This window comes from Sitodiplosis mosellana, unplaced genomic scaffold, assembly GCF_009176505.1.
Source record: "Sitodiplosis mosellana isolate CC-2019 unplaced genomic scaffold, AAFC_SMos_1.0 Smas_scaffold_3, whole genome shotgun sequence".
Classification (NCBI taxonomy): domain Eukaryota; kingdom Metazoa; phylum Arthropoda; class Insecta; order Diptera; family Cecidomyiidae; genus Sitodiplosis; species Sitodiplosis mosellana.
The window spans coordinates 920139-992227 of NW_022595246.1; the positions used below are offsets into that span (position 1 = coordinate 920139).

Below are 72089 nucleotides of genomic sequence, written 5' to 3' on the forward strand. Positions count from 1 at the left end.
CACTCTTTTATTGATTCAGTTTGGGTGGTGCGAACGCAGATTCAGTCGTCATGACGGCATTTTGGGTGTTGTGCGTCGATAATGAATTTACTTTTCATATTTACTTCCGCCCAGCAAATATTCCCAATACATCACATTTTCACAACACAGGAAAAAACGCACTGCATATTTTAAATACTGCATGTTGCGTATGAGATGATAGGGTCAGGGCTTCAACATAGTTGGTGCTTTGAATGTGAATTTGGGAAGCTGACATTTTTGGCCGATCGATGCAGAGTGATATTTTTTTAGCCTTTTTGATTATTAGTTGACCTTTTGTTGCCTAGAACATGTTTGTCGGAATTGCCCGACCTAAATAAAATCTCAATCACGTTGCCAACCCTTGAACGAATTCATTTCGAAACCACTTGACCCATGCCCTGAGTAATTTATATATATTTTTTTCTCTCTTTCTCGTTTTCGCGTTCGATTTTTCGTACAAAAATATCAAACGATGAAAAATTGGATGCGACTATTTTTTTCCACTCAAGTAGAAATGAAATTATAACAATAAATCCAGTTTTTCAACACCAAGTCAAAACTGTCGATATTTGTATTTCTTGTTCCAACATGGGCAAAAAAGAGGCTAACGAAGTTTGTGTTTGTTTTAAACGAAGTTTTTTCAAAGCATAAGTTTTTTTTTCGTGCGAGTTAAATAAATTAACACATGTTTGCACAAGACCCAAGCCCAAATTTAAATTCAATATTATGTAAAATCAAATTGTGTTTAATATTTCACAGCCATAGTACGGCCAGCACCAGCAAGCACTTGCTGTTGTGAATTATTAACCGAATTTATTTCATTCATTGTCCGTAGAATTTGTCTCGTCGATTTTCAATAAATTATCTCTTTGGCTTCAATGTATTGAATATGTGCGGCCGTTTATTTGAGCCGAAGAACTGAAGTGTTCAGTTGTCTTTTGATGGCCCGACGGGAGATTTTGGCCTCAAAACAGTTCATGTGACTTTCGATTGCAATTCTCTTGACCAAAGCAATTTAAAAGCCGAACTTTCCACAAATCATAGTGATTCTTATCGCAAGTGGATGGGAAAATGCAGCTTGTGTGTGTGTGTGAAAAGCTTGTCAAATGGTTCCCCCCAATCGATGGTTTGTCGAGTGGAACGTTTGTAAATCATTCATTTGTAAATAGAATTTATAACCTTCTGGAAATGGGTGAAGCATTTGCTGCAATGGCAGCAATTCAACACACACACACACACACACTCATATATTTGATTTATAATCTGTCCGGGATAAATGCATAATTCAAAAATTAAATACGAACATTTTTCATATGCACTAAATTTTCTATTCGCAAAAGCTGACGCTGACCGAAAGCGATACGGTAATCTTACACAGCAGAACAGCCAAGAGCACACAACATATGCATATCAAAATAAATTTATCAAACAAATTGTGAAAAATAAATCGTGCGAAAATTTTCCAAACTAAAAGGCGCCAGTGAAATATATATATATATATATGTGTTCAACTCTTAGGGATAGGTTGGTCTTTTTCCTTGTTCATATGGCAAAAAAGGTTTTATGCACGCCAGTTGTGAGACTGGACCAAAATCCATATCGACGATAACCACATTCAAACAAGCGGTCGATTGAGAACGGATTGTACATTTGAACAATTCCGAATTTTTGTTTGAAAACATTTTGTTTATTGTTACTGTTTGCTATTGGCAAACTACTGCAGCACTCCTCACACTGTATGACTGAGGAGGAGAGAAAAAGAACAAGAAGAAAGGGCTAAATAAGCTAAAATTAGCTATTTTCCAACAAAAATTCGGTGAACAATATATAAATTGTGTTTAACTCGATGTGTGTGTGTTTGTGTTGATGATCGATATGTGTTGAACGAACGAAATTCATCGAATTCAAGTTTGAAAATTTAAAAAGCTTCTCAAAGTTTTAAACACATGAATCGCCAATATCATCGATATTATCAAGTTGGATTATTCGACATCATCATTATAATCGATAACGACGCAACTGAAAGAATTTTTGAATCGTTGCCAAATTACTGCGATTTTTTAGCTTAGGATGCCACATTCTTCGGAACGTTTCAGCGGAGAGATTGGCAAAATTGGCGAGTGATTTTCGTTAATGGGAAATCGCTATTAATTTAGTGAAATCTTTCTATCAATTTTCAATTTTCTCACTTCATTTTTCGACTTCCTCATGTCGATGGAAGTGGTTTGCGGATGGAAGACAATTTCGTTGAGCGTTATTAATTGAAACGAACGGAAAGCCATTTCGACGAGAAAGAACTAGCAAAAAGATAAGAAAAAATGCATGGTTACTCAACGTTAAAGTAAAACGAAGAGGCTTGATTATGCCGGATATTGAATGAGATAAAATATTTTGTCAAACAAAGTGAATAAAGCTTACAAAGACCTACTTTTCGTTTGAAACTCGATTAAAGCACAATTTAGTTGTGGGGCTGAATTGCATTAAGTGTAATCATAAATTGGAATCTCTTAAAATAGAGCGTCTCTATGAGAGGACACAATCGCAAGAAATATCGTGGGCAATATTTGGAGCATATTGATTGCATACATTTGTTGGGCTCGTTAGTCACTCAATTAAATGAATGAGAGGAAAAAAAACGAGTTGGAAAATTGACACAGTCGGCCAATGGTCGTTTTGCGGAACGCAAACTTATTTTCGCGCAAGGATTTTTGCATCCATAAATCAATGGCGATATAAAATGGATTCTCACGCTTATGCAGTTAAATCGTAATAAATTAACGGTAAAATACACAGGCCTCGCTCAGTTTAAGCTCTGCATATGTACATGTATGTGTGTGTTTATGGTCATTGGTTTTAGGGGTGTGGTGAGCGCGTTTATTATTTCACCAATGCATGGCTTTCATCTGCCGTCTACATTTTCATTCAGTCTCTCAAATCGAATTTATGAAGCTCAGCACATTCACATACAGCGACACGCCAGTACTGTGCTGAAAACAAATTTGAAATGTACACACTTCGGCCAGCATACAAAAGAGAAAATGCGAGTGAGAGAGAAAGAGCCGGAGCAAGAAAAGGACAGAAAGATAGAAAGACTGAACTGGCTGGCTATCTGACGTTTATAAAGCGCCATGGAAAATGGATTTTGAAACGCGTTGTACGCCATTCGCATCAACACAAAGACATTGAAGCAAACAGACGACATAGCATTAATTGCATTTACATTTATGACGACGATTTTACTGCCACTTTACCACCAATTAATGTCAATAAAACACATTAAATGGTTTTCACTGGTTCACATCGAATTTTATACATTACATTGTTATTCCTTGAACAGACAGAGTGAGAGAGAGAGAGAGAGAGAGTGACGACCAAACCAGGATCCAACCACCGCATATACATATATATAAAAATACATACGCTTGAAAAACTTTATGCCACACGTAATGCATTGGTGCAGGGTAAAACGTTGTGCATGACGGTGGGTTTTGCATCTGCCAACATTTGCGGTTTGCTGCAATTTATTTGAATGTGCAAACGAGCTGAACAAAGCATATCTCTTCTGATTGCCCGACAAAGTAACCAATTCACCCATCGATTTTTAGTTACTATGCTTTATTTAATCAACATCGATTTGCACATGCATTTCTATTACTTGCGGCACATTAAATTCAGATGAATTCACGCATCACTTCAGCCGCACTCTTTTCACCACTTTTATAATGCTTGTTTTTTCATCTAAATTTCTGAGAAATAATTAAAATTGACGTGCAGCAGCTATGAGTTATTCATATATTACTACCGTATGGAATTCCAAGAGTCATTTCAACCATGAAGGCTGTCACTTTTAAGTGATATTACAAAATGCACATAATCTGCTTTAATTTCTCTCTTGGAACATTCCTCTTCTGGGGCGGTTTTTAATAGTTTTTGATAAAATAGTTAAATTGAGTGTTTTTAATGGAGACCAAAGCCTTATTTGTTACTTTTTTAACGATTACAATGACGATCTCATAAAGTCGATTGAAAAAAATGGCAATTCAAAATATATTCATTGTCAAACTAAAGTAACTGTATGATGAGCTATTATTACATAATGGTCCTTTCATTATTTGTCCATTGTGTCTATTATTTAACTAAGATGCAAAGTGAGTAGTAGTAAAAGTTCAAAATTCGAGACATCGAAATAAATCTTATTCGGCAATAATGGATTACACTCGAGGGTTCGAAGTAAATGTCGATGTTTTTCGTGAACGTATATAAAGTTCATGACGTTCCTATAAATATCACGATGCTTAAAAATGCATCAGCGCTTAATCATGTACGATTTCACACGACATGACCAAATGTGTAAGTGATAAAACGTGCACCGTAGTACTGTTTCTTCATTGTTGCAACCTCGTGTTTGCCCGCGTGTATCCGGATTCCAAAAATTCATAATGCGTTTTTATCCACATTTCTTGTGTCTCCTGTATGTGTGTGTGTGTGTGTCTTTTGTCAGTGAATTTTTGTCTAACTCAATTTACCGACTATTTACTTTGAATGAACGGCTTTTCACCACGAAATTCACTCCTCACAATTCCCCAAGTTGAAATATTCCCAACTTATTGCGTGGAGTGTGCGCAGTAATCGATTGCCCCTTCGTGCTCACACACCGGTTGAGAAATGCATGTAATTTTTTTGGTTTTCAAGAGAAAAATGTGTTTGCAGCAACGCTATGCTAATCAGTAGTCGCTTGTTGTTTGGCCGATGAGCACAAACGGACGATTTGATTCCGCGCCTGCCGTGCGAGACAGATTGAATCGGTGCGATAACCGTGATTTGAGTCGTTATAAATTCATGCGATTTGGATTCAGCCTTGTTCATCAAACACATTAGTAATAATTTATAAACGAGCAAAAGACCACACAATGATACATACGTACCATTGTATAAATTTGCGGCTTCTTCCCGGTTAATTATACATTGCCGATATGCACAACATTACTACCACTACCGCTGCCGCCACCATCACATCGATTTTAATATTCAAAAACAATCATCGAAACCATTCAATCAATTATTCAAAAGGAAAAAAGAATTGATCGATCAAAAAGCACCATCAACACAGTGTTGTACGCCGTTTCCACCATCTGAATTAATCATTTTTCACAAATCAACCAACATCAATTTGGTGTATTAATGAATTTGTGCTGGATAATAGTTAAATTGATACACTAGTGTTCGGATCAATGTATATCCATTGTTGGGGAAAATATTTTGTAAATTAATATCAAGTGTTTTGTAAATAATAAAACGGAAACAATTGCAACAATTCGATTCATTTGATGATTTCGAGTGTCATTTTTGGAAACACTGAGTTTTGAATGATCGATAAATTACCATCCATCGATAAATGGGAGTATAAAGATTGAAGAAAGCTATTGAAAACACCACCAAATGACTTGAATATCAACAGCTTGATATCAATCAAAATTGTGTGCCACTTCATTTCGTAACGGAATTTTCGTGCTTTTGAATCTCCTTCGTCATAACAATCAGTTCGGTGTGCTGTGTATGTGCGCAACGCGATGACAGTGAATCGGATAAATCGAATTACAAGTCATCAATGAAATATCGCATTTTGATATGCTGTCAGATTAATCGAATCACAAATAAATTGACAAAAATGAAATGATCGCTCTCAATATAGCCGCACCATGTATGTGAACAATGTTTTAGAGTTTTGATTGGGGTTTTATGATTATTTTTCAACATCCATCGCTATTATTGACATCAAGACCGTGTGCTTTGTGTGTCTGTGTCTCTATTACGCGCGTGTTTCGAACGGAAATTAAATAGATAAATATCGGAAGTGTGCGCACGGGTATAATAAAACGGGAAAATGATATTAAATATGATGGCATGAAAATTTACATCTCAATTTTCTCCCAGGGAGACTTAATTAATTTGATGAGTATACATTTTCCACGTTACGCCATACACTGACCATTGTTGAAACACATGTCACAGGATCAAGTTCATATCGACGAAGAGTACTTGAAATTACCATTTTCAATGGGAGAGGTGCGATAATTGTAACCACAAATGCCTGAAATTATGTCGAACACCTGATGAAGAGGAATACACGTATAGAATTGCATGTGTTGAGAGAGGACGAGAGCGTAAAAACAAGTGGAGCACATCAGAATCATAGTAAATAAATAGGAAAATTCTCGCAAATCCATCATATCATTAAATATAAATGTGAACGCATAACACACGAACTAGGGTAAAAAAACATGTTTGTAAACAAGCCGTACACATTAATTTAAAGACGAGCATAAAAAAACACCACACGGATCTTATCACTCATATTCTTCTCTGTCTGTGTTTTGAATAATAATTTCTGTGCAATTTTTTTTTTCATTCATGTGAAATGAATGCAGAAAATGATGAACACATATACACAAATTTTACAATCATATGATCTCGCTTACGCAGTCGCAAAATAGTGAGTGAAAAATAAAATATTTGGTGAGCGTGAACGAGTGCTTAAAATAAGCAACAATTTTATGGTTTGAAATTTTTGAGGGAAAAAAACAGCAACAACAACACAAATGATAATCAACTGATACAGTTTTGCTTTCATTTTGGGTACGTGAAAAACGAGCAAACTATCAAAACAGAACAGTGCTAATTGAATGCAAACAAAACGGAATGGCGAAATTTTCATAATTGAATAAAAAAAGTTTTGTTTCGGATTAAAGCCAACTCACTTTAAATAGAGAGAGAGAGAGAGAGAGAGTGAGAGAGAGAGAGAGAGAAAGCGGAAGGGAGAAGGGTAAGAGAGCAGTAAAAGGAGTAGGAGAAAAAGCCGTCAAAAATAGTGAAATGCAATTAGAGAAAATGGATCTGCTTTAGTGCTGCTCAACGCACACACACCCACCCACCCACTGAAATAATGAACTGCAATCGAGCCTTTTGTTTCCCATTGAAATTGTTGTATAATTACAAACTAGAAATGCATTGTTCTGTGCCACCACCGCACTGGAAAAATAACGATATTAATAACATAAATCAGTAGGAATTTCTTTTTTTTTCTTGCTGCGTTGCACCAAACAGATTTTCTGAAGTGAGAGCTTGTATTTTTAACGAAACTAACTTTTTGAGTGAAGTAATTCCGTCGACAATGTGAAAGGTGAGAAAAAAAGCAGAAAACCAAAGTGTAAAAATATTTTTTCAACATAAAAAAAAACGATTGTGTGCTACGGTAGCACTGCTAACTTTGTTCGGGGGTCATATATTCAATGAGGTAACAATGTAATCTGCGGAAATTGCAAACACATTTAGCAAAGCAGCTGTAGAAAATTTCAATTTCACATTTTACTAATTGAACGCGTGCGCGCAATGCGCTTCAATATGCAATTTACATTTGATATCTGCAACTGAACCTGGGGTGGTGGACTGAGAACCAAAGTGATGACAACTTAGTTACATCAATTAACAGCGTTTAATACCACAGGGAAAAAAAGAGATACAAAACAGACGGACACAACAACAATACCATAAAAATTACATCGATAATTGTGTGCACAGAAAAAAGGGAGTGTAGAAATAGAACGGATGCAAAACGGAAAACGATACGGAATAATTGTTTTTTATCTCGTTAGAATGAATGGTAAGTATATTCGGTGTATGTGCACGTTTTTTTTTGTATATTCTTCCTCCCGTTTTTTTCTGTCGTTTCAATAACAATTTTTTTCCGCTTCGGTTTTGGTATACTGTTTGCACTCGACAGCGACATTCGTTGTGGTCTAATGATATTTTCTATGATGCTTCAGCCGAAACGAAAGGCAGAGAGTAACAGAAAATATCGTACACGACAAAAATGTAAATGACAAAACCTACTCCCCTCATCACACACCCAACGACATTCAACGATGGAAACTCATAATGAGAACATCATAATTTTTTTTTTCATTTAGTTTTCCTTTCACAAATCAATTTTGCAACCGCAAACGATAATAATGTGGCATTCGTGACATTCAAACCGTCAACGTTTAAAGTGATATTTACCTTCGTATGCGACTGTTGTCGGTTGGAGGAAAATAATATAATTTTCCATTTCAACGAAGTCTCGATTCATTTTTTCTCTCTTTCCTTATTCTACTTTACTAGTTTGATACACTTTTTTTCTGTTCTGATCTCCCAAATGAAGAGAGCCAGAGAGGAATAAGAAAAGGAAAATAATAAAACATAAATTTCAGTCTAACGAGTGCACATACACAATAAAATTATGATAATATGGTATCTAGATTCGACGAGTACCGCTATTTTTTTCCCCTGTATGTGTGTGTGTGTGTGTGTTTGAAGTAGAATACGGGAAGCTTTTGTGGATGGATAAAACACAGTGGCGGTTGCGAGAAACAGAAACTACATTAGCAACAAAGCCAGAGATGACTGCGCCGACAGAGAGAAAGAAACGTTTTTTTTTCCTTTCTTTGTCGCATATGATTACGGACAAAAAAAGGAACACACATATACATAAACCCAGAACCGAGTCGAGCGTGTTTTGTGATACGAGCAACCGAAATAGAGAAATAAACTAAACATCTCTTCCACAGCAAACAAATGTGAAATTATTATCACAAGTAGTCGCCTTCAGTATCGTTGGTCGGTCGGTCGGTCGGTCGGTGTGTGTATGTGCGGGACATGATATGTGCTGGAGTTAAATGCGTGTGCAACAAAAGCAAAGAAAATATTTCTACTAAAATAGCAAACGAACTAACAATGCCCAGCGCCAAAAACTCTTGAAAATATCATCACGTATGCAATTTATCATTGTGCAAAGCAGCAGTATCGGGGTATGCCTAGATAGTGCACACCTATCGGCCGCCCTTTGTATATCGTATTCTCTCTCGCTTCGCTGTGTATTTATGTGATTTGCGTTAACGAAAAGCCTGAACGGACTCAAGATTTCTTCTTCTACACTTTTTTCCTTCTCCTTCTCCGCTTCGAATGGAAAACCATGTCCTAAGAAAAAAAAAGACGAGATATTCAAAAAGAAGTGCCTTTTTTCACGCCGTGGCCAAAAGTATGAAGCAAAGAATGAAGGGAAAAAATTGTGTATTTCATGTCCGTTGCCTGAAATCCTTATCGCCAGGAGACCAGTCGCCTTTTCTTTCAGCTCCAGATCCAAAAGTGAGAAACGAAAAAGAAGAAAAAAAAGCATATAAATAATACAAATAGATATGCCACATCGGACGAACTGTTCTGAAAGACGTGTATTTTTCGGTTGTTGTTGCTGTTGTATTTAGTTTGCTTACCGTCGTCGCTATTCGAGAGTGAGACCGTTTGCCGCTTCGTTGTTCACATTTTCTTGCATCTTGAAGTCTCGGTGCTTAGCTTCTGACCAGACCCGTGTGTGCGACGCGCTGAAAGACCAACCATATCGACCATGGTATGAAGAGAAAAAAACAACATCATCGTTTCAGTTCACATGCACCAGCAGCAGCAGCAGCAGCGCAAAGTGTTTAGTTGAAATTGAAAACTCCTTGGTGTATATTTTTTTATCCTTAAAACTTGTTAGATAAATATTTCTTTTCTTATTCGTTCAAACTTTCGACGCTCGAGTCGTCCCTATCTCTCTCTCTCTCTCTCTCTCCTTCCTCCTTCCATTTTTTCACTTTGCGTTTCGTTGGTTATTTGCTTTACAAATGTTTCGGTAGTTCACAAGTCATAACCTATGCGATTACTCTGTGGCTATGGAACGTGGAGGACGGATATTTTGTGTGTGTGCTGCAAGCTCATGCATGCGGGAATTTTGTGTAATTTTTTTTCACACTCCCGCTCTCTCTCTCTGCCGTTTTCACACTCTCGCACTTTCGTGATTGTCATCCCATATTTTATTCGGCTTGTCATCGCACGTGTTTGTTCGGTGCTCAACACATTTTTACGCTTTGATGGAATATCATTTGCATTTTAACGATTATTTATGGGCCAACAAACCGAGAACAACAGCAGCAAAAAATTATTGATGTATCATTTTACGTGAATTGAAAGGCATTGAAACATATGTGGCCCAGATTTTTTGAACAAGCACTTTTTTTCGTTTGTTCATTTTCCCGGCGACGTTCACACATTTATAATTCATGTGTTGTTTTTTTTTTCGTTTCGGCCCATTCATACAAGTTTGGTCACACCGTGGGATTTAAATCTCGAACTTTTCATCATTTTCGCCGAATAATTGCAGCGATAGCACTTTCTATTATACGCTCTTAGCTCTCCACAATCTTCTTTTCTTCTGGTCGATTTTCATCTAATTAATTTAATGACTTTCTTGTGGCTTCTTTAGAACTAAGTCAAACTACGCACACTCCAAACGATCTCGTTGCTTTTGCTTCATCGCAATGCATAACGCTGAGATTTTTACACAGTGACTTTTCACAAAACTTTTCTCCATACTTCGCTCATCAGCTTTGAACATTTCTAATCTTCATTAAATGAAAAAATTGAAAAAAAGAAAAAAATGCTCGAGAAAAGATTGTTGAAAAAAAAATATCTCTCAACAATTTAAAGTTTAATACTCATACTTAAAAACTGATTGCATTCCCGAATGAGAGGCATCTATTTTACATTCACGCATCGTAAATGCTACTGAAATTGCGCCGGAGAGAGTGGGTGCCCGGCCATCCAACCAAAGAGTATGTATTGCAAACGTAATTTGAAAACTTTATTTCAAAGTTTTTGATTCCTTTTCCGTTTTCCTACCTTCAATTTTAATGCGCAAAGTGATTTTGAACTATGAACTTTGTAAATTGACCGAACAACATCTCGCTTTCTGTCTACCCTCCCCCCTCTCTCGGGCGCTCGTATGCCAAGTAAATTGGTGTGATTCTTTTCCGCTTTATTTTCTTCGAGCAGCTTTGCTTTCGAATTGCTTGGCCAAATGATTCAAATCGAAGAGTTCAACAGAAGCCACAACAGTAATAAGGAACAATGGGCGAAAAGAAGAGAAAGTCGCATTTGTTTGGAATTTTAAAAGTTTCGTTTTCGGTTGTCTTCAAATCGGATAATTCCATTGTACTTAGCTCTTTTTTATGTTCTGTGAATGGGATACTTTTTTTGGCATTTTAACTAAACATCCATTGAGTTGATGTTACAGTTGTGAAAGAACGTGGTCGTCGTCGTCGTTGTCGTCCTGTTTACGTGAGCGTTGCCTGAAAGTTGTAGGTGATTTTGTAATTTAAAACCATTGTTCGAAATGGCAAGAACAATGGGCGGATTGTAGGCGGTGAATATGACATTTACGGTTCAATAAAATGCGTATTTCAAACGAAGTAAGCACCTGACATCAGCACCCCGTGTGACATTATAGCCCATCATTTCATGATGACAGCGTTGCTTATGTGACATCATCACATGAATGTGATGCTTTTAAAATAAAAGAAAATCGTTAATGGCAATTCGTAAGTGGGAGTTTTTCGGTTTGCCACTAATAAAACGGCCATTGTTACTGAGGCACACGGATTTAATTGCCATAAAATAAAGTTTGATGTGCGCATAAAGGGGGTGCATTTATTTTCGTATGAATTGGCAATAATTTTGTATTTTGCTCTGTGTTTGAATGTTTCATAATGAGCCGCGATGTGTTGGTGTCAGAAATTGTGATTGTGTTAATGGCAGATAGAAAAAATTATCGTTCGTATGCGGAGAGCAGCATCGCTAAATATTATCGTCGATGCAAAGCGCCATTGTTTAAAGTGTCATTAGAAGCAATTTCGGTGGGTTCACCGCGATTTTGTGATGTGCAGTAAAATGATCGAGGTAAATTAGCTAAATGAATGCAATTTTTTTTTTCTGAGGTAGCAACAATGGAGCAAACCCGATCGTCTCTAAACAATTACACGCGTTGAATACTTGTTTTCTAGTTTTGAGTCGCAGCACCTGGGCCATTTTTCCGGTTGCGCATACTGTTAATGACATTATGGACGCGGTTATTTGTTCGCTGTTGTCGGTTGAACGGTGTGTGAGTCTCTGTGTGCGTGATGCAGAACAATCGACATTTGTTCTGGTTTTGCTTCATTAATGAAATCGCAAACGTTAACCGCTTCATTCATCGGCATTCAGCGGTAGCGTATGAATACAAATTATCAGCTACCACATTGTGTGCTCCCATCCGCAGTAAATTTATAATAAAATTTTTCGGTGGTGCGTTCAGAGGCACAGCATACAAACGATAATGCCAACAATCGACTTGAATGCAGCAACCATTCCATGCCGTGCATTCCTCCAATAACAACAGCAACAACGCCAACACCAACCACGACTACATCGACTAATGCAACGAAACCGAAATGTATTATTTTCGATAAAGCTTTTTTGGCATTCACAGTGCGCTGATGCGAACCACAATTGTTGCTCTTGTCTCATACTTTCGTATTACGTTGCACATCAGCTATGTGGTCTCTTGCCTCACTCATCCTCCATACAAACATATTCGATGCGACGTCAACAAAAACACGAATTCACAATTAATTTCCCTTTGTTGCTATAATGGATGCTGCTAGTTGCGGTAACCACCAGCAGTTTTTTCTACGTGAACAACCGAATTTCAGTTAGTTTGGCTGAAACATACAGTGAGAATCAAAGGGGGACATGGAAAAAAGAGACATTGTTTGAATCTGTTTTTAAGTTGTACGAAAAAATATACTAAGCCAAAAACGATGAACATTTGAAAAAAAAGGAGAGAGAGAGATAAGGTTAAGGCGGCAGAGGGAGAGAGAGAGGAAGAATTTCTGCACAGTGAAATGTGTACCATCAAATTTATTGGATGTTTGTGTGATTCGTATTCTACCCACTCGTTGTCATTTTGTTGCTAGGTCATATGCATCGTCCAGCAAATGGCCTCTAAAATGTGGTCAGCTCAAGCGTCACGCTCTACTTTTCCTCCGATCTAAATAAATTATTTGGATAAATAATCTAATGAGAATATCGTGGCCACTTTTCGTTTTGGCTCTCGTGTCGCGTTGCTCATGCAACCGCCAACCGATTATATCAAAAACAACTGACCAACGCTAAATATAAAACCATTAAAAAGCACAGAGCAAAACCGGATGTGTGCAACGGAAACCAACTAAAAACGTTTCGCATGAAAAATTCCCGCCATGGATTCCATTTTGGGAGCATCAAAAGCTCACAGCCAGAAATACCACCGCTTTTTATGGGATTGAAAATTATTTGTTACATTTTTGCCAATGTTTTGTTGATTGACCGTAAGATCAGGCAAAATTTGGTTGCAGCAAAAAACATAATTTGTTTTTATTGAAACCTTTTGCAAAAAATGGCCGTTAGCCACTGGAACATCAATGAAGTCGGGCGGAATTTGGTGGAAAAGACCACCTTTTGACCGTTCATAATGAACGAACCATTTCATCCACGCGCCATGCAAAATAACTTTGATGTAATGCAAAAATAAAGCGCGCGCTATTTCTCTCTTTAGCTAACATTAGCCGAAAAACGAACGGAATAAAAACGTTTGAATGCAAGTTTTTTTTCCATGTTTTCAATTTTCACTGCTCTTCATAAACGATTCAATTTGTTTATTAACTCCAATCAAAGACGTGGGTGATTTTTTAATGAATTCATGTTCATCGGGCGGAATTTTCTTAGTAGTTCGAATGCATTGACAAAAAACAATGGAAAACCGTTCGATTTGTTAGCTTCAATTAATGACATCATCGACTGATTCACTTCATTCCAGCAAGGAACAAAAACATCGTTTTATAGTTGTTTTTTCGTGTTCATTTGACATTTGCAAGCAGAGAAGGTAAAACGCCCAATTTGTTCATTGGCCGAAAACGAAGAAAAAAGGGCAAATTAAAAGATTTGGTGCTTGATTCCGAGCAAACGTTAATTGCAAACGTTTTTCGCCTCGTGATGGTTTTTTTTACGCTAAAAACTTTGACGAAGGAAGAGCAATAAATATGCTGCTGTTGTTGGTTTCTTTTTCGAGTCGTACCGGCTCTTTTTTCTCTTCTTCTTCTTTCACCGTGGATGATGCTGAATAAATGGTAACGTTTTATGCTCATTAATCTTTACAGTTGGAAAATACTTTACGTTTTAAATGTGTTTTTTGTTCTTGTGCTCATTGTTGGAAAAAAATTGTGCAAGTGCACACAAACTAGTAGTTAATAAGACAAGAGCACGATTTTGCCCGTGCTGGGGCAGCAACACAAATGACCAACTGCGTCACCGAGGATTTTCAGCTGATGTGAAACGCCTTAATTTTTGCCCATGTAAAACGAAGTATACGACACGAAATTTTCTATAACCTTACATCCATTGTGAGGTGGGGTCGTTTTTCTCTTCAAATTAAAGAGAATGACCTCGCCTTCTCGACTCCTTTTAGAGCTCTTTCCAAATTCTGCCAAATGTAGCCATTACTTTGAAACAACCGACAAAGTAAGAAAAAAATCCGTCGACAATCATCGAAAAAGGAATATTAACCGTGCTGAGTTTCCAACTATCCACTTTGAGCTTTGATGCATCGAATGAATGACTAATTTATTAATGACAAATTGATGCTTCCTGCAGAGTAAGAAAAAGCAACCAACGAGATTCGTTGAACTTGGCTTTAGTGATTTTTTCTGGCATTCGTTCGAACAAGCACAAATGAAATCTTTATTGAAGCATTTCGTGCGGATGGGAGCAAACAAGCAAATGAAATGTGTCGGACTCGAGAAACGACCAAATAGAGAGAGAGAGACAAAAACGGCAAAAGCAATCAACGGTTTCGTTTACAGACGAGCACAAAAACTCGATCCAACTTGATTTGAGAAATGGAGTTTTACAGACGTTTAAATATTCGAAGCTAACTAAAATGCCATTTCATTAAGAGATTAAGATTGAAAAACACACACCCAAATTGGATTGCTACTTGTACATTCTCATTTTTCTGTATGTCAGATGAAAAACGCGCTCACTGAGTTCCATTCAAATGGAAAACAGAGCGCACTTCGGTGAAAAACGAGAAAACGAGGAAACGAGAGAGAGATTTTGTAAGCAGTGTGGATTAGTTTCTAATCGCCTCAAAAGGCTGCGAGTATTTCAATGGAGCAAGATAGAGCTACGCTTGTTGCTATGAAAGCCACATTTACAAAGCCAAAGCCAAAGCCAGTGGCCTAATGGTTGATTGCAAACAAACTATCTAAATAGGGTGTAGATAAAAACACCTTCCGATAAAAATTGGTATTTACTTTTGCACTGAGTCAACTTTTCAAGCTAATTACCTGTCTTTTTCCGTTCACTTCAAAAGGAACCACTTTCGTCAACCGACTTTTTTTGTGGTAGTTTGACACATCAGCGCTCCTTAAACCAAATAGAGAGATACTTACAAACTGACACGTCCTTTTGAACAGCACTTATATGGCTACTAAAAAGGTGTAAACTGTTTCCATTGATGATAACGTCCACTCTTAATGATATTAATATTTACAAAATGGATATGAACACTCATCCATCCCGCCACCAGAAAGAAAAACATGGCACCATCAATATTCAATACTAATTAATATCGAACGATTTTGGAAATATAATTCCAAGTGGCACGAGGTCCATACAATAAATTTCCCGAACGATTCCCGTTTCGATTTTCAACCACACAAGATCGAATGAAATTGATAAGTGAAACCGATACGATGCAGTGCTAAATTGACACTTGGCAATAAAGTGCTAGCGAATGGGAATAAATCAAGAGCGACAAGACAACTTTCAATTATACAGTATACATACGTACACCGATTATGAATATTTTATATAACATGAATTATTATGGATAATTGGTTTGATTTTCCAATCGTATATGCTCAAAACCACGTTTATCTTTGGCAATATCAATATTTGACATTTATTTCAAACAATATGCATATATATTTGAATAAACTAGAGGAAAATTATATGAATGCATGTATGTTGCATATACTTTTCATCGTACCAATTTGTCGGTCTCTTGTTCGCTTTCTCTTTTGCTCTCTTTTCATATCTATACCTCTTCCCCCAGTCTCTTGCTCTCTCTCACTCTCTTTTCATCCGGTGGAATTCGAATGGTACACCAACCAACAAAATTCCATCAAAATGTAACATACCACAACCACGAATTCTGCTACGAAAATGTATTTCATATTGGATTGGTGTGGCCGCAGTACTCGAATAAATTCATTAATATTGTCACTTGCAATGAAATGCAATTTTCGAGTGAGGCCAGGGACCACACCTAGAAGTGAATCCACCTTTTTCCATTACCCGGCTTATTATTATATTTTGATTTGGATAATGAAATTACATTTTTGCCAACCAATGCTCACAACCCGTCTCGTCATCATACATATTTACAATGTCTTATACAATTTAACAATTACGCCATTGAATTCGATATGCACTCTCTCTCTCCCACCCTCTGTGTGACCAACGGGCAATGTCGAACCGTATGATTGAGTTTATTGCAGAATCAAATGAAAACAATCGATTTGATGGAATATTCCAACTCACATTCAGGGCAAAAAAATAATGCCATGTATTTTGGTTGTGAATGTGCTTTTGTGTAAATAAAAATGATTTTAATTAGATTCCCTCAAGCGCGATGTTCTAAACAAAATCATTTCTGCGAATGAAAAAAGCGCGAACGGTAAAGAGCTTGTGAAACGATGCGTGTTCATGTTCAAACCATCAAAATCAAATTAATCCATGGCATAAAAAAACAACAACAATGAGCATTGAATGCAGAAAAACCGAGCAATTGATCGGCAATAAAACCGACATTTGAATAACAAAAACGCAGATCGATGTTAAATTACGCGTGTTAGCAATAGAGAACTAGGAAGAATAAAATGATGCAGGGAAAAAAACAACAACGGGCGGGCTGTGGAGGTGGTGGTGGTCGTTACAAAAGGCATTGATCCGATTCGGTTGCGATGATAAATGGTAAAAATCGAACCTCATGCAGACAACAAACATTGTGTGTGTGTATGTGATGCTTATTGTTGGTGCAAATGACCAGCGCTCACGTATCGAATATGGTGCATAAAACACCCAAATACGACGAGTACGATGAAAAGCCTCCGGGAAAATAGAGAAAGAGAGAGCGAATGAATGAGGAAAAATCGAACAAACGAACCAACACATAATATAATTTATGGGATAAAATTTACGTTTTTATTGATGCTGTCAGTTTTGGCTGCTCATTCGATTTCCAGTTCATGGTAAAACGAACAAATGCTGTATATGTAATCGCATCTCGTATATATAGAGCGCGGAGAAGAGAAAAAAAAGAGTCGATTTGATGGTGGTGATGCGATACAGTGGCTGAATGCAAACATAAAACCACATATTACAAACAATGAATACATACCCATAAATAAAGTGATAAACAATAATCAAATGTTACGTCTTTCACTTTATTTCAAGCTGATATTTTCGCGATGTGAGCGTCGCGCGCGGCTTCACATTCAGCTCTTCCATTCGATCACTCCAGAGCGACTGTTTGCCGAATGGATTTTTTTGTGGTTTGAAGTAAGTGCCCGCGAACGGATCTTCTGTCGTTTGTGTAGGAAAAAGCACAGTTAAAGAGAAGAATGTGTATATTGAAACCACTTCGTCGGGTCACCAATTTGACCTATATTTACTGTACTCCGTTCAAAATGGTTTTCCACTGGATTATGTGTCGTATTTTATCGTTATTATTTTTATAGCAACGATAAGATCGAATCGAATCAATAAAAGCAAATTGATATTTTTTCGGTTATTTTATTTGCTTCGTGCTGGTTTTTATCTTCTCGAATGGCTATTATGCTATTTGCTTACCCATTACATTCGAATTGCTTTGCAATGTGGAAATTGTGTAATTCATTTTGAATTGGTCGGCAATCGAAAAGACAGAGTACAAGTATGGCAAGGGGGAGGCAAAGAGAAAGAGAGAGGAAACAAATGGCTATAATGGAAAAGTGGCACTGCAATGGAATTAAGCAACATCCATTGCGCCAAGTGATTGAATGCCGAGACAAAAGAATTATGTTACCGATGACCCACCCGAGCCAAGTGTGCGATTTGCTATTATTTTTTATGGCATTTTTTGGCCATTGACTCAAGCACTACTGCCGCCGTCGCCGTCGCCGCCACTCGACAAATCGGATCGTAGTGATTTTGAGATATGGATTTTAATTTTCAATCCCATAATCATATTTACTGACCAAACAAATTGCATCGCATTTAAATTATTGGCGAGTTATTTTTTATTGAATGAATTCATCCCACATGATTTATTTTCGGTTTTGTGAATACAAATGGTCGTTCGCATTGCAAAAACCGAACAGAAAAAAAGCCCCTAATCAATGCACGTTGTATGCTTCACATTTTGAATACCAAAGCAAGCATCAAATAGCAAACAAACGGATCCCATTGGCTGCTCGGTTGGCAGCTTTTTATTCTCTCTCTCTCTCTCTCTCTCTCTCTCTCTCTCTCTCTCTCTCTCTCTCTCTCTCTCTCTCTCTCTCTCTCTCTCTTGCGTTCACAACATTGAATACAAACACAAGCACATTCATATGCCAAAAAAGAGTACTCTCATGGCATTCGAACAAAACGATTGCTTTGGGGAATTGGGATTATCACTAAAATTATGTGTGCTGAATGAATGCAGAATATGTGAAAGACAATTTCGGTATGTGCGGGCTAAAACAGCAAAAAATGAAAATAGAAACGAGCAACAGCCAAACAGTGTAACTAACAATCAATATTCTGATTTTGGTCGATACTCCACGTGTAGTGGAGTGTATGTATGTGTAGCCCCCTACACATGTGTATTAAGCGCAACGATTTTCGACGGATTTTGCTGCTGCTGCCACCGCCGCTATTGTATACGTTGTTTATTGTTATAGTAAAACAAAGCGATAAATAGCATGTGAGGGAGCGTAGTATATAGAATGATTTTTATCATGGTTCATATTTACTGTTGCATTTTATATGTTACGCTCGATGGAAGTGCTTAGTCTTCATTCATCCTATATCTAATTCAGGCCCGGATATATCTGTGTGGAAAGTATTTCGGCCATTTGCTGGCCTTGGCCATTGTCCGCCATAACACTCATTCTCTCTTTCTCTCGGTTTATGACCATTTTTTCTCCACCAACAATAATTTATATTCTTCAACGTTGCGTGTAAATATTTGTCACTATTTTATGACTATATTCCATCCTCGAAACTAAAGGCATTCTCGGTTTTATTCCAAACTCTTTGTCCTGGCTGAAAGTGTCTATTTTTTTTTATCGGACATGCAAACGCATGCGAAAGACTTATTGAATTTCATTTTGGACACATTATCGCGATTGTTTAAGCTGGAGTTTTAGTGTTTCGCTGGATTCAAATATACAGTTGTTATCCTTGAGACCGTAGTTTATGTTTATCTATTTTTTTCCGTTGCGATAATAACTGTGGCGTATATTCCGGTGTACGACGATTACAAGAAAAGAAAGTATGAGTGTGTGTGTGTGTTTCTCTATTCAACCGCAGCGCAGACGATTGCACGTGTGAGCGACATGTGTTTTATTACACGAAAAATGTTTAAGCCATATTTATTAGATTGGAATGGTAAAAAAAGGCCAACGTAAACAACAGCCCGTAAAGCCCGAAAGCGTAATTTCGCATTGGAAATTGTATGTATGTGCCCTATGTTGTGATATACAAATGTGATAAATTTCATAAGCTTAAGACATTCAAGCGTATGAATCGCTGACTGAGAAAAGTAACACTTTTTTCTTGTTGTGTGCGCTGTGTGTGTGGGTTTTGTTCAGCTTGAGGTTTTATAACTCAGCCTGTGGCACCACCATCCGAAAATTGTACCCTTATTAATTCCATGGTATTCGCCAAGTCTGATTCACACGTCGTCTATGCACGAACGAATTGATAGTCGTCAAAAATTCACTAATAGTCTTTAAAAAAAACGAGAGAAGCCGCCGTCGTTGTTGACGCCTTAACCACAATGCTAATATGACTTAATCAAGACGATGTGTCAGTCGACGTTTTCGGCGCGACGTGTCTTTCGTTTTTGCATTCTGATTGCGCGAATGTTTATTTATTAAATTGTATTAAAGGTTTTTTTTGTCATCGCGATTGTTTACCAGCATTTTTTTTGTTGCTATGAATGTTATCGTTCAGTGTGCGCACGATTTTTTCTGTTGTTCCCTATCTTCTTTGTATCTCTCGATGAAGGATCTGCATTTTTTATGCGAAAATTTTCTGACGTGTGTGTGTGTTCTTCCCATTTCGCTTGGCATTTCGGTTTTCAGATGCTTGATAATGCTGCACTGTGAAAGCGTGAGAAATGTCGATGACGTTACTAGCTGCCTAGCTGGCTCCACAGCTTGTCTTGAGTTCATTGACGACACAATTTGCGCTTGTCGACGATGAAAACGTGTTCAGTTTATGATGAGCTAAGCCAATGATGCTAGGTGCTAGCCATTTATTAAAATGACTTCATAAAAACCAACACTCATTCACTCACTCATGTTTGCTATGCCGTGCTGATATGTGCCATGGTACGTGCTGCTGCCGCACAAAATCATTATTACAGCGCTCCACAAGTCACATACACACATACTGCCACACATTCAAAGTCGTCCGGAACACAGGCGAAAAAAAGTTGGACTCTGTAACGAGAACAATGAATTCATGAATTCATGATGATTGTTTTCATTTTATTCGACTTGTGTGCGAGCGCATTTTCCACCACCCTGCTCTTCCTCTTTCGCTCGCTTGCTGCGAAAGAGAGATCCCTTTTACTTTCCCATTTGTCGGGTGTATGTGTAACTTTGTATCAGGGCTTTGGTTGCAACAAAAGGTGTTGTTATCATCATTTTCGGAGATGGAGGCACATTCGCTTATATTTTCCATGCCGTGCAAATCATTGAACGGCACAGCGAATAAATGTATACGATTACGATATTAGGTGCATATAAATATATTATTGTAAACCAAATTTTGGAGACGTTGGGATATATTTGCTTGGCATGTAGCATTTTCGTTGTGGCGCGTGATAAAAGTTAGGGTAGAAAAAAAAGGTTTGTTTGTGTCGAACATCGAGTGGCGTATTTGTGATTCAGATATCGCACTTGTTATGTGAAATGCGAGAATGGAAAACAACAACAACAGCAGAGGCAATGTAACATAGCGGCGCAGCAGTAGCGACAACGGCAACACTCAAACAACAGCGAAGATGGACGACTGAGGGCAAATTTGAGACTGTAGAAAGTGCAAAACAAATAAATAAACAGAGAGGACTGTAGCGGAATGTGACCGTACACGTACTGTTCGACGATGCTAACATTTCCATAGCATTTTTTTCCCTCACCATCCGCTTAAATCTTATCAAATTGACTGCTAAAGTGGGAATCTTTTTTACTCTCATTCATTCATTCGTTCATTTCCATGGTTCACATCAATTCGCATTGAGTGTGATGTGTTTGTGTGACTCCGTGGCTGTTGACCAACATTTCATATGCATGCGGTCAAGTGCGAATGCCATTAGACTCTACAAGTAGCCAACGGGCTAACACACATTTCAGGGGATGCCAACAGCCAATTACTAATATAAATTGCATGATCATTCTCATTCGTTTTGCTATGAAATGCACGCCGAACTCTCTCATGGCAACAATCATTTCGGCGCTTCCTCTATTTTATTCCACTTCCTGCTGATGAACTCATCATACCATCAGCTCAGAATATGACCAACATGTATAATTTATTTATTGGCCATCGCACGCACTCTCACTCGTTCACTCCGCTTCATGCCTAGTTATACATTTATGGAACGTGGTCAAACATTAGTCTTTATTCTAGTCGCCACTTCGTTGTGTTTCCAACCCAACAATTCAAATCGAACGTAATTGATATGGATGTCTCGATTTAAAAGGCATCGGGCGCATGGAATCCATTTTTGTCTGTTTTATCAACCATTCCCATAACACATTTTAATTAAATCCAATACAATACTAGGACTTGGCACGTGATCCATTTTTCAACCGCCTAATGCCATATATATATATATATAAATATAAATAGGCGAAACTAATTCTCATTTCTCTAAACGATCCCGAAAGGCTGGAATTAAAATTAATTTCCATATGCTTATCGAACGGCAACATCGGCAGCGTTTGCTTCGTACTCATCCATTTTTCTGCGTATGTGTGGATGTGTGCGGAATAAAGCTCACATTTAATTATTCAAGCAAATTTCGGTCTGGTGTAGCTGGTCTGGATGGATAATAATTAGAAGTTGTTGGTCGATAAACTCAACCGAACGATAAACCAACAATTGACGTTCATCTTACTTGAGGATTCGGATTATATCAATAAGACGATTGTTCTTTACCATTCCTCAAATAAATGGCTTGCATACCTCTTATAAGCATCTCAAGTTGATATCCGTCTCAATGGCAACTTTTGTGAGTTTATATCAACATTAAATGTGCACAACTCTGAAAAACGAGACGAGACACATGAACTTTTTCTTCTCTATCTTTTTGTATCAATGAAGTAGATCTTTTTCATTGTGCACCAAAAAAAATTAATCTTTACTTAATATCAAAGTTCACAGAAAACCCATTGACTCTTGCTTAAAGTGCATTTTTCGTTGTAGTCATTCATATTTTTTTTAAATTGCGAAATTTCTTCAGCAAATACAGTTTGCCTGTGCGAGATGCATCTCTCGCATCATAAAATTGCTTCAAATTTGCTGTAAGAAAATGAGAATAATAAATGCGTTTAACGGAGGTAATTCTGGATTTAATGTAGCTGGATCGTTATTATTTTTCCATTTTGAGTGTTGTTTCATTTTGAGGAACCCCAAACCGTTGCCAGGTTTCCGTCTCTTTCGCTCCGTGTATGTGTTTCTGCATGTGTATGCGTCAAAACGGTACAATGTATATTTCACATTGTGCAAACAAACTAAAAGTCGTAAGCTGCTTAACGTCAATTGCACTTCTTTAAGCGGTATACGGTATTATTGTGCGAAGACAATCGACAAACGAAGTTTGCAAACAGCAGAGAGGAATTAGCTACTTGTCGATTTCACGAAAACCCATTTTCTTCCCTTCTTGTTTTTTTTTGCATAATTTTCCTTCCCGTCTTTGACGATGAAAACTTTTGGCGAACGGTTCGAACATGCAAAAAAGGAGGGAAGTGCAAAAACTTAATTGTTTATTAACTTTTTTTTTGCTTGTTTCCTACTCTGATTTCGATCGTAGTCGGGCGCTTTTTTCGTGAGTGTATGTAACGAAACCAAATGCAAAAATCGTTTAGCAGTCACATCTTCATCGAACCGTCGGGTTTTATTGTTGAACACTAAAAGTGGTAAAAAATTACATGACTTCTTCGTTCAACGAGTTCATTTCGATATGATGACGGAGAGCAAAGCAATTTTTTCGATTCAACGACAAAAAAAAACACGATTTGGCAGCAATCACAATTTAAAAACTCTGATGGCGGTTTGATTGTGACGTATCGATTTTCCTCGCATCAAAACCATGGGTTTTTTCTCTGTTTTTTCCTGGTTTCTTTTTCGTTGCAATTGCTCCAGTGCAATCGTCCGGACCTTGGATTTATGAAAAGTTTCTGTTGTAATTTTTGCATTCTTTTACACGAAATACACGAAACGCAAGTCAACGTGTTTATGTCGTTCCTTTTCTTTTCAATTATTACCTGAACGTCTATTTATTCTGTTTCCCCCAGTCGACTTTCGCACAATGAATTCAAATGCATTTCAATAGTAAGAGTTGAAAAACGCTAAAACTTACAAAAGAAAAACAAAGTCGAAAAAAAAGCGGAAAACTTTTCATAAAACTTGAATGCTTTATTTGATGTGGAATTTTTTGTTCATGCCGGAGCTAAAATGGAATGGAAAGAAAAAACCTGTCCACAGGAAAATTGAAATGTATAATGTGAGATGGGAAAGAGTAAAAGTGTGTGCACTTTGTCAAAGACAAGAACAAAATACAATGACCAACGCTCTTCGTTGGCAAGGCGAAAGGAAGAAACCGGCTAAAGTTTAATTCCTATGCAGTTTTTCTTCGTCGCTCGGTTGTGGTTTGTATGCAGCAACAGTACCGGAACGAAAATGACGACGGGAAATCAACTTCTGAAATGGCTTTGCACAACGTAAAACCAAAACGCTCAACAAAGTAATTACCAGTAGCTAGGCATTTCCGTGTGGAAAACCTTCTGCACGATAGGCATGCTTTTTTTCTGTTCCCTTCTTCGACGTCGATGCATTTAATAAATGAATAAAAGAGGGGAAAAAACGCCGAATAATATTGAGAAAAATTGCGCTTATGAGGATAAAAACGAGCGACGTATTGTTGTTGTGGCGTAATGTAATTTGGCTCGTTACGTTATCGCTGTCGTTGCCGACGACAGCGTCAGCAGAAGAACAATCAAGAACAAGCGCTCCTTTCTCTCTCTCTCTCTCTCTCTCTCTCTCTCTCTCTCTCTCTCTTTCTCTTTTGATCGGCTTCGACACATGCTAATGGATACCATAAAAATGTAGTTACTCGCTTTTGACAAATGGTGTATGCATTTTTCTTCCCTTCGTTACCGCCCGCAAAATTGAAGCATGAGTCTGTTCATTTTTTAACACACAGCCTAGAGGGATCGATTCATTCAAACCAGTTGATTCAATTATGCCCGTTGAGTTGGGAGTTTAAATCGGATTTTTCAAAAAGCTTGATTGATTTTTTTCCATGTTTTTTAATGGCCTTGGGCGGTTGGGGGTTTTGTAAAATAGATCGAGATATTCTTGCAAAGTGAATGCTTCAAACAACTCACCAAATTTAATGACTTTTAATGATATTTATGCCGGTAGTGATTGCAATGTGTTTCAAACTCAAGAGAAATTGAGTGCGGAATAGAGACAGAGAGGGAATGAGCTAAAAATGTGAAGCTTCAACAACTTCCATCACCGCAAGTAATCAAGAGAAGTTGATCTGTATCATGGAATCTCATCCACAGGGTCTGTGGTATGTGAGTGACTCACTGTGAGTCGGCGTTGTGTCCGAAAAAGCGCTTAATTAGTACTTCCATCTCCATAATGTTTCAGATACATAAGCTTTTAATCTTTGCGAAATTAATTCATATGTAAACTGTTTTCCGTTTCTGGTTTCAGCACAAATGTGTACAATGTGTGTATTTTCATGTCGTGCAATATTTTAGTTGAGTTCCGTAAACGCGATATCCTTGGAATCATAATTCTCACTCACTGCATCTATCTCCACTTACTAAACATTAACAGGTTATGCACACATAGTATCGACTTATGTGTGCTTGCCGAGGACCAAATGATGAGAATTTAAACTAGAATGCATCTCTCATGAGTCTCACACTCTCTATATCCCTCTCTTTCTCGGTTTCATGCAAATGATGCGTAATCTTCATGTTCACCGCTACACATTTCAGGGCGTTGGATAAACACTAGCCATGGTTTCCATCGCATATGCTCCATTATCTCAATCAGCCTCTTCCGAACACACACGCACACCCACTGTCGATCGATCCGGAGTGTTGGTGTATCTGCCGACTCAACTTGGCGCTATGGTACTCACAACTCTTCATCAGTCCCATCGAACTGAAGTGGCATACAGCGTATCCGGGGAAAATGAACTTGAATAGAAAAAAAAACGAACCAATTTACAAAAGAGCTATGATTATGATACGGGATTATCATTAGATATTTGGTATTTTATCGTCGTTATCGTTATAATTACAGTGATTTGTATAAGAGTTTACTTTGGTTGGGATTGAGCGTGGTGTTGGCATTAATTTTCATGTTTCACAAACCTTTTTGAAATGCAAATGCACACAAGTGGCTCGTAAAATGCAAAGACAAAGGTATTTGAGACAGATTCTCTCTCTCTCTCTCTCTCTCTCTCTCTCTCTCTCTCTCTCTCTCTTTGCCATTTTCTCTCTTTCGTTGTTCACTTAGGCGAGAGTTGCATTCACAATTCTTACCGGTTTGGTATTCAAATTCCAAGTGCTTTAGGAACTGAAGTTTCCGAATTGGATGAAGACACATTGAAAATGCGTCAAATTCACTGAATACTGGCTTTGTGAGTAAATCACATGGATTCCCCGCGAACAGCAACGTTTAGTGAACGTCTTTTACCTTGAGATTACCGAGCTTAATTCATAGGAAAATCTCGAATAGCAAAATCATGCAAATGAAGCGCAAATTGAATGTTTGAAGTCTCCTTTTCAAGTCTTCATTTTGAACAAGAGAGAAGCAATGAAAAGCTATCAAATCCAGCAATAAAATCTAGAATTCAACCATTAACTCATTTTACATCAACTGATTCTGACTAATGGAAAACTTTCGCCAGTTCAATGCGATTAATGAAACACACATACGGCTTGTTTCCACAATTATACTCCGTGTAAAATAAATTGAAACGTTTTACGCCTACGATGTTAACTCCAATTCAATTTTCAACGTCAATTGCATTTGGGTAAAAAAAACACAGCGATGGCAAAACAAAACAAAAACAATGACTCGCTTGGCAAATTTTGCTTCGTACAGTTCCAATTTGAACGCTTCAACGTGATCGCAATCGTCATTTTGTGGGCTATGAATAATTATTGTCATTACTTTTAACGAAAATTGGGCACCGGCAATTTTCCCTCTTACCGAAACGCTTTGCTATTGGCCGTGTGCCAAAATGGAATTTGGTTTAACGGAAGAGGGGCGGGGCAAGGAGACGCACACGTATATCGCATATATTTGATTAGATATATTGTGGCAACATTTCATGAAAATTGAAAGCAGCTAAGAGAGATTTGCCGAATTACTTCTTTTGCAACGTACTCGTCGTTTTTGTCTGTATACACACCGTACCTTAGTCTCACTGCGTTTACACGTACACATGAAATACGTTATTGTTTGTATTAATGTATTCAAACAGATTTATTTCTTCGCCAATTTTACGGCGATTCACATCGTTTGCGGCTTCCATAACTTTGGCTCTGGTGTTACAGCGTACACAGAAAATGTACGCACAGGAAGTAGCTAAACCATAAGTCGGGGGGAAAAGAGGCGAAAGAAGAAAGAGCATACGAGTGAAGGGAGATTTCATGCATATCAGATACAGAAATAATAGAATCAGATATGAATAGATAATTTTGGTATATTTTTGGAAAATGCCGTGCGTTGCGAACGAAAAACACCAACACACATTCTGGTGCTATTGGATGGCACCAGAATTTTGGTTTGTTTTCTTCACTCTTTTGCGAGTAGTCGTCAAAAATTCCATTCGCCCACATTTTTCGGATCTTGTATTCGCAATAAAACTCAATGTTATTCGAATTTTTCAATTCACGTTTTTTTGCCTTATTTTTCGGTTTCGTGTCGCAATTGATACACGCCATCGAACTGAAACTTACGTAAATCCACCCAGTTTTTACACACTGGAAAATACCCACTGTCGCTCGAATCTCTTTTTGCTATGTGCTCTGTTGACACAGGGTTTTAATGTAATAATATTTATCAACATGAATTACGAACAAAATGCTTGAATGAGATCGACACTCGTGCTCAAACAAGAAGCATCACCACCAACGACAACAGAACAAACAATTGTAACACATTTAATGCGTGTGGCAAACATTTAATTATTATGCATGTAAAACGAGTTCGACTAGATTGCGGGCGTAGACAAGTGAGACATGCACTTGAATTTCATGTTTGAATATGGTAGTAACACAAGCGAGCGCGCGCCACATACACATCCATCGATATATAAGTAATTTCTGTGAATTAATTTTCTTCATGAAAAGATGAGGAAAAAAAACTAACTTCACGCAAACATTTCTCTTAACTTTTCCGTTTTCCTGTTGAAGTTTCAATCATTCCACCATATACGTATGTTTGTGCACTCTGCACTCACACAACGCTCGAAACATTTCTCGCCGAAAAATGAAATAAATTTTCGTAAAATGTGTTCTGGTTTTGTGGCTGAGTCAATTTCAACTCTATTTATATCATTAAAAACAATGGCGGCATGTTGATCCACCGCCCGACAAACAAAAACTATCATCGTAATTTCAACCATTCTACTCTTTTTTCCTTCGGAATTTTGTGACATCCGACATTCCACCGAAAAAGAACACACACACACACAGAGAGAGAGAGAAAATGGCACACCGGAAAAAGTATACCCATAAAATATTTTCGTTATGAAACATAAACTTGACTCGAACAACTTTTGATTCGAAAAGTCTATCGTAAATAAAACTTCGGTTGACTTCAACAGCGGAGTGAAGGAAAATTCGGTTTCAGAAAAAAAATAAGTTGAAAATGGAAAATTGTTTGAATGTTTGTTGAATTATGGGTATTAGAAGCTTTGCTAGCACCTTGCGGTTACTTAATTGCTTTTCGGTTTATACACATCAAAATGTGAAAAGTAAATGCAGTCGGTAGAGTACGGGTGCATTCATTCGCTTTCCCATGGTCTGACATGATATGGAAATATTTGTGTGTGAGACTCGTAAATTTCGTCGGCTGCATGCGTTAGCTCGAGAGTGTGTATGTGTTAGAGAGAGAACCGTGTGCGCATTCGTTTTCTGCGTATATAAAGCGATTTAACACAAACTCGACCTTTTTACCTATAGACCCACATTGCGTTTAACTGCACACGACCGCATCCATGCGATATGCAATACATAGAAACGGGCAGTTATAAATTAAATGCCACCAGAAAATGGAGGGATTTTGTTAAATGATCTTGTTCGTGTGGCTCAGACAAGTGCCAACCACATTTAAATTAAAATGGCTTCTATTCAACGTGCCGAATTCATTATTTGCAACAATGGTGCAATAAATAAACGGTGTGGCTTACACTTTGCACCGCTTAATCCAAGCAGCAGTACATAATTTTACATGTACATGCATACGGTCGCTCTATTGTCCGTTTTTCTTTCGAGTCTCAATGAAAAACTGTGTAGAGAGCAATAAGTCAAAATAAATCTTTCGATGTGAATAGATATCACAAGTGCAGCGGCTTTTGACACAATTCCAAGATTAAATTAAATCCGCTGAGAGATACACATTTACAAGATTCCAAGCGACGATTTGCAGTATAATGTTATAAATTATGCGATAGAATAATCACAGAGAGATAGATAGAGAACAAGGGATAAAATGAGGAATAAAACTTTTCCACTTTTTAAATGGAATTCGTTTTACTAACCAAATTAGAGGTTTTTTCTGGTCCAGCTGTGGATCTGGTTTTTCTGTGCTAGTTTTTCCCTCCTATTTTTTTTCCATTGTGCCAATTCAAGTGGTTTCACAAAACTTTGATCTAACTACACGGAAACTGCATCGTAACTTTTCCACTATAAAAATTACTTTACAATAAAAGAATAAGAGTAATGGGATGAAAGTTGGCTGAAAGGCAAAACTACGCATTTCCAAGTGATTCTGCTTGAGTGTACAATGATATGAAAAGATGTAATAAATTTTTTTCCCAAGAAAAACCAATAAAATGTTTTTTTTTTGCTGCCAAATAAAAAATTTATGCAAAAATTGATATTTCATGTTTTCATTAAAACGCAAAAGTATGATCACATTTCCAGTGGTATATTATTAAGAATGATGTTGAAAGGGCACACAATTTACGATTCTTAAAGACACAATATTCCATTTAATTCCTTGATTAGACAAAAAAACTCTTTTCTTTGGTATACTTATGACTCCTCGTATTTAATGTTGGATCCGTTGGAAATGGCAATCTTTTGTGCTGTCGTCGAAAAATCAATCATCATTAATTGCCGAATGACTTATGAAACATAATGATGACATCTTCAAAATATAAATCACCTCAAGTCGACCCAAAACATCTACTTACGAAACTCAATGCGTGAAAATATCAAATCATTTATTTGCCAATTAATAATAGCTTTTTTTTCTACTGGTGTGGGTCGATTTCAGAAAGAGCCGATAATTAAAATAAGAATCCATTTTGGTGTCCTGCATTCGTCAGACTCATCAACATTGTGTCAATGGTGTACATTTTAGCTGTGAACAAACCACTCGAAATCGGTAAATTGCTCTTGATTTGTGTTTGATGAACCTAAAATAAAGTCGTTTCTGTGTGAATAATAAACCATTCAAGACGTTGATGGAACGAGAAAGAGAGAAAGAGAAAAAAAGACGAAATGAGTCAAAAATGCCACTAGAATGCCATTCATTAACACTCCATTTCAGATACGACTTCTAATTAAACGAACGGCAATGAGATGTACTTGATTCGTCTCTAATTTATTTGAGCATCATTTTAGTGTGCGCAAGGGAACCGAACGCGCACTCACTTTTACACCCATTCCACCTTCATTCATTTGCAATGAATTCCTCATTATCACAAGAGTTATGCTCTTTGTTTCTCTGTCAGTCGCTATTTCGCGTGCATTCATTGCCTATTTCCGCTATTTCCTGCGACTCATTTCTGCCATATTCACTCTCTTCGATTGTGTGCCCCGTTTTCCCGTCGACTGAGACTCTGCGTCGCTTCGTTTAAAAAAACGAATCATTTCCTTTCACTCCATCTACCTCTGTCTCGCTCTCTTGCTTCAGCTCGTACAACGTGAAGTCAGCAAAATGAGCTCGACATCATTACATGTTTAATGGCATGCGATTATTTGTATGACCCAAGAAAATGGAAATCAGATTTACGTTGAGTCAGACAGTCATATTCACACACATTAAGCTGCTATGCTCTCTGTGAGTACTCAACGTCTAACCGCAAACGGAAAGTGCAATGCGACCCGGAAATTACTAAAATGAGTTAAACAAAAATAAGAAAAAAACTATCGAGCATTTTAGACAGCTGCAATATATACTAGATTCAGCTGGTGGCACTTACAATTGCTATGCCAAAAAGACATTGTCTTTTGTTTTTCATTGCTCAAATATTGCCGTTATTTGCCATCTCCGAAATGTTACTTGTTTTTTTGGTCAGGTACCAATGTTACCAAAATAAAAGATTCAAACTTTTCACTTTGAGTCGAACAAATTATATCAGTGGATGTGTCAAAAAAGAAAGTTGACAATTCAGAATTGTGATTTCAACCAATGTTTCATTTGGGAATAAACCTGAAAATGTCTCTAAGAATAAGTTTCATTTCCCACAAATGACTAAATCGAATTTTGTTGTCCGCATCAGCAATCAGCGACTGATGGCAACAACAACAAATGAAGCATCCAATAAAAGTCATCGCCAAAGTTCAATATTTGTTTGAAGCGTCTGTTGATGGTGCTTGAGATTTCGTTTGCAAATTTGCATCGAAATTATAAGTGAACAAAATGTCGTACACACCGCAAACAGCACAAAAAAAATGTTCGAATCGAGAGATATGACGCGTAATTTGCAGCTTTTGTCCTTCTTAGAAGCAATCAAACCACATAGCACATACTGTTGTGTTGAAAAACGCATGTTTATAAATGGTCGATGTAAACAAGTTTAAAAATTTATTTGCTTTTCTCGGGTGAACAGCGCAAAACGACAACGACAACAGCAACCGACATCAGCCTGTCACTGGGACTGTTGTTGTTTTTTTATTCATTCATTCTCTCATTCGTACAACGACACGCACACTCTGGAGGAAAAATTGATATTGCATGTCGTTTACTGCGAATAAAACATGTAAAACACACTAATGAAATATGGATTCACTTTTTGGGCGCATTTGATGCGAGACTAGGTACGAAAGCGAAAGGGAGACTGGAGCAAGCGAGCGTGCGATAGGGAGGTGAGACAGCGGCGCTGGGACCTGGTTCATGTAGTTTGCGTTTGGTCGATTTATACGTATTAATCTATCAAATTTATTAATGCTTTGAACTGAATATGACAATGCGAAGAATGAACAACATTCTGCGACCATTAATTCATATATTTCACATACACACACACACGCACGATGTTCAGCGTTTCAGATTGCTGGGTATGTGCGTGTCGTTGGTCGTATACCCTGAACATGCATTGCTGACACAACATGACACATTAAATTGATCTCGCACAATGACAAATATGACGAGACTGCGACATTCTCCCATGAAATAGAACTTTACATGCACAAAACACAAGTGACCAACCAAACAAACGGTTCGTTCCATCGACGAAAGGTTTTATGGGGCTGTTGGTACCGAAACGAGAAAGAGAAATGACAAAATAGTCTAGTTTTGCCCGCATAAAATTGCCTAATGATGCCATTTGTTCCAATAACCAAGAATGAAAACACCACTGAAAACCTTTGTGGGAACAAACTGTGTGTCATTTTTCTGTTTTATTTCAAATACTTCGAAAATCTGGTCGGCATATTTTAACATTGTATGTTTTATTGTTACTCAGACCATTTTGTTCATTACAACTTATCCAACTAGGTGCTACAGTTAATTTAGTTGGCCAATTCTTATTTTTGGCATCGACACTTGACTCAATGCATTTTTTTTTTTACTTATTCACTATGTGACAAACATTAAACGTAATTCACGAAACATTACATTTATGACATTTTTTTTCTTCAATTTTTCTCTCGTCTACGTGTCAGTCAGATAAATATTTTATTAAAAGTGTGTGTGGATATTTAGAAAAAATAAAATAAATAATAGTTATACCATCACATGATTTATACTCGTCTATGTGAGCAAATTTGACAATTTTCGTTGGCAAACCTTGTTTTTGTCTTTTTTTATAATTTTTGTTTTTTTTATCTCAATTTTTATCACTTTTTTATCCTTTTTTTTCATGAATAAATAAATTAAAAATCGAAGAATGATTAAGATTAGAAATTTGTTCATACATTTCTCATGTATATTTTCTATATTTCTTAATCATCTCTTCATCAGACAATTTTTCGTCTTCAAAGTGCATTCGTAAGTGTGCGATGAACTTTGTTTTATCCGCAAACACTTTTTTACACCACGAGCATACGAATTCTTCTTTCTGCTCTTTTGATACCACTCCTATCGATGGAATTATTTCATTGGTCGGTCCATTCGTAGGCAATTCACTGGCCGCATTGGAATTCACAGCTGGTGCAGCTGCTGATGTCCCTGGAATATTTGAGCCATTTTGATTGGATACGGGCACACATTCATTTGACTGAGGCTCGGAAGTGGAACAATGATTTTTGCCATTCTTCGACTCCATGTGTGTTGGCGATGTTCTCAACACTTCTTCAGAACAGTTCTCACGCGGAATTTTCTTTCTCCCATGAACTCTGCCATCAGCTGTGAAATACAAAAGAAGGTGTCAATTTTGGAAAAATAAAACAAATGCTACGAATCAAAACTGGTGTCGATATTTTGAGACAAGAAAAATTCAATAAAATCACTCACTTGTAGTACGTCTACTCCTCAATTTGCGTGGATTTTCCGTATTTTCCGAATTGTCGATGGAGCGAGCACGTTTCGCTGCCCGACTTCTTGTCATCATTCTCGATTGTAAATTGTGGGCCTCTCTTGATGGCGTGGACGATACTGGTGGCTGCTCCTGGAATCCTGTTTCAATAAAAATGAATGGCTTTTATTGGCAAATGTCAATAATCAAAATTATTCTGATGACTATTACCATCACACGATTTGGATTTTTCCTCAGTCGTTGTATCGTGATTGGCAGGTGGACTGGGCTTGATTGAACTGTTCGAATTTGTTGCCAATGATATCGATTCACCGTCGCTTTTTCCATGCCGAGCAGTGTCATCGGATGCTTCCATCGGTTCTGTTTGTATTCCGATCGATGACACCGCGTTATTGGTCGCCGGTTCATTGGTGATTACTTCAGGCCCACTTATCTCACTCACATTTTCAGATGGTGCAGCTTTTAGTCTTTCTTCGCGATACCGATCGAACGTCAGTTGAACCCTACATTAATGCAAATAGCACGAATTTCAATGAAAATTTGTGTTCATAAATTGTGATTCAATTACATCAACATAAACAAATTTACTTACATAATTCTAACATTTCGGATACTATTCTGCATATCAGCACTACCGACTTCGTTTAAAAAACGGTCCATGTCAGGTTGTAAAGCGTCCAAAAGTGACTTGCTTATTCCTTTTAACAAACTGGAACTCATGATCAATGTTTCTGTTGAATAGAGAAACGAATTTCATACAATGAACAATCAAAATTGATCAGACATGATTCGAAAACACTCAAGAAACTAGTGACGAATGCGAAAAAATTGTAATGAACACAAAGAAATGACTGAGCTAATTGATAGATATCACTTGAATTTAACCTCAAATCGAACGGAAATATTCTGATCGCAAAAAAAAATCTGACTTACAACTATTTTTCTTTTTGTTTTTGATTATTCTTGGCTTTTGATTTTCTTGGATTTTATTGTTTTGACACTTAATTCCACTTTCAAAACTACACGTTCACAAGAACATTTAAAAAAAATTCAGACAAACATACTGCATACACACTGATACGGATTTGACGCCAAAACAAAACTTCTTCACCTTCTGTCAATCTATTGCAACACACACAAGCGTGAATGTAGAGTGAGCGAAAAGTGAGCGAAATGTCAAATTCGAATTGCCTTCAATACGTACAATTCGTAAAATTGGAACGATTGGAATCTCTTTGGAGATTTACTTGCTATTTTCTATTTAATGGGTTTATTCCATGATTTGTCTCTATGAATATTTGAATAATGAATGTCGTTAAGCATTTTTAGGCGAAGTTTCATCATTTCAATTTTGTTCTATTTTGAAAATCATGAAATATCGACATATAAATGAAAAATCTAGTTTGATTCTTTTTAAAACATACTTTTCATGCCATGAACTAAATAAATTCTTGATGCACTACTGACTGAGCGAATTCCAAATACAAATTCTAGTCCAATTTAACGCAAAGTATTGGATTGACTTGTTTATTTGTTTATTTCACATTCAACATTTTATGTTAGGACATGTCTTTTGTTTTTATTGGATATCACGGAATTGACAAACTCACAAAATTAAATTTTTCTCTATTGTTCACATAAATAATATCGTCACACATTTGTTTTTCTCTTGCCTTTCGAATTACTCTAAGAGGAAATCTTCAAAGCTTTTTTTTCGTACATTTTTCTTACGAATTTCTACTTTATCTCTCTTAATTAGAACATAAATTCATACGATTTTTCGATATTCGGCAATCAATTCGTCATCTGATAATGTTGTGTTCTCGTAGTGTATTTTCAAGTGCTTAACGAACTTTATTCTGCCCACGATATCACTCTTTCTACATGTTGAGCACATGAATTTCTCTGTTTCTTGACGTTTTTTACAGGCTTCTGAGTTCAGGTGACGATTAAGGTTTGCCTTTGCTTTGAAATCCATAGGGCAAAGCTCGCACTTGAATGGTCTATCGTCGGAATGTTTGACCATGTGTAGATTTAACTGCTTCGCTGATGGACTAGAAAATGCGCAATCCTTTTGTGAGCATTTGTGCAAAGTTTTCGGTGTTGATACGACGCTATTTTGGGGAATCGATGCTTGTTTTGGTAAACCATCTACCAAATGGAAGAGAATACTTCAATATTAGACAAAAAATGTTTGAAAAATCGCATGAATTCGATTTGTTATTGAGTTTTTGATGCGATATAAGATCTGATTAAGTAAAACTCATCGCTAAAATGTAATTCTTGAACTAAATTCTCCGAAATAAATCAATTCAATCCAAAATCATCACCTGGACCATCGGAATTCACATTCGTTTCCGATTTGTCCACCAATTTTCCGGTGGAATGTCTCGTTTTTCTCTTCTGCTTTGTTTGCACCACTGGTTCATCTCGCGAATCGCTGGTCTCGCTTGATGGTGCAGTCCCAATACTAGTTGACGATACTGGTGGCACTTCGACCCCTATTTCAATTAGAATAAATTACTTTTGTTATTAAATGTCACAGATCGTAATTGCTTTGATCGTTTGCTCAATGATCATCCTCACTTGGTTCACATTTTTTCACTGCTGCTGTTTTTTGACTGTCAATTGCGCTGTGACATGACTTCGATGACCCATTGGAAGTCGATTCTCTGGATTTTGAAACTGATTTCGAAAAAAAGGAAAAGAGAATTGGCAAAGTGTTATAAATCAAAACTGGTATCGATGCTTTGTGGCGATAATATCGCCGCGATGTACAATTTCACTCACTTGTCTTTCGTCTTTTGTTTGATTTGCTCGAATCATCTGACTCATCATTGGACATTGATTCATCACACTTGGCACGTTTGCTTTTCGCTCCTGTTTGTACCACTTGTTCACCTTTCAAATGGCTAGTCTCACTCGAGGACGCATTCTCAGTCAACGCAGTAGTGGAAGTGACCACGTCACGAATCTCACTGATATTCGGTACAGCTGATGCTGCCGCTTGTCTTTGCTTGAGTATTTCATTGCAATAGCGGTCAAATACCAATTCAGCTCTATATTAAAACAAATCAAAACGGTGAGCTATTGCATATTTCATGAATTCAACAACATCGAAAAACACCAATTTACTTACGTAGCACGAACATTTCGATTTAGATTTAATATGTTTTCGTCCTCTTGAATATAATCATTACCGGCTTCGTTGAAGAAGCGGTCAATGTCTTGTTGAATTTTGATCTTCAGTGTGTTTAAAAAATAGCTTGCAGTCATTGTTCTAATGAAAGGAGGGAAAAAATTAAGAGAAACATTCAAAATGAGATTAAATTTTGACAATCAGTCAGATTTTCAGCCGGCAAAAAGGGAATAGTTCCAGTACACACATAAAATAGTTGGAAAAGATCTGTTTACATGAAAAATCATTCTACCTCTAAACTTACAATGAATGTAAACATCAAAAATACCGCTGTCAACTGAATTTTCCCCACAACTCGGTTGGCACTCGACAATTTTCTTTATTTTGACGATTTTTCTGTTTGCTTCAGCTCCGAAACCAATTAGATTAAATGGAAATTTACACAATATTTGCACGACTGCCATTCACTATCGCCAAAGTAAATGTCGACTTCCGACGAACTGTCACACGGTAAGCGGCGAATTGTGAAATGTCAATGTTTGGAATCTCTTCGAAATTTTGAATTTCGTTTAGCTTCGTGTTTTACACTTGTACGTTAAATCATGGAAGAGAATAAAAATTGTAATAAACCGGCTTAGAATAAATGGATTTTCGTTGATATTCAGCAAATGGAAAAAAACACACACAGCAATCAACAATGTGGTTTAGTTTCAACCGAAAACTACTTTTTTTTTACCATGAACAAAGACAACGATTGATCTATACACGCATTGGTTGTTCAATTAACCTAATAGAATCGACAACTTTTCAGACATTAACTTGCTTTTTCCATTGAATGCCCTCAAAGATGCTTGAGATAGACCTTGATTCAGTTTGATAAGGTTTACATATTTTCCATTCCATAAACATCAAACTCTTGATGAATTCAAATTTGGAGTTAGTTCAAAAAACACGATTTTATGCGTACGAACAATGTATTTAATAAGAACCATTATGATTTTTTTTGCCGAAGTATAATGCGAATTATTGTAACAAGCTATGTTAACATTTAAATCTTTTTAAACTATTTCAATATGCCACTTTTGCTTGAACATTTTCCTGGAGAAGACCATGAATAGGGTACGGAGTGTTTGTCTACAATGTAGCTACTGACGATCCCGTGAACAGCAATTCCCATCGACGTTTCCATTTGGCTCAGCTGGTGTAGCTCTTAGTGTTTCTTCGCGATAGCGATCGAACGCCAATCCAACTCTATATTGATAAAAATCAAAATTTCGAATTTTAATTTAAAAACATGCGAGTTATATGAATTCAAAAGCCCCAAATAATGAACCCACTTACATAGCTCTAACATTTCGGGTAAGAAATGCTCGGTTGTCTTCCTCCCGAACGAAAACATTACCGACTTCATTCAAGAAACGGTCCACGTCCAGTTGCAAATTGTCTGTAAGTGACTTGTTCATTCTTTTTAGCAAATTTCGATCCATGTTTATGTTGGATAAAGAAATGAATACATTGGATGTTGGATTGAAGTAGTAGTAAATTGTTTTCGAAAATCTAAACCAACAATTTCATTGACGAATGAAGAATAATTTCAATGAATCAAAATAAATGACTGGGCAAACTGATATTACACGAAACATAACCTTGAAACTTACCAAAAATGTTGACGAATAAAATGCCGCTGATAAGTGAGTGGATTTCTCGTTCAATTCGATTGAAACTCAACGATTTTCTGTCTTTTGATGTTGACTTCGGCCAATTGTAAAATTCCAAAATTAAAAACAAAATTATATGAAACGGAAATTATAACAATTTTTATACGGCAACTGCTGACTACCGCCAAAACGAATGTGACCTTCCTACTAATGCTCAGCTTATGTCACAAGGTAACTAATACCAATGAAAAAAGATAACCAAGATGCACACTGGCAATGCCAGTCTGGCTTGAAGACAATTGCAAAGCAGCGAAATGTCAAATTCGAAATTGATTCGACCGTTCAGTTTGATCAATTAGCGCTCTTTTCGAAAAGGTGATTTTCTATCTTTTACTTGTTGTTTGAATAATAAAAATGCGTTAGGTCACGGAAGTGAACAACAATGCTTGAGAAACAATGGTTCTACTCAGTTTTGTAAATGAAATGTTTTGACTATAAATAAAAGCATGCAATCGACCAAAATAGGGTTTAATTTGATGTTTTGTGCCATGAACTAGGCGATGAAATCGAATTATCCATATTTCTGTTGATGATGTTGAGAATAGAGTTCAAATGCCTTTGCATTGAAAACAAAACGAGAGTTTTTATTCAAACGATTAGCAAATTCTTGAACAGTTTCTATGTGATATAAATTAATATCGAACTATTTGCAGAGTAGAGTTTGACAATGATGTTAATCATACGCTTAAGTTACACTTTTTTGTCGATCCTATAAAAATTGCATGTATTTTCGTCATTTGGCAACTAAAGATACGTCTTAAATTTGAACATTTTTCTTAACATTATAAAAGGCTTAGAGCCGTGTGAAATATTTATGTATAATGATGAACGAATGCGGTAATGAATTGTTTTTCTTGAAGTAATGCTGCTTCTTTGTATTAAATGTTAGACTTTGATGGCAGAACTTTGGTTTCCGACACAGTCGCAGTTGATGATGGTGCTGCCACTGGTTGTTTTGCCCGAAAATCAAAGCCTTCAAATTGATAAACCGATGTACTGGAGCTTTGCTCCAATGTCATTCCATCAAGCCTTGCTTTTTCTGCATCCTCTTTCGATTTTGCGTCAGCCATAATTCGCTTCAAATCGAAATTCACATCCGATTTGTTGTCCGATAGCATTTCGTCAGCACCGAATCTGATAACATCAAGTAGGACGTCTTTATGGTTTTCTCCCTCATTCTTTATGCTAGCTTTGCGACTGCTTTTGATCACCAATCTGTCGAGACGTTCTTTGATTTCAGCCCGTTGAACGATGCGTTGATCAACAGTGAATTCGGTGATGAGCCGGAACACATGAACTTGTTTCTTCTGGCCGATTCGGTGAACGCGATCGATTGCTTGAAAGTCAACCTGGGGATTCCAATCGGAATCGTAGATGATTACGGTGTCAGCCGTTGTTAGGTTGATACCTGTTCAGAACAAAACAAAAAAATATGTAGAATATTCAAATCAATCCCAATCGATTCACTAAACATTTTTCGAAAAAAAGAGAACAACGTTTTTACCTAAGCCACCCGCTCGCGTCGTGATGATGAATATGAAAACATCGCTGTTCTCGGCATTGAAATCGCTTATATCAGCAGTGCGCTGTTCAATTTGCTTGTCGCCATCCAACCGACGAAATGTGTAGCCCTTCCAAACCAAGTAATCTTCGATTATGTCGAGCATAATCTTGAATTGACTGAATAGAACTACACGCGATCCTTTTGCCTTGAGCTGTGCAAGCAACTGATCCAACACTTTCATCTTTCCGCAACTATCGACCAAATGTTGATCAGTTGTATAAGGTGGACCAGATTCGATGCCATTTATGAGATACGGATGATTAGCCGCCTTACGCAATTCCATCAAAATCTGATTGATTTTAGCGTATGTCACTTCACCATTGCCTTTGATGACCTTGATTTCCTTGAGCAACACCTTCTTGTATGTGTCACGTTGAAGTGGTGCTAAATCGACGTACAATTTCATCTCTTTCTTGGGCAACAATGATAATTCTACTTCGGATTTGATGCGACGCAACATGAATGGCTTCAGAATGACGTGTATACGATTGACGGTTGTTTGATTACCACTCAAACAATCGTCTGCGTCAAACCAGGTGTCAAAATCGGCTGAACTGGAGAATACGTCCGGTAACAGATAGTTCAACAAAGCCCAGAGCTCATGCAAATTGTTCTAAAAGTAAAATATTAACACCAAAATGCAATGAGTTCGAAGTTATAGTCAGAAAATTTGGGTTTTAGTGGCAAATGTTTTAAAATTTTAATAAGAAAATGCTATTTTATCGTAAATATGCTTAATTTATTTGTTCAATCAATGAAAATTGGTCCATACCTGCAATGGAGTTCCGGTGAGCATGAGCCGATGGTTCGACTTGATCGCATGTAATGCTTCATTCATCTTCGACTTTTCATTTTTGATCTTATGACCTTCATCTAGCACAACGTATTGCCATTTCGGTTTTCGGAATTTATGATATTCTTTCAAAGCGATATCGTATGATGTGATGCACAAATCCCAATCTTCGGGCTCCTTCAATCTTTTCAACAATTTCGGACGATCTTTCTTGTAAGCGTGCAACACAAACGCTCGCAATGATGGACAGAAGCGTTGTGCTTCGTTCAACCAATTTTGTAGCGTTGACAACGGTGCAATCACCAAAAATGGTCCGTCAACTTTCCTGCGGATTGATTAACATTGAATTGTCAGATGGATAGATTGAAAATACGCACATGTGCGACAAATCCCTCGAAATACAGCACAAAAATCTCAATGTGACTTGGAATTCACAATGAATGAATGTGATGACAGAATGGAATCATTCAAATTGATGATGATTTTGTTCATTGAATGCCTTTTCTCTCAAATTTCTACGAAAAATACTCACTTGACATTCTTCATGTAGCCAAAAATCGAAATGGTCTGAATGGTTTTGCCAAGGCCCATTTCATCGCCCAAAATCCCATTGATTCCATTTTCGCACAATTTGATTAACCAATTCAACCCATTTATTTGATAGTCGCGCATTTCACCGTCAATGTAATCGGGCGTTTTGTCATATTGCATCAACTTCACTTCGTCCCTGTCCGACACTGGCAATTCAAAGCTACCGTCTTCCTTCTTTAGTCGTCTGCACGCAAAACACATTTTTTCACGTTGATTAATACAAATCCTTAAAAATGATCCATGATTGAATGTATGGTTACTTACTTGGGTTTAATTTCAGCTGACTCTTTGTTGCGATGACCCTTTTTGCCTGCGTTTTTAGCTTTCGTGCCATTCGTGACAAAATGCGAAAACAGTTCAGCTCGTTTCAACAAATATTCCAGTCGGCTATCGCGTTTAGATTCATGCTCGTTGTTGTTTTCCTGAATGGAAAAAGAATGTAAACGATTGCATGAGCTGACAAAAATTGTACAAATACAAAATAACCACTTGAGATGAGTGTGATTAGAGCCGTTCTAAAAATAAATTGAGGTTAGTGTCAAGACGCGGACACATTGCTCAATACAACAAATGAAATCTTCTATATCGAATTGCTTGCAATTTTCTTACCAAATATTTGTCCAATTTGATTGGCGCATTTTCCTTTTGCTCGCTACGCGACATTTTACTAATAAAAATTGAAACGACCAACAAATTGTCTTTAACTTAAAATCACAGCACAAAACAGCACACAAAACGAAATGAAGTCGTTGGTGAACAATGAGCAAGTGTTCTCCAAGTGAGAATGTACTCATTGGTATGACGGTGTCACTGACCGTTAGTTTGAATTCTATGAGTTTCACTGCAACATTTTCGAACTTGTCAAACTCAAATTTTGCACACATTCAATTCCGATTAGTGTGGCCGTTGCCAAATCACACGCATAACTTTCGGAATAACCGAATCAATACTTTTGATTTTGATGAAAATACAAATATTTACGGCATTCAATTGGATTCTTATTTGACAAAAGTCTACTCTGATATGATTAAAAAAAAAATTCGTTGAAAATGATTTTTCAAATGTCATTCGTTAGGCTAAATCTGCATATTAACATTTCATCAGAAATGGCTGAATCGAAACGACGAGCTATTTTCGTTCAAACACTCTTCGAATCAGAGAATCAGCGCTTTGGTTTTGGTAAACGGAACAAAACAAGCGTATTCGCCTGGCGAAAAAAAAAGTTTCACTTCGTGACTTGGTATTTCAAATTCGAAACATGCTTAGTCTAGTGGTTATGATATCTCACTCTCACAGAGAATTTTATTAAAAATTTAATGGGATAAAAATTAAAAATAATTAAAAATGCAGAAAAAATGATCAAAACAGCAATTATTGTGACTGAGAAGATGAAAAAATGTAAAAAAAAAATTAATTCCCCTACCGGGAATTGAACCCGGGCCTTCTCGGTGAGAGCGAGATATCCTAACCACTAGACAATAGAGGACATGTAAGAAATGACGCTTAATGCTTTCTCATTCGACTGTTTTTGCAATGCCACAATTCTGCTTACACACAGTCGCCATCACGTATACGTTCAATTGTAAATGTAGCAAAGCAGAGCAGAGCATAGGAAAGATTCAAGCGAAGAAAGAAAAAAAACAAAAGAAAAGAACGAAGAAAAAAATATGAATCGATCAAAGCAAAACCATCGTGATTGCGTCATAACTTTTCAACTCTTTGTTTATATTCACAAGTCTCAAGCAATATTCTCGCTGTGAATTTCGAATGACAAATTGCCTGATAACAAAATTCGTTGAACGAATGGTTGCTAGTCCAGACGTTGATTTGAAGATGAATTTTTAATGCTTGTTATTTGTTTTCAATGTCACAGCGACTGAAATGTTATTCCAATGAAACAATTATAAATCCATTTGGTTGCGTCATTCCATATTATAGCCACAAAGCGATTAGAACTCTTTTTTTTCTGTCACAAAAATAAATGTTATGAGTCATTTGGAGTGAATATAATTGCCCATCGCTCATCTGATAACCAAATATATATGGAAAATGGCCCCTCTGAGTCTTGATTTGTGTACAACATTGACTTTGACGGACTTTGACATATTCGACGCTGGAACATCAAAAATCAAAATTGTCAATGCCTCAACATTTGTTTACTCTCTTTCAATGTTAAACCAAAAATAAATCATGGAAAATGGAGTCTTTAAAGAAATGGAGGTGGACGTCGGAAAAATATTGATATTTCAGTCACGGTTCGGATGTCTAAAGAGGAGAGTGGAAACGTTAGGTGAGAGAAAATCGAAACCTCCCCATGTCTGATGAACATCAGTAAGCAAATGAGTATACAATGTACTCGTTGTTTGTGATTATCCATCTAATCAGCTTGCAGTTGATTCGTTTTTTTTGAGCGTGTTTTGGAACGAAACAAAAACATGAGGTCAATGACATTTTAAACCCAAGCATTCAATGCCTCCGAATAAGGGCAAATATTAATCAAAGTGACAAATTCTAGCCATTACTCAAAAATTTCGTATGAAAACAAAATAAACACCTTACAAAAGTGGAATTTAATATTCGCTCAAGGGTTAAAACGAAAGAGTGACAAAATGAATGCGACAAGAAAACCGATATTCAAAAACGTACGGAGTTGTGAATATGATTCAGAGCGATGAAAAAGATACAGAGTGAATGGGAAAGAACACGCGCACGAAACACAAATGGAGTATACATCTCTGGCAATATTTTAATAAAGATCAAACAAAAATGAGCATTTATGTCATTAGTCGGTTAACGATCGATGAAAAGAAACAAAGCTGAAAAAAGAAGAGCTTTTTGTTGAAACATGAAATGTGATTTTAATGAGTTGCTGTGGTAAAATGAGCGGAAATCAAAGAAAATGCTCGTCGTCTTCGTGGTCGTGTGTATGTTTCGAAGGGAGAATATCCATTTGAATGCATATTTAATTATACATCTCCATCGTTGCTTTGTCACATCTACGTCAGCGGATGGTTAACATGGGCAACTGCGCTTTTGCTCGCTCTGCCCTTACCGTCACACCAAACATACCATCACAAAGTTAACGGTTCGTATGCATGGTGTGAAATAAGAGCTCAAGATACAATACGATTTGATTGCACAAGTTGTGTGGGGCAATTTATTTGTGCAGAGCCATCCAGTCTAAACACACTGTCACTGAAGTTGCGGTCGCAAAAAAGAGATTAAGCTAATGAATAAGAGAGTTCTTTCTAATGATTATAAATGGTGTTTAAAATGTTTGTGTGCGTGCCTATATACACTGTATACATCCCATTTATAGAATCGGGAATCATGTTACGTTCCGCTGTGGCCTTTGTCAATTTGCGTAATCACCTTATAATTCCGCACCATGTACTGGCGTCATGGCATTAATTTCACTTTTCCTTTTGTCGTTGGTTCAATTACAAAATCCACATAGCACATTGTGATCCGGTATCCAAATGGAAGTTGACGCAAAACTGTTCGGGAATTCTTCGTAAAATGACGAGTTGTTGTAATAAAAATTATTATCTGTGTGCTTGATATCAATAGGAAATTGTTTAATTGGATTTTTGGCGGCTTTTTGAAAATGGAAATCTAGAGATCGCCGAAATCCGATTTTCATCCGGCTACATTTTTGACAGCCGAAAAAGATCCTTGTGATGAAAATGGCTGGTGTCGGATTCACTAAATTGAAATACGGGCGTATGGATCGAAGAAGCTTAGCTGTAGCTAAATGGGGAATACCTGTCACACAATTTTAACGAATACCTACTAACACTGACGAAATCAATGAGAATACCGCATCAACGTCTTTTTGCCACGACCATACCTTTTTCGTCTAATCCACTTTCAAAGCAAATTTTATGAATATGATTCGGTTCTTTTTTTCGCTTCGGTTTTCATGTGGAAAATGGTTTTACCCCATTTTCGCATTTCATTCTTTTATGAGGACCTTTTTCCATTGCTGCTTCTTTCGTTCAAACAATCACATAGCGTTTCATATCTTTTTCTCTCGTTTGAGCCAGAGGAAAAAAACAGAAACACAGAGAGATGCCTTTATTGAAGTTGATGAAATAATGGTTTACTGCGAAAATGTCCCCGAAAAAAGGAATAAGTCGTTCTCTCTCTCTCTCTCTCTCTCTCTCTCTCTCTCTCTCTTTCTCTCGCTCTCTTTGTGTGTTCGAAAATACATCAAATGCGGCTCTTGGTGATTAGCTCATTTTGCACGTTTCCACATCTTTTATGATGCTTTTTCTCTTCATCGGCGAAATGCTATATAATTCTTGTCCATTGAGCGAAAAAAAACATCTATTGAATGAAAGAGAGAAAAAAATGCATTGCGGATAGCACGTACGCATTGTGTCTATTTGTTTAGTCTGCTTCGCATATATGTGTCGTGCATCTCAATAGTTGTTGGTTTTTTACCGCTTAATCTCATTCTCACACTATCTATTTTTGTTGGGCCAACATCCGAAAAACGAAATTCAACCCCGCAAAATGTCACTTTACCTTCGTTTCAACGGGAAATCTGTGAAATATGCTTCACGCTGAAAATGGCGTTTGTTTAGCTTAGGTCCAGTTCGGTCCGGTCGGGTCTAACACATTTATGATTTGCTGTTGTCGCATTGTGAAAGTGAATATTGTCAAAATTTTGCAACGATAACCGCCTTCACAAACCAAAACAACTTTAACGAAAATCAACATTTTTGAAAGCCGATGACGTGGTGATGCCGATGACAATGAACCACGTCAAGGGTGAGATACTCAGTGCTCACTCTATTCGTGTTTATGTGTCTCTTTCCTTTGCTCTTTCGCTGAATATGCGAATATGATGCGGCATTTTGTGTAGAAAAGGCTTAAAATTTATTCAGTTTGCGCATTCCATTGGCAGCAGCAGCGGCAGTGGCGGTGATGGTGAGTAGAAAGCATTGAAAGGCCAACAGAGTCAAAATGAATAACCGACTAGATGACCTCAACATTTTCCTCATATCGTGTGCATTTTGAGCTGTTGGATTCATGCTGTTCTGACCACTTCCCTTCAATTGCCGCTTGCGCTTACAACACCAAACCAATTCAGTTGCGTTCAATGTTTGGACTCGGTCGCGTTCTACTCGCTCGGTGTGTGTCTGTATGTGAGTGTGGTTGGTGACGTGGAAAAAAGGATGCTGCTATTCTGCACGACTGAACTTTAACTTTTTGGCTTGTGGCCAAATTCGAACAACATTTTTAATACTCGTTCTTGTCTACATTTTTCTTGTTTGGTCTTGTTACTGTTTTTTTTATCATTTTCTCGTTCGAATGGCAACGGCGGTTTTTGCCAAACTGCGGTTTTATCAATAAAAATACAAGAGAGTTCTGCGACTTAAGTCCCAGTCATTCAGACGTAAATATGCGCGCGTGCTCGCGCCAAACCACATCAAAAATGTTCGTGTGTGTTTTGATGTCAACATTGAAAAATTCGAACACTTTGGGCATGCAATATGTGTGCATTTTTGGCATTAGTTGCCATGTTCAATATAACCCTGTCGAAATATTCGCTACCGCCATTTCCAACGATGCTAACGGCCATTAGGCATTGTGAAAATTTTTCGACCGATGCCCACTGTTTCGATTCGACACCATGGCCACGGATAAACAGTTGAGAGTAGATAGAGAGAAAATGAGGAATGTGCAACGCGAAACGATTCTAGTTTGTTTTTATGCTTACTCTCTATCTATCTCTCTCTCTCTTTTGCTATGCCATGCGTCACACAGTTCCAGTTGCGTTGCCGCAAATTTTCAGCTCATGTTCGTTGTTTTGCCTCTGCTTTATTGCACAATCTCTCACCAACCATATTTGTTGTTGACTTTGATTACATTTGAGGCTATTCCGACAAACATAAACGACTGAATAAACTCATCGCTCGAAAAACAAGTAATTCAAAAAGTCCATTGAGTGTGTAAGCCGGATGCATTGTAGCGTTAACAGTTCGCTTCTCATTAATATCTCTCGCATTTTATTTTCACTCTTCTTTTCTCTCTTCTCATCTAACATTTACTGCATATTCGCCTGAAGGCAATGCCACACTAAGCTAGTGAAAATTTTTCAGTAAAAATGGTTTTAATAAGTGCAATTTTCATTCAGTTCAATCAAATGTGGACATTTAGCTCTCTGCGAAAATTTTCTCGCTAAAGCAAATGTGAAATTAGAACGTCACACAGAGACAGAGAGAGAGAGAGAGAGAGAGAGAGAGAGAGAGAGAGAGAAAGAGAGAGCATCATTACTAATTTAAAGAGAAAAATTGTTGGTACAGTAATGAGTGCAAGTCTAGTATGTCTCGTATATATATATATGTTTAGTCATGAATGACTTCGGAACAATTTGACTTCATTTATTTCACTTTTCGCAGGGTTCTAATGTCGGACACGAGATTGACGACGGTGAAGCAAAATACGACTAATCTGATTAGCAGCAGCTCCAGCAACAACAAAATTCTATGCGATGCGCTTCATTAAATTTTGGATATTTTTCTTTATTGAAGCCCTCGGGGAGTTTCAAAATCACATGAATACCGCTCAGGCCTGTCTAAATGAATGCATCTGCTTGTCGCAGACACAAGTGAGTAATATCCATCATAAATGTATTATAATTTTGAGTTTATTTTTTTTACTGGATTCATTGGAAAGCCTGTTGAAATGGTCTAAATGCGAATTCATCAGGCGTACATTCATCGGTCCGGCTCTTGATTTGTTTTTTTCTTTTTAAATTTTCAAATATAGAAAACTGTGAATTTGATTTGGAGAGATTTTTTGAATGAGACACATTTCGTTTATTTTACCTATTCCATCCGCAGGTTTTGTGTAATACGGGCGGACTACGGGAGATACCAACAAAACGATTGCCGCTGAGCGTTGAAAATTTATCATTGACCAAAAATAATTTCCCAATAATCAAAAGCGATGCGTTCGCCGGTTTGCGTAGCCTGAGGAAATTGTCACTCGACGGCAACAATATCACAACAATTAAACCATTTGCATTTCGTGGCCTACCAAAAATTCGGGAAATCTCCATACAACACACACCGTTGGCAACGGTGGCCCAGTTCGCGTTTGCCGGCCTACAAAATATAACGACCATTCTGTTGAGCCACAACAAAATCTTGCGTGTCGAAACGAATGCATTTGCGGGCACATCCAATGTTAAACTGATCTTATTATCGTATAATCCGATGGTGAAAATCGAAACGTCAGCCTTTTCCGGTTTAACAACAGTGGAACATTTGATACTGCCATCCGGTATTCGCCTTATCGAACCAGATGCATTCTATGGCATGGACACCGTTGGTCTGCTCAAACTAGCCTTTATGGATTTAACGGAATTGTCACCGTTTACATTCCGTGGATTAACCAATGTGGCGGTTTTATCGTTGCAAGAGTCTGATTTAGGGGTGATTTGTGCCAATTCATTCGATGGATTGTCATATGTGGGCACACTAAAATTGCTCAATAATAAAATCGATGCGATTGAAGAGCTAAATTTAACGTCATCGCATCACATAAAGCATTTAATTTTTCACGGTAATCATTTGTTAGAGACGCCCGATTCGGGTGCTCTCATTTTAGAAGGCATACGAAATATATCGGTGATAAACAACCATTTTCCATGTGGATGTCACGTTCATTCGTTGATCGAGTCACCGTTAGCGAACGGTTCGTACAATCGGGGTGATTTTCTATCACGAAATTATTGCATCTCACCGTTGGATGTCAACGGTAAAGCGATGAGCGAATTGGATCTGTATGCCATTAGCCGGTGTCAGGAGCAGGTGACTCGTGAGAATCTCGAATCCAATGCAATTTCTTTGCATTCGACCAACGAACAACATTATCATAGAATTTATGTATGTGCAACGGCCGTACTGCTGTTGATGCTGATAAACGGGCTGCAACGATACGACGACAACGACGACGATGACGACGATAGTCCCAATAAATATGTCAGACAATGCGACAGCGCAAATAATCAGACTGAAATACATCACGAGCAACACGATGACATTAGAAAAATTGTATGTAGACAAAGCGATATGCCATTTACAAAGAGTGTGGCATGCAGGTGAGCTTATCGAAATATGTATACGAATCGAAAATCCTAGTGATATTTGCGAGACACACAAATGAAAATATGTCAAGGGAATTTTCAACACTTCCATTTCAATTTTCGGCATCCGCTGCGTGAGAGAAAAGTTCAATTCAGAACAATAGAGAAGAACAGAGAAAGCAAAATGTCAGTTGCCATTAGCATCTGATTTTTCGTACGACATCGTTCAACATCCAACCATATCGACAGTGACATTCCATTTTTCATCAAATTAAACGCATTTAAAATCGACGAAGCATCACATCAGGCCGCTACCAACGGCGTACACTGCACGAGATATTGTCACGGACCAAAGACACGCAATGTTCCCCCCAAAAAAAATTAATCAACATGCCAATTTCTATGTTTTCAAACACTGAACATTTTCATTTCGAAACGAATTGTCGTTGTACAGAAAACTATTTAGCATCGAACGACGCTCCGTTCACACATATATTCGCTTCAATCTAATGTTTTCGTTGTGCCGGGGGCATCGAAACGGATATGCAAAACACGAAATCGATTGTGTTAACGCATTATTGAATGTATGGTTAATTAGTTCCGCCAAAATGTGTATGTGTACAGTATTCCAAATGCAGAGGGATAATTTTATTTTTACATTTGGTTACAAGAGTAAATTCGATGTGTACGCGCGATTCGCAGCGGTTTGACTATTTTGATTATTTGCAATTGGCATTGCTCGGTGATTTCATGCAAATGATTGAAAACAAACATGGAATACGAAATCAGTGTGCCGCGCGTCCCTGGATATTTTTCCGGTAAAATGTTGTCAATCAATTTGATCGATATGACAAAAGCATAACCATTTGCACGATCCAACAGTTGAGCATTCTCAACCTTTTCGCCGGTCGATGAAAGTCATTCGTTGCCACTACACGGCTGCTCGGCTGCTCGGCTGCTCGGCCGCCCTCGTAATGAGTAACTGTCACTATTTGAACAATGTGTTTGAATTCCTAACACGTTCGAAAATATCCGCATCCAAATAGAAAATGTACAAAAATAAATAAATCTCGGCTTCGATGCGTGAGGTTTTGTATTATTTTTGGAAATAGCCTTTCCCATCGTGTGAATGAATACGCCGGCCCAACAAAGACACATATTTGCTTTTGTACAATGTGTGTGTGCGTGTGTGTGTGTATTTGTATCGGAGCAATCGTGTAGAAAAAGGTCAAACTCTTTTGCATTGTTCTAACAACTGAAACAAAAGCACGCTCTTCTGTATTCATTTCGAGGAAGAATGCAGTGTTTGCAATGGGCCAAGTCAATAGAATTTCAAAATAACTAATTCAGTGCGCAAAATGGATAATCGACGAATTGACGTTGGAGAGAAAAAAAACCCATTGTAATTCACACACTGGCATCGTATAACGATGGAAGAGAAAAAAAAACTCGAGTATGTAACAAAGCGTATTTATACACTCTTGCAGTGTACAAAGTACCATATCGATTCGGTCGTTCCATTTGGCAAAATGCAAAATACGTTGTAGGACAAAACCGAAATCGGTTTTGCATATTCGCAGTGCGTTTCGTCGCCAATTCATTCACTCGCATATGCATATCCATGAGCCAATACGTTGGAATTCGATTTTCTGAAAATGGCTTAAATCTTATTTTCCGTTTGCCATCTCTCTTATCCATGGTGGCATAATATTGGGTTGAGAAAAATATAAATAAGGGGATAAAAAAATGAGAAATTTATGCATTTGGAAACCGGCAACCGTATGAAGGAAGAAGGAGGATATGCCGATACACACACGCACACATCGCAAATAAAACATCCAATAACAAGGTCGCTCCTTGATACATACACACATTTTCTTCTTTTATTCCGTATTGGATTTTTGTGCCACGCTTCATTCTCTTGCACCAGCACGGACAAAATAGGATTGAGTGAGCTGCTTCGATTCGATAATATGGCTGAGGACGAAATTTACAATAGCACAGGGGAAAGAGTTCATCGAATATGTGGCCGCTAAATTGGGATTTAAGCAACACACACACATTCACTCATGTCATATTGCAATTGTTATTTTTTCCATCACAATTTATAGACAGTACAAAAAATCACTTCATTTTTTTCTATTTCTGTGCATTGTGGTGCAAAATATGCGAAATATTTTTAGTGACTCCTTTTCATGTCGTTCATTGTCTCTCTCTCTCTCTCTCTGTGTATGTGTGTGTGTGCGACTGTGCGTGTGTATATTTCGATGGTTCGTTTTCATATTGATCCATTTTTTGAATTCGTGAATATTCATTGTCATGTAATCTTTTTTCTTTCCGATTTTTTTCTCGTGTTCTTGTGCTGCTTCCTGCTGTTGGCAGGCTTTATATTATCAATATTCAGCCTGAGCCATACCATAAAATTGCACAACGGATAACAGCCGCATTGTAAATGGATTTATTTTTCTCTCCCATTCATGTCTCGCTGTATATAATGTGTATATGTGTGTGTGCCATTTGTTACCGTAAAACAAATAGTATGGCATTCAAATGCACTTCCATGGATTATTTGGACAAATGTAAAAATCGAATAGGGTGAGAGTGCAAAAAATACGAATAGAAGGGGAAAAAACGAAAAGAAAAAAAGCGGCCTGGCCAACATATCGTTTGGACATCCCATATGGAATCCTTTCGAAAGTAATAGATAATAAATATCATTTTCATATGGACTTTATATTCGCTCGACATTTTTTTTTGGGCTTCCTCGATCGAATCGATCCAGTTTTATTTCATTTGCGTTCGCTTACTTGCACGATCTCGTGTATGCTTTGTGTCCATTTGTGTGAGTGTATGTGTGTGTCGCCAAATGCAATTTTATTTCACGACATTTTATTGAAATAGATGCACGCAGCGCACGACAGAATGGTGGATAAGCGAGAGGGAAAAAAACCCACCACCACCAGCGAGACAGTGCATTTTCACACATGCTATGAGTATATGCAGTCACACACAGTGTGTGGCGGCTAGAAGCGATTTGCGAAAAACCCTAAATAAATTGCAATTCCATTTAATGGAAACCATATTTTATTTGCTGACGTCAACTGGCTGCGTTAAATATGATAAAAGAGGCTGAGATTTTTATTTGGGAAAGACGACTTAAAAATAGCAAAAAAACACAATGAACTTTCCATAAATATCGGACTCATCGTCGTTATCGAAAATGTTGTGGGTTCTATTTTTGGACAAAACTACCAGAGAGAATAAAAATATCCTCGACACACACATGATGTCATTCTATTTTGGCAGCTGTCACAAGATATCATGCCAATAGCACTTTAGATACGGTCATCAAATAATCAGTGATGATTATTAATCACACGCATTTCAAATTCCTTGATATGTTACTTCGTGCAGCATTATGCCTTTGACAGAATTTCCGCTTCGCCGTTGCCATTCATATTTACATTTTCCATTCGTGAATTATGGTGTGCCAAGCAATTAATGCTCCACAATAGCCACTATTTTCTGTTTCATCCATTACATAACGATTACTTTTTTTCCAAAACAAGCGTATTATATGATGGTAAAGTGGTGGAGATAAGCGAACATCGTAAAAAAAGAACACACACACAAATAACCAGTCTGTTGACAGCGTTCAATAGTGCGATCCGGCTTTCAGCAATCGAGTGCTGTGCAATATACTTTGTCATTAAAATTATCAATGCTGCAAATTGTTTTTGTAATTAGCAAATAGAGTATCCTTATATCCTTATCGCTGGCTCTCTGCATGTCCGCTGGATTCTGTATGCCGAAACCCATTTTGCATTTGCCATTCAACAGAAGAACAAGGGGAGAAGAAAAATAAAAGCAGGCAGCAGGCTGCAACAGCATCAGTGGCTTTATCGAAGTTTTCGAATGACGCCATGGGTCGTTAATTATTCAAATAAAAGCGCCAACTTTTCCATTCGAAAATACATTAAAAGCATTGCCAATGACCATAAATGCAGAAAAGATGGTTCTCACTCACTCTCTTACTCTCTATCTTACCAAATCTAGCCAAGCACTTTATTTTCCATGTTCATTCTGTCTCTGTGCAATAATGTATTGAAAAACTCTTTCTCTCTTTCAATAATATTTTGCAAACAATGTCCCACTCTCTCTCTGTCTGCTCCCCTGATTAGCATATTTAATGCGATTATGTTCAATACTTTATTTTGGACTGTGCATTTGTTTCACCCTCCGTTTCCAATGCATCATCCGACTATTAACTAAATAGAATAAATTTTAATATACTTTTTTCGATACACCAAAAAAAATTGATGATACTTTTGTTTAGCGACTCCTTCTCTTCGCAGACGGAACATATTTTCGAAGTATCAAACAGTTTTTCCTCACCGCAGGATGCGCTTGACCCAAAAATAAAACCTGAATACGATTTCGTAGCACAAAAAGTCTCAATCATTATTGTATAATGTTTTTTTTTCTCTAGAAAATATCTGATGAAAACGTGAAATTTGCCACGCACTCTATTAACATCAATGCATTAAAACCTAAGGCGATTTATCAGTTTCCATTTTGAAAAGCTGATTTCAACTCTGAAAAAAAGTGCTTCATCTAACTATAAAATACAGGTAGCCAAAGTTGCAAAGGGATAGCAAATGCAATGCGTTTATTCAATTAATTAATTACCTGCCCATTGTAATGGATTGCATTTCGGTTGGGCTTTGTGTCGAGTCTGACTTTTAATTATGTGCATAAATTCGAATAAATACTATAAAAGTGAATTGCTAATGGCGCGCGCGCGCGTCCAACGGTGCATTCATTCAGTACTAGCAGAAAAAAAGTCAGCCAGCTTTTTCGTTCCATATAAATTAAATTATTGTCAATGGATTCCAGTTCATTAATTGACTTTTTATCGCTTGTTTTGCTAATAATGTGCACATTGTTTTAGTGCATGTTCTCTCTGCTAATTTGAATAAAATTACAAAAATCATCCGCAAAATGACCGGACGAAGATCATATGCATTTCAATTCCCAACTCCAATCCCCTCCAACGACCAAATGTTGAGTGTATACATGGCCGGAAGTATAAACTGGCATCCCCCTGCTGGATTTACTGTTTTTTTTTTCTCTCTCACTCGCCGAAAATGACAACAATGATTTTCAGTCATTAAGCATAACAATGTAAATTTTCGTCATCAAATTGTTAACGCTAATTTATCGAATAAGCGGCTCATTTTTAATTCAACCAAATTTCCCTTGCTAATTGAATCAACTAGTTTTTTGTGTAAATAATGTGTTGGCGAAAAAGCAATGAAGCGTAACACACGAGTACAACTGGAATATGAATGGAGTATTGATGCGCACCAATTTTTTCATAACAATGTTTCGAACCAAACAACACTAAGCATCCGAACTGAGCGCAAATCACCGATCAATCGAACTGTAGTTTTATTTACGTTTAATGGTAAGTGTTCGCTTAGTTTTTGTCTTAGCTAGACATACAATCTAGACAAAATTGAATTGAAAATGTCACAATTCAATACTTGTAAATACGAAGCGAACCGAAAAGGAACATATAACGATATAATGAAATGACAAACATTGCTCAATAGATCAAAACTTTCATATTTTATTACTAAGATTTGCGATAAGTAAACAACAAAGAAAAAATATTCAATTTCCATACATAAAACCATATTATATTGAGCGAATGAGATTTTGTTTGAATTTTTATTTAAAAAAAAACACCAAAATTATTCACGTGTTCAAACATAAATCAACGGCAAACGAAACTAATAGCCTGTATCTGTACATTTTATTCTGTTCTAGTTCAATCATAATTTATATTTAGAAATTCTATAGATCGAATTATGTATGTAAAAATAAATTAAATCAATATTATTAGGATAATGGTTAAGGAAAAATGGAAGGAAAAGCAAAACGCAAAACCCGAAAATTTATATATTGATGTAATGAAAATATCTTCAGAGAATCTGATTATCAAATTGTGGGCGATAGAAATAATCGAAAAAATCAACCGATCGAATGATTGTAGAAACCAACCAAATCTATTTGGAACAAATCAATTGAAGCATCACTGCACAGTGTTTGGCAGTGCTAAAATAGTAAAATTCCGTTGAAATGCAGTGACACATGCAATATGGAAATAATTACAAACACAGAAAAAAAAGCTCAACGCCAAACAATCAGCATTTGGAAAAACTCGAAAATGGATTAATTCATTTCAAGGAGTCAATTAAAGCCCGAGTTTATATTTAGCAGATTGAATGCAGAATACAAATTCAGTATAATTTTCTTTCGACAAATAAAATTGGTTGAATGTTTTGGGTTGCAAATGGCTTAATTTGATTGACAGTACAAAGTTTAGTATAAATGATTTATAGTTGATTGGCATCGGCTATAGATTAAATTAGCCGCCAAATTCGACATTGTATCCATACAAAACGAAAATTTCATTTGATTCATCTATTTCTGTTTGATATATTTATAGTCAATTTATGCAGCCGGAGTTCAAGAGATAACAATTTCGAAAAAAAAATTCCGCCAATTCAATGTCAATCATTGCAAATTGAACGTGAATTCCTATATAATTAGTAAATGTTCCCAAAAAAAAGTGACGATTGAGATATAGGCCAACATAACAATAGCAAAATAAATGTGTGAAAAGAAATAAAAATGCAAACCAAATAATCGATACTTTGTCATATCTGAATGTCCTAGAACAAGGCAATAATCTCAATTACATGCTATAGTATAACAAATGAACTAATTCAATTCATCCGAGAGATATTTATCATTGATGTAAACTGTAATTATAAACCGTTTCTGTGTTAGAATGTTGGGAAGGAGGAAAACTAAAACAACAAAAAAACCAAACAATTATAGAGAGCATATCTGTTGGATTGTAATGCGAACGCAATGATACAATTTAATATAACATTTTGAGATGCGATTTTATATCAAACCAAAAACCAAGAAATAAACAAAACAAACTTTATACAGTACGTATGTAATATGATACCAAACGAAACACACGAAATGTATATCTCTACCAGAGCCAAACAAAAACCATTATGAACCATATGAACCATTTGAAGAAATAACATTTTCAGTATATTTTGTGGAACAATCGAAAATCAATTAAGAGTGAAGTGACCGCGTTTAAATGTGTTACCATTCAACGAGACATGAGAGAAATTTGATTTGTTATTATTATTCTAAATTGGGCGATTTTCTTATAGGCTTAATCTAATTAAATGAATGCGACGATACTAAATCTGCTTTAATTCCAATCAAAAACGTTGTATTTTCTGTTTTATTATTAAGTGATTAAATTTAGTATCAAGTGATTTTCTGTTGAACACTTCGAAAAAATGTATTTCCTATAATATTCTATCAAATAAATCAGATTGTACCGTCATAACGTCATAGGTAATAAAATGAATAAGAGAAAAAAAAGAGCACATGATTCGGTTTTACTACTTTCTTTGGACCATTTTTCCGAATTATTTTGTGTGGATAAAAGTAAGTAATCTGCATGCTTGAAAAGTTTTACAAGAGCTTTAGCTATATTTATCTTGTATATAAGCAAACTGTGCTTTTGACCGGCGCAAGATAGCGGTGGAGCCTATTCGCAATTTGCGGAATTTTTAAGAACTATCAATACTTGTTGTTGTTGTCATGAATTTCGCAACAACAAGAAGTATTGATAGTTCATTAAGTTGCCGCAGATCCTATTTAGGCGCTACCGCTATTCACTGTCACGTCAAATACATTGGTTCTTATGGGAGAGAAGCACAGGTTGTATATAAGATTCGAAACCACCGATCGATTGATAAAGCATTGCCCATAGTGATTGATACAGCTGTATCAGTTTCGGTAATATTCCTCAATGAAATAATAGAAAACTCTGCAGTATTTTTCGTCTTTTAAGCACACAAACACTCCCTTTAAATCTGCATTACAAAAGTTCAACAAGAAACTATTGCTAGATAATCCTATAATTTTCCCAATAATCTCTGTTCGAAGTATAAACACGAAATCAATTGAAAACACATTCTATAAGACTTAAGGCTACGTATTTTAATATTAGATTCAGTTAAAGGAGGAGTAACACGAAACACAAAAGGATTCCATTGCTTGTTTATATTGTAAGCAAGAAGGAATAAATAAATTATCCTATTGTATTACAGTATTCTTTGAGTGAGTACAAAGCCCAAAGTGGCAAAGAGTGTCTTGATCTACTGGCACATATTTTCTTTATGTTTGGTGGTTTTTACCATGGTTCTGATTGAGTTCTGTCTCAATACATGTGTATTTGCCACGGGATGAACATAAACCAATATAAAAAGTAGGCACTCAATGGAAAAGCATCCAAATGGAATACAATGTGGAACAATCGCAAAACGAGATGTGGGCAAATTTGCCATCACAACCGAACAAAAATATTTATTCAATGTCTGAATTTAGATGTTGATCCATATGCAAAGCATACATTCATGTGGGTATTCATAATTTCGACAGATTTATGCCTGGAAAAAGTACAAACAACAAAACAAATCATTCTACAATGCAGAGGAATGTAAGCCGGGCTGATGGTGAATCGGCTCAAATTTCATGTGTTCGCTTGTGTGTTGTGCGTATCACAATGAAAAACGAGGGCTCAATGTCGAATCACTGCAATTACATGAGCTGTTAACTTGATTCAGTCAATTCATCCATAGTGTGTTTTGTCAACACCATCGTCAGTTGGACGTTTTTTTCTTCTTCTTCTTCTTCTTCCACTCGATGAACTCAAATATTTGCCGTACAAATTCGAGTTCACCTTTTCTTGTTTCGCTTTCGCTCAGCTTTTATTTTTACTCCAAACAAGCACAGGCCACAAAGTAAATATGAAACTAGACGGAAACAGAGCAGTTCCTTGGATGTTCATCAGCGCGTGAAACCGACACTGTGCTCATAAAAGAGCCGTCTTTTCTTGTTTGTACTTACAAATTTCTTTGTTATTGTTGCCATTTATGTTGTGTTTTTCTTTACGAAACATACACACACACACAGCCCACGAACCAAATATACATGTCACTATTCGTGGCACATCATCGAGTGCGTTTTTCCCCTACATTGAGACATTTCACAGCAAATAAAATGATTTCTAAAAATAAACTCTTGCTCTCCCTTTCTCTGTGAACAAAGAACTGAGCGAGTTTTATGCTTTGGGGTGTTGATTTATTGATTCAACGATTTAAGCACCTGAAACCGAACCACTTTTCTTTATACGCCCATTCTTACAACAATGTTCAAAAATTAAGCAATAAATGTGAATGTTGTTCAGAACGAAATGGTAACTACCATTTGCATCGATTGGTACGCTATCGAAATGGGTCCCGAGTTGCAAACAAGAAAACATTCGATATGGATCAATGGGCAATTTCACTTGCTTGACATAATTTCTGGGCAAATATCCGCAAATGCTTGAGATTCGGTCAACGCTTCTGGCCTTTTTTTGTGCCAACTGGAACGAAAATACCATCGGAAAACCCCATGATAAAATTTTCAACAAAACTCCCTGTTGCTTGTGCCAAATCGAAAAATGAAAAGGAAATATGAAAATTCCGAATCGGAAAAGATTCCAATGCAAATTCTATTTGTTTAAAATAATATCACTGGAGAAACATTCTACCAGCATCATTGAGCTATTGTTTCTCTTTTACTCTCGATTTTGGACGGATATTTATATTCTTTCTATTTCCATTTTGACGCGCTCGTTTGTTTTCCACTCATCATATATGACCCGATTACGCCCTACCTCTCTCTCTCTCTCTCTCTCTCTCTCTCTCTTCACATACATTCCCTTCGTTTTTTTCTGCTTCTTTCTCATCCAATTTTCGGTAGCTCCGGTGCTTTATTCTCATCCATCAGCAAAAGTTATCATTTTTTATTTATTTAACATCTAATAAATATATCACAAGTTATGGCATTGAAGACAACACGTAGACGATGGCGAAGAAGAATGAAACACAGATGAAAGGAAATAATGCGAATAATAATTTTTTTTTCTGTGCACACACGATGTGTGGTGCCGTCGCTTAAGCCCCGTTCAATGTGCCCGTAACAACAACAAAGCTCGTTTGCTTCATTCGCACACCGTGTGAAACGAAAGAAACTTTACAGCATTGGCATTCCGCCCAACTCTATGCCAAACAGAACGAAAGCCTCGAAATGCGATTATATTCTTTTCTATTCGGATAGAATGTATCGATGTCAAAAACATTTCCCAGTCAATTCGCCGAGAATGAAGAATGGGTGTGGGTATGTATGTATGTGTGTGCGTGTGAAAATGTTTTGATATTTGTCGGCATTTTTTTGTTCGTTTAACTTTTCCGTTTGACTTCGTTTTCGATGTGCTACCGAAATATTTTTGCGACTTCTTATCGATGATTCGGTTGCTCCCTTTCTCTTCCTCTCTCTCTCTCTCACACACACACACAACATACATCTTTTATTTTCGTCGATTTCTTTTATTTGCTTGACTTGAGTTCGGATGGGGTCTTAACATGTCATCACTTCGGTTGTCTTATTATTTTGACGGGCTGCCATGAACTTTTGCTCTTTCTCCCCCTGTCCATCGAAAATGAATTTATCCGGAATGGAGATAAGACAATGGAAAGGTCAACATATCGGACAGATTGACCATCATATATTTGAAAGTTATCGAAGTGAATGTCGATGATCGGCCAATTTATTCGCCTTTCTTTATGCATGCGGGCCCGTTCCATTGACAGGGATAAGTGCACTATTCACTCAAGTCAAAAATGATTCGTTCGCTCGAGTATATATGTTCGAAAATAGTGGAGCAGCATTCAACATTCAAAGACGCAACCTTTAGCCAAAGTAATGGAAAAGATGTTCCAACTATATTTCTGTGGAACAAATTCCATCCAGATGTTAACTTCAACAAGATGGAACACTCATTAAATTTTCAAAACGTGCAACTTTTGTTATACATCGAGAAAAATGAAACCGAAGCACTTAATTCATGGCATTTGGGATACGATTGAGAGGTAAAAATAGCAAACTGTGTTTGCTGTGTGTGTATGTGTGTTGCTCCAAAACGGATATTGATCATAAAGACTCTTGCAGCGCAACATAGATTTTGAATGCAATGCTAAAGATGTCTTGTTGCAGATTTTTTTTTCTTGCTGCATTTGAATATGTGGGATCATGACACAACACCGAATAAAATAGAGTGGAAGCATAAAAATATAATTTATGTGAGTACAATTCAACTGTTGCTGAATTGGCTAAATGCGAGTGCGTACAAATAAAGATGTGTGTGTGTGGCTTTTACATTGACACTGCAAACAGAAAACGCATCCGTAAATTCAATTTAATCAAAATAAAACTAAACATATGCGAGAGAAATGTCAACGACGACGACGAAGATGCCAACGATGAGGACTTATTTTACCTTTCTGGTTCATACTCCTCTCATATGATTACAATAAATGTAGTTTGCCATGGGTTTTTCTACTGTGCATGCAGTCAATGTGTGTGTGCGGTGTGTGATGCCTTTTGAAGCGCCGAGTGCAATGTTGCACAGCTTGAATTAGATTAGACGTGAGATGGGGAAAGATTCAAATAAATGTGATATGCTGACTTTTATATCCAAATGCATGCGATGCATGTACTTCATTCGAAGTTTATTGTTGCGTTCGCATTTTCTCTTTCCTTCCCAACACCCCGGAGTTCTCGCTCACTCTCTGCAGCTTTCTCACTCTCTTGACTCTCTCACTGTATTTCTCACTGTATCACTCGTTTGCTCACTCTCTCGTTCACTTGCTTACGCTCTCCCATTCACATCGGCACATAAAAGTGTTGAAAGTGCAACTTCTGCACACAAGTCACAGCACCAAGAGGTGGGATTGAAAGAAACGAACAACTGAAACAGCTTCCTGACGCAATTGATGTTTATATCGTGTGTAATTTGGACTTTTATAAGCGTCACATATATGCATGCATTTTCCATCTCGTTTATAGTTGTGTAGTGCTGTTTTCCGTACAGCGAGCTAGCAAACCAGAGAGTGAGAGAAATGGAATAGAGCTGAAATTACAGATGAAGAGAGTGTTTAATGAAGAAATACGGGGATATTAAACTCGAAATACATGTGCTTGACTATTGCTTAATCTCGTAATAGTTTCACGGGAAATTGCTGAAAGTTTTGAGCTTTCGCAATTTCTCTCTCACTCACTCTGCCAATGAATGCCATAGTTAATTCAGTTCGACACAGTGAAGCTACACAACAACAACAACAACAAATTACTCGAGAACTGTAATTCATTTTATTTTTGCTACAATTTTTTCCTTTCATTTCACATTACATCAAAGCAAGCGGCACGCTGAGTATGAGCAACGCCGTTGCTCTTTCGGTTCTGATGAGCATGTCATACTAATTAAATTTTCTCGATTTTATTTTATTACAGCACAAAGAATTGCACTAATGTTGCGAAGTCAACACATTGTACGGAATGAACTCAGCCTTTTGCCACAACATTTTCGGAACAATTTCAAAATGAAATGAATTGCTTCAATCAGAAAATGTTTTCAATTAATTTATAATATTGTTTGTGGTTGTTTTGTTCAATAGAGACCTGATTGGTGGAGAAAGGAGCTGTTGAGGTAATTTGTTCATCGTCATCCGTCGGTTTGAGTTGGTCCGACGTTAGATGTATGCGTCAGGATAAAAATTAATTGAAATCCATAATTTCGACGATAATTTAGCATGAGCGAAACGTAATGATGACGGGGAAACCACGATCGTCAGATAAATGTGAAATAAAACTTTTTATCCCCCCCCTCCGAAAGAAAAGGACAATGCGACACGTTTTACTGCATCATTTCGCTTACCATTCATTCCATAGCAGATGTGTGTCGGTGACGTGCGACTGCATCGAAAGCAATTAGATGTGCAACTGAATTAAAATCCAAATAAATAAACAAACCGAAAGAGAAAAAAATTTATATTCGCGGACACACACGTAAAATCACAACCATTTTATTTGAACAAATAAAAGTTACTGTTGACGTTTACGACCGAACAACGGCGGCATTTACGTTTATTCATGGCATAAATGCGAGCGACAGTTAAAACTGATTAAAATTAAAGAGAAAACGTCGTAGAATGGGTGTGTGTGCGTGTATGTCGGTGAGTTGAGTCAAATATGCAGCACGCCATTCAAACTCCGGCAAAAATGTTAACATTGTGTTTTAACGGTTTGGCATCCAGCATCATTTATGTTTATTGTGTGTCACATTTATGATACACACTGTCATGCACATAGACACACACACACACACACTGTGTATAACTGTTCAAAAGCATAAACCTGGTTTTAATTGCCGTCGTTGCACACATTTCAACCGAATCTTGATCAAAGTTACACGTTGCATCCGCTTACTTTTCGACCGAATTTTTCAGTCTTGCGCTACACCAAAAATGAAATGTGATAAAGCAATCTTGGTGATGGAAAAAAAATTCAGGTTGTGTCCTATTTTGCAGCTTTTCATTTGAATCACGAAAAAAATGTAAACAAAAAAACATTTCAACCTCGCCAGACTTACGATTTGATCTTCATTAAGATAAAACATTTACGTGGCAAATTCAAGGCGAGGCCAATGCAATCTGCGGCTGGCAGACTTGGAGTTGTGCTAAGTAAATTGTGTTGTTTTCTCATATTTGTGCGGTTGTCCAGCGCCACGTTATTTCACAGCGCATGGAATAATTAACGTGAAATATGTTAATGAATATTTTCAGAGGAAAATCTGATTAGTTTGCAATTTAAAATCTCATTTTGGTGCGCACGATGGTGCACAACCAAATGGAATCGAGGGCATTTTCGGCCCTTCGACCGAGATAAAAATTTCTCTGCTTTAGCTTTTTCCCTCAAAGAAATGACTGACTGATTAAACCGAATGGTTTTGTTCTGAATGTTTTGTGAATTGCACAACGGTTGGCTGTCAAGAAATGTGAACCACAAAGCCATAAATACAAATTCGGCCATAAATCGAGCGTGTCTTTGTCGACATTGTCACATCCACAAATCAAATTTCTCAAAGGCTTTCTCCATGCACCATTCCAGGATGATGAAGGAAAAAAAACAGACACATACCCACTCACAGCTGTTGTACATATTTTCCGTTGATGCAAAAACGGTCAGTGGATGGCGTGCACGTATCCATGGGATATGCAGTTGGTTGTACATACTGTGCATACGAACTTTAAACTTTTCAAATTAAAGCCCAAAACACATTTATCCTCTGACACTATCGAATACAAAATGAATGACAGCATGCAGCCAAGGGTTTTTTTCTCTCTCGCTGTGTGTGTATGTGTGTGCATTTTGGCATCGCAAACAACAAACCCATGTAGCGGCAAGAATAAATAAACCATGCCATGCACATAGTGCACAGTATGCATGGCAAAAATAATCTTTGCATGAATTGCATGACTTTTTTTTTGCATTATTATCAAGATCAATTACAGTCAGACACATATTCAAATTTGAATATGACTTGCATTCTCATTCCATCTAAAATGTGTCGCGAGAACAGACAAAATGCCAAATGAACCGCAAGCGCTGTGCGATACACAAGCCAACCAAAATATAATATATACATACATGCTGCTGCTGCTGCTGCCGCTGCCAACGACGATGAATGAATACATACTAGTAGAGAGAGAAAAGAACTATGGAGTGGCAGAAACAAAAATAATGGATTCACTCCAGCCATCATCATTGACTTGCAAGAATCCCATGCACAAATGTGAACAATGCGGTTGCGATAAATAAAGATAAGCGCTTTCCCATCAAAAAAGCTGTTTGTGTGTGTGGGCACAAGTTTGTTTGTTGTATGGCTGAGTTTCGATATATGGAGTGAGAGCAAAACCCAGTCGACGTCGTCATCGTCATCGTCATCGTATTTCTCTTCGTCTCTCACACTTACGCTCCATGTTTGCGACCATAGACAACAGCCAAATGTAACAATTTCGTTCGCCATTTTCACTCGATTTACTTAATGCTTCCATCAAGTTGTCATTTGAATGCCGGCAAACACATTTTTTATATAAGTCACACATTTCCGTTTCACTGCGTATTATGGATTTCCGTCATTGGATTCCAAAACTCACATCGACCAACAATTTTTGTTTCTATCTATATCTTCAATCAAATGCATTTCTATTTCTAGTGATTTCAGCTAAATCTGACACAATTTGATACAACTGAATATTTTCCCTTTTTTTGCTGCTGGTCCTATGTCAATGTGATTTGAGTTGAGGGCAAGCATGTCAAGTTTTCGGTTGGCTTGTCCGTTGACACAAAGCAATTCGAAACCGGTTGCAATGGTTGGAATGGTTTCAGTTGGAATTTTGTGGTTTCAGCCAATTTTATATTATCTCTTGTACAACGATTATAAAGAATTGTCCACTGAATTCAAACAGTCGCAGATGGTAGTACATTGAGTGGTTTGGAGCGAAAATGTTATACAGAAAAGTTGAGCGGAAAAATGTCGATGATGAATGAGCGGAAAAGGGATAGCTATATAGTAAACTGTATAGTAAACTATAGTGAACTATATAGCTATCCCTCTTCATTTGACATTTTTCCTCTCAACTTTTCTGTATAACATTTTCGCTCCAAACCACTCATATCTTGGGGGTAGACACGGTTTTTAATTTCTTCTAATTTTTCTAATATTTTTCATATAACGTGTACTTTCAATGCTTTCAAAAGGTTTCTAATAAGTTCTCATATATTTACTAATATGCTATTCGTGTCTATCCCTTAGACTCATATAGTACTTGTTCTGCTTATCTCAACTCATCCCTATCCCACCTTCCCTTTCTATCTATTTTGCTCTTCGGTTCTTCCAATCAATCACACATGATACGTCCTCATGAGCGTAACAATCGACGGTTTGCAATAAACTTGAAACATGTTTGACCAATTGGGCCAACACACACACAACAATAGAATATAATACACCCCCGTGGCTCTGTTCGATCGATTTTACAATGCACACTGATACAATTGATTGTTTATAATATCTATTGGGTTGCATTCATGCCGCATTTCCATCAAGCCATTTTGTGTTTGTGAAGTCAATTTTGTAAACCACATTGGGGCGTAACAACCGGTTTCACATAACAAAACTAAAATCGATAATCTTCCAATCACATGATATATCATGCTTTGCGCTTTTGGACAACATGACGTTCGATTAGCACGGTTCCAATGGTTTGTTTCATCGAACTACTATTTGAATATTCATTATAAGCCCAGCAGGTGGTCTAATTTCAAACATATTTTCGATTCATTTCATGACAACATAACCAAAGGCACCAAGTCTTGGCAAATCGCATGGAACGGAGTAAATCATTATCAAATCAACCGACTTTTCATATACGTATATACTTTCATTCTAAATGACTCTCTTTATTCACAGAAGTACTCTAATTGAGGCGAAAAGTTGCTTGGATTCAAGGCATAAAATGCAATTCACTCTCTTCTCAGAAGTAATTATGAGCTGTTGTATAACACACTCGCTAGCATTTCCATTGCATGATTGCCTTTAAACTTCACAAGTCGTCACCACATGGACGAGAAAAGAGAGCTACAGCAAGGCAACGAGTTGGAGAGCGAGAGTGATTGAGAGTTCATCGCCTCCCGGAAAATATTCGCAGCACTTAGTATTCAAAGAATGTTACACATCGTGTCGTGGATGGAACCATCCAATATAATTTACATGATTTCTTACACTTTTCATCATGAACACACACACACACGAATACAACGTCATAAATCGAGTTTCTCGACGACTTTCTGCTTTGAATGACACGTTACTACATAATCAACTCCGAATCCAATTTTATACATTTAATTATTCTGACAGTTTGACCGGAAAAATTTTCGTTGACGACACAACTTTTCATTCTGCTCAACTTCGATATACGTGTGTATGTATGTATGTGAGTACCTTGTCTGAAGTACGAGTAATGAAGATAAGCAAGAGCTATCTCTCGTGTCAGATTATTTGCCGGAATTTCTTGAGTTTATTAAACATATATTGCATTGGCTTGTTAATCATATATTCATTATATTATTTACACTAAAATCCATTTTCCATTCGCATATTTGTGTACATGTGTCTGTGCAAGTGTATCCCATGGCCCGGCGGTTATATACACAAGCACATACCATTCAAGTAATTTTGATTAAACTACTGAACGCGCTTCATAGCCGCTTCACATCAACTATGCAAACTTATGACAATCGAAATAACCTGGTCTAACTATCGGTTTGAATGATACGTTCGAACGTTCATTTAGACACCGGGTTATGAAGATTTTTTGTAAAATTTATTCTTTTTGGATTATTTTTCTTCTTTTCAATGTATAAAATAAAAAGTATCCATAAACACTTGAACTAGACAATATATTCCTATTCAGCTGAGACAAGCGGAGAATCCACCATGAGGATGCAGCTGAAAGAATAGATTTCGATATATGCCCGTGTGCAAATAAAATGACTAACAGTCACTCAGTTGAATATAACTGTATGTAGTGATACACAACTAAAACTGGCTAAGTTGATTGAAATCATAAGTTTTGTATGGAGACAATCACGTTTAGTTATTCTTTCAGTCAGTCGACTAGTTTGGAACATTTTGACTAAGAGTGATTTGTGATTAAAGTTAACTGCAGTTGCTTATTTTGTTCGAGATAATCACTTTTAGTCAGTCAAAATGTCCCAAATTAATCGACTGAATAGTCAGTCAAAAATTTTCCACACGGGTGCATACTGTTGAAACTTGTTTAAAACTAATTTCAAGTGCTGTTGTTTACACTCGGCCTGTAGAACGTTTCTAAAAGCAATTTATATAAAAATGCCTCCAAGGATGCATTCCATACATCACCAGAGTAGTTTGCAACCGTAGCATTTTCTTGGCACACGGCAAATTATTCGACAAACTTCAACATAATGTGTCCTCATACATGCACACGGGCAATTGACTACCGGTATTGAGATTGCAATCTTATAGAATAGGCGACATTTCCCAGTGAATTAGATGAAAATGAAGATCAAGAGTAAGATGTAATTTATGCACTTCATATTATCTAATTTCTACCGGATATTTTGATATCAAAGTTCATAAGTTTGCTTCGTAAAAGAAAATTTGGGATATTTTTCCTTAAAATTCAATGGGAAATTGCCTCACATCGTTTGACTTTTCCCAAATTTCCAATGACTTATTTTATTGAACAGAAAATGCTTTTGAATCCGTATCGATGACAAGCTGATCATGATAATATAATTAAGTCTGGTTTTGTGAATTCTTAGTATGGTTTCCGTTGGGAAAGACGTATGGCGTATATCAAATAATTACTCTGAGCATTAAAGCCGGCGGGAGATGAGATCCATATATTTTTCCTTTAAAACCTTGGCCAAGAGGCGTATTTCAGGTTCGGTTCTCGACGATGCTCTAAATTTATTGTGTGTGTGGCCGTACAGAGGCGGGCGCGCGTGAAAGTCCATGTTCCAATTCCCCAAACAAATTATAATGTTCAGTTACTGAATGTTATCGGGCCCGATTGACGTGAAGACGGTCTCTCTCTCTCTCTCTCTCTCATTTAGCCCGTACAGTTTTCATTGCTGTAAAAACTTGAGCTCAACTTGTTTCCTATTGGCCCATAAATTCGTCCGCAAAGTGCTTTTAACGGAAATATCATTAAAGTGCTTTTTTCGAGAGAAAAAGTGAAGAAAAAAAACAATCGATTCCTTCGAGGGACTGGTTAATAGTGTCATGCTTTAAAATAGACATGTACTGAATAATCACAGCATCAGTTTTCATGAAGTATTTTCGCAATGCATGCACAGAAGAAAAAAAAGTGGGAGGGATGCATTCATTAAAAGAGCGAGAACTGTCGTGCAGTGGATTAATTCAAAAGCGTTGTCTCGATATCCAATTGATTTTGATTGAAGCCGTAACTAAGCGTTCTCTTCAATTCTGATGCGATAATAACAAAACCGAACGAATAAAAGGTTAAACAAAAGCATCGCTTGCTAGAAAACAATTGCGCATACACACACACACACACACACACACACACACACACACACTCAATATTAAATGCTAATGAATTGTTCATGTCCACAAGCGGAACCGAAAAAAGAATATCGAAGCTTCTAGTTCGAGTGATCATTGAATGAGACAGAAAAAACTTGCAGCAATCACAGCCATTGATTCGATGCTTTTTTGAATCACAGACTTTCATTCCTTTAATTTGAATGTGCTCTGTGAATGTGGTCACGTGCTATTCCATTTTAGCATAGAACGAACCAAACCGCACTGAAAAAATGCCGCTCAACAAATGTGTAGAAAACATCGTTGGAAAGTTTTCTTTTGCAAAGAATGCACATCACAATGGAAATTCACCAGAGAGAGAGAGAGAGAGAGAGAGAGGGAGGGCGGAAGAAAGAATTGAAATGGTAATGGTTTTCCGTTGGTTCATCGTATTTTCGTAACCATTCACACAACAAAGTTTCAATTGTAATTTAAAATGGACAAAATATGTGAACATACCGACGTGTAGAAATGAAAAAAAAACCAATGCAAAATAGAATTGCTCATCAAACTTTGGCAAATGTTATTCGGGGTGATTGAATCAGATGACATTTTTTGGTGCTAGATGGCAAGACGATGTCTTGTGGAAGTAGTTTTTGTTACGAAAAAAATGAAGTATCCTCACCCTGAATGGAAATTTTGATAACCTAATAAGGTTAGCATAAGAGTTTCAAAATAACGTGAAGAAAGTATTTTTTTCGTCATTTTCAAATTTCAAAAATGAAATTAACCTAAAAATTGACTAACATTCTCATAGTTTCTATTCCACGACGGAGAAAGAGTAGTTTTGAAAATCGACAAAATAGGTATCATTTTATTGGATACGACGATATATCAGATTCACCACAAAATATGATTATGATGTTCCAAAGTGAAGAATCATTCAAAAGAAATACGTTCATAAACCAGACCAATAATTGTACTTGCTTTTAATTGCACAATGGATTGAAGCCAAATCAATGACATCGGACGACAATTTCGTCGTTCCAAGCATTTCGATTAACGTTCCTCGTTTCGAATACCAACATTTTAGACATACTGAATTATTGGCATATTTCAAGCATCACAAACATTGCATAAATGCATTTCAAGTTAATTCATCATTTTGGAATTTACTGACTATTCCCTATAACATTGATTCGATGAGAGCTTAAAGAGAAAATGTATTTACTTGTGTATTTTTGTGAATATATTACCCCACATCGTTTGAACCTGCCGAAATTCCCACAACTTGAAATGACTCATTTCAAAATCGCTCGTAATTCGGCAGTTTATTCATAGGGGAAAAATCGCAAAAATTTGTTCCAAAAGTTTTATTTCTTTCTATTTTTGCTTCATAAATTAATTGATTCAATGCTCACAGCAATATTCCTATCCCATATCTCTTTCATCTCTTTCTCTCTCTCTCTTTCATTCTCTCGCCCTCTCTTCCGTTCTGTTCTTCACCCATCGAATTCGGCTTGTATTTGAGAGTAAAATTGAGTTTTAAACTTTTTCTGTCACCAATTTAAATTTCTTGCTCGCTGGACATTGCTTTGTCGATTGGTTGCGTTGATGCAATTTCGATTTGCCGTTCTTTTTTATCCGGCATGCTAAAAAAAAGCACAGCCAATCGAATATATTGAGCTCATGTGGAGCTCTGTGCAAGTGCATTGACTATTCAAATTAAGTCTATGCTTTGAATTTGTACACGCTCCAGCAGTTTTTTGTGCCATCGTTTTTGTTGCCCTTCTCTTCCATTCTCCGAAAACAGTTTGAAACGAACATTGGCCGTTGTCAAACAAAAGCTTTTCAAGTCTTGTGTGTGGAAAAGAAGCAGATCTCAATGGACGTGAATGAAAGAAGGAAAAAAAATTTTGTAAGAAATGATAGAACATTTTCAAGTGAAAAAGACAAGTTAGTGCACATTTCTCCAAGGCTTTGAGTAAACAAATGTTAAAGTAATAAAAGCTGAATTGATCAGAGCCATCATTTTGCAGCTAGCGCTGCTGTTGTTGGTTCGTATGTTTTTAAATGGATTTTCTATGCACATTGGCTGTGATTGAATCAAATCCATGGAACAACCATTTTCGAAACGAACAGAATGGGCCACGGCATTGCGCACGGCAATCAAAATTTTCAAATACCATTCTGTTTGCATTTTCAGCAACAATACGAACAACTGAAGAGTGGAGAACAACAGAAAGGATGAGGAAAAAAGGATAAATCTCATACAAGAAAGAAAAAACTACTTGAACAAGCCATAATGCGGACTTGTTGTTCGAAAACAGTAGTTTTTTTTGCTGATGACGTCACACAGCCTGAGAAAGAGACTTGCACTCAACTAAAAAGGGAGCAAAAACCGAACGAATACAACATGACGAGACAACACTGTTTGAAAAGATAGAAGATTTTTAATATAGAGCACATAATAATGCAACGATTATATATATATTGAATGATTTTCTTTCTTTCTATTCATTTTTTTGCCATTTGCGATGAGGTAATTTGTTTTGGCTTACGGCTTCATGCACTCTTTACTCGATATTCCTTATTTTATCTTCTATTTTGATTCGAATGTTTCATGTCGTGTTTTAGGAGTAAGAAGATGGAATGTTTGCTACTATTTTATAAGAAATAAACCCGGAGCATCAAGCTGTTTTCATTCATTCCATAGATTCCTCTTATTTTTAATATCATATATTGAAGCGTGTTTCAGTTCAAAAAGCGAGTTAAAAGTCAACGATAAATGTTCTTTACAAAACATATTTTCTCGGCATGAAAAATAAGGAGAATGTATAAATATTCAATAAAAGCATTCATTGTCAATAAGAATCCAAGAAAATTAATTTCATTTTCTTACTGATATCAATTTCTAAGTACAATACCAAAGACCAAATCACAAACATTGATTCATTGGTGATGAAAGTCAACCATTGGTCAAGCGGTTGTTATGTTAGAAAATCTCAAAACAGCTACTTCTCAGACGCATAAATAGTACAAATCGTTGCTTAGATTAATCGAAATCCGACATTGATGGATCCGACCAAAAGAGCCGGTCGAATGTGAACCCGACATCCCAGGCAAAGCCATGAAAACCTAGTGCAAAGAAACCTAGAAAGAAGCTCGTTGAAAATGTGAAGTGAATTCAAAACTTTTATTCGAAAAGTTTAAAGTTTTGTGTATTTTTTACAGCAATTTTTCGTCCATCTGCTGTGGCGATGCGGTGGTTTATTTCACCGATGACGATGTGTAATACATTGTAGTTGGAATTGGTTTGTTTCTAAAAGTTGCAACTTGAAAAGTGGTTTGCTCGTATGTTTTGTGCGAAGTAATATGAGAAATTAGTGTATACAAAAACGAAAGCAATACGTTTCATATCCCCATTGTCCATTACAACATAGTTTCAATTACTTTTAGCCGTTGTTATGCGCCACGAAAGTGCCGAGGCTGGACTTCAAAACTCGTACGAGTAGCGCGAGCTGGTTTTTTCTTCCCATACATTGGATGAGATCCTGATGAAGACTTTTACATGCGATGTGAATTTGACGG

General features: G+C 37.0%; 4 protein-coding genes and 1 non-coding gene across 6 annotated transcripts; 1 reads left to right on the forward strand and 4 right to left on the reverse strand.

Moving 5' to 3' along the window:
- Positions 1-7307: 7307 nt before the first annotated feature.
- Positions 7308-54397, forward strand: LOC129565608 (chondroadherin-like). Its single transcript, XM_055440628.1, has 3 exons — positions 7308-7681; positions 47664-47872; positions 48108-54397. Exons 2-3 carry the CDS (start codon positions 47756-47758, stop codon positions 49371-49373), a joined length of 1383 nt encoding a protein of 460 aa, XP_055296603.1. The 5' UTR covers positions 7308-7681; positions 47664-47755; the 3' UTR covers positions 49374-54397.
- On the reverse strand, positions 32339-34709 carry LOC129565610 (uncharacterized). The gene is made up of 5 exons (XM_055440631.1): positions 34382-34709; positions 34041-34179; positions 33659-33951; positions 33427-33588; positions 32339-33318 (listed from the first exon to the last, which is right to left on the reverse strand). Exons 2-5 carry the CDS (start codon positions 34166-34168, stop codon positions 32894-32896), a joined length of 1008 nt encoding a protein of 335 aa, XP_055296606.1. The 5' UTR covers positions 34169-34179; positions 34382-34709; the 3' UTR covers positions 32339-32893.
- On the reverse strand, positions 34962-38144 carry LOC129565609 (zinc finger protein 708-like). Of its 2 annotated transcripts, none has more exons than XM_055440630.1 (7): positions 37929-38144; positions 36892-37838; positions 36588-36728; positions 36239-36507; positions 36035-36133; positions 35779-35949; positions 34962-35599 (listed from the first exon to the last, which is right to left on the reverse strand). In XM_055440630.1, the coding sequence occupies exons 3-7, from the start codon at positions 36722-36724 to the stop codon at positions 35217-35219; spliced, it is 1059 nt and encodes a 352-aa protein (XP_055296605.1). In that variant the 5' UTR covers positions 36725-36728; positions 36892-37838; positions 37929-38144; the 3' UTR covers positions 34962-35216. The 2 variants fall into 2 exon arrangements, with proteins under 2 accessions (XP_055296605.1, XP_055296604.1); XM_055440629.1 differs by having other exon boundaries at positions 36880-37838; positions 37929-38075.
- On the reverse strand, positions 38863-42082 carry LOC129565606 (chromatin-remodeling complex ATPase chain Iswi-like). Its single transcript, XM_055440625.1, has 6 exons — positions 41863-42082; positions 41518-41675; positions 41195-41437; positions 40642-40987; positions 39810-40482; positions 38863-39713 (listed from the first exon to the last, which is right to left on the reverse strand). Exons 1-6 carry the CDS (start codon positions 41914-41916, stop codon positions 39184-39186), a joined length of 2004 nt encoding a protein of 667 aa, XP_055296600.1. The 5' UTR covers positions 41917-42082; the 3' UTR covers positions 38863-39183.
- On the reverse strand, positions 42668-42739 carry Trnae-cuc (transfer RNA glutamic acid (anticodon CUC)). The gene has a single exon. It is a non-coding gene; the product is annotated as a tRNA-Glu (tRNA).
- Positions 54398-72089: the final 17692 nt, after the last annotated feature.

What these genes read in the sequence shown, in the direction of transcription:
- LOC129565609 (XM_055440630.1), bottom strand. Translation starts at nt 36,724, where the DNA reads ATGACTGCAAGCTATTTTTTAAACACACTGAAGATCAAAATTCAACAA. An exon ending in AATCGAAATGTTCGTGCTAC is followed by an intron (nt 36,508 to 36,587) that starts GTAAGTAAATTG and finishes GTTTTAATATAG; the next exon opens with AGCTGAATTGGTATTTGACC. An exon ending in TGTGAATTCCGATGGTCCAG is followed by an intron (nt 35,600 to 35,778) that starts GTGATGATTTTG and finishes TCCATTTGGTAG; the next exon opens with ATGGTTTACCAAAACAAGCA.
- LOC129565610 (XM_055440631.1), bottom strand. Translation starts at nt 34,168, where the DNA reads ATGAGTTCCAGTTTGTTAAAAGGAATAAGCAAGTCACTTTTGGACGCT. An exon ending in AAAATCCAAATCGTGTGATG is followed by an intron (nt 33,589 to 33,658) that starts GTAATAGTCATC and finishes TTATTGAAACAG; the next exon opens with GATTCCAGGAGCAGCCACCA. An exon ending in GAGGAGTAGACGTACTACAA is followed by an intron (nt 33,319 to 33,426) that starts GTGAGTGATTTT and finishes TGTATTTCACAG; the next exon opens with CTGATGGCAGAGTTCATGGG.
- LOC129565606 (XM_055440625.1), bottom strand. Translation starts at nt 41,916, where the DNA reads ATGTCGCGTAGCGAGCAAAAGGAAAATGCGCCAATCAAATTGGACAAA. An exon ending in TCAGCTGAAATTAAACCCAA is followed by an intron (nt 41,438 to 41,517) that starts GTAAGTAACCAT and finishes TTTTGCGTGCAG; the next exon opens with ACGACTAAAGAAGGAAGACG. An exon ending in GGCTACATGAAGAATGTCAA is followed by an intron (nt 40,988 to 41,194) that starts GTGAGTATTTTT and finishes ATCAATCCGCAG; the next exon opens with GAAAGTTGACGGACCATTTT.
- LOC129565608 (XM_055440628.1), top strand. Translation starts at nt 47,756, where the DNA reads ATGCGCTTCATTAAATTTTGGATATTTTTCTTTATTGAAGCCCTCGGG. An exon ending in TCTGCTTGTCGCAGACACAA is followed by an intron (nt 47,873 to 48,107) that starts GTGAGTAATATC and finishes TTCCATCCGCAG; the next exon opens with GTTTTGTGTAATACGGGCGG.